General features: G+C 43.3%; 1 protein-coding gene across 2 annotated transcripts; it reads left to right on the top strand.

Moving 5' to 3' along the window:
- Nucleotides 1-18,476: 18,476 nt before the first annotated feature.
- LOC106611200 (serine/threonine-protein kinase D1) lies at nt 18,477-45,877 on the top strand. 2 transcript variants are annotated; one of them, XM_014211165.3, is made up of 18 exons: nt 18,477-18,615; nt 25,267-25,398; nt 29,970-30,133; nt 30,779-30,802; nt 31,053-31,257; nt 32,046-32,123; nt 32,558-32,750; nt 33,189-33,312; nt 33,706-33,783; nt 34,228-34,516; nt 34,908-34,960; nt 37,128-37,200; nt 37,508-37,614; nt 37,880-38,041; nt 38,717-38,815; nt 39,907-40,174; nt 41,920-42,005; nt 44,630-45,877. In XM_014211165.3, the coding sequence occupies exons 1-18, from the start codon at nt 18,501-18,503 to the stop codon at nt 44,873-44,875; spliced, it is 2,496 nt and encodes an 831-aa protein (XP_014066640.2). In that variant the 5' UTR covers nt 18,477-18,500; the 3' UTR covers nt 44,876-45,877. The 2 variants fall into 2 exon arrangements, with proteins under 2 accessions (XP_014066640.2, XP_082811861.1); XM_082955735.1 differs by lacking the exon at nt 30,779-30,802.
- Nucleotides 45,878-72,089: the final 26,212 nt, after the last annotated feature.

Below are 72,089 nucleotides of genomic sequence, written 5' to 3'. Positions count from 1 at the left end.
CGTAAATATGGTTTCAGAAACAGAAGTAATGTATGTTATGTATTTGGAGATAAAGATGGTGATTTTTATATCATGATGATAGCCAGTTCTATTTCTCTTTTTCGCTACGACTGTATGATATACATCTGGTAGTTTTGAACTTTCATCCCTGGTATTATACAAATGAGAAACATTAAACAAACATTATCAAGTTATAGTTTACTGTACGTGTCCCCAAGATGAAATTAATTAGCAAAATTATTACATTCTGTGGTCAGCTCCCCAAGGTTTGTCTCCTAGTTAGAGAATGGTCCCCCAGTTGCTTGGCAACTGATTTTGATTGCCTGTGAAGTATCCATATGAGTGCCATTATCCTGATGAGAGCCATGTGCAGTAGGGTCACGTACTAGCAGACACATGCACACGCACACACACACGCATGCACGCACGCACGCACGCACGCACGCACACACACACACACACACACACACCTTGGGAAGAACAGAACCGAAGATGAAGGTTGTGCGATGTGCATAGGCCATTGTGGAGCAGATGTTTTGGAAAGCATTCTAAGCACCATGCATCTTCATTAGCATAAAAGAGATGCTGTAGAGGGTCACCATTCCCTTTGAGGATCATGGCCCTTTTCTGCCCCAGCACTCTCACGAGTGCTCTCCCCTTAGTGTCGGCACCATAAAAGCCTTCTTTGGTCTCATCTGCTAATTAACTAGGATGTACAGTAAAAATCTGTAGTGTCGACTTTGTGTTATCTAGTGTGTTCTTACAGACTAATATTCATCCGCTCTGGTTGCACCCTTTAAAGCTGCAGTCCGTAACTTAAACAACAACAAAACACTTGTAAACAACTGAGGGATGGGGCTGGAGGAATGGAACTATACTAAAATTACATAGATGCTGCTATGGATGCAAGGACTGACCATCCATGAGATGCAATAACGTGTGTGTTTACACTTGCAAACAATGGAGTAAAATAATATTATATTTTGGGTTCTGATGGGGTGTCATGACATATGAATAAGATTAATAGCTATATAACATACATTTAAAAGTAAAAATAAATAATTTATACCACTTCTAGATTGCCCCTTTAAAAGATATATGCTAGTGATGCTAGAGACCCCCTCATTAACGAGCATTGTACTGATCCTCACCACTGAGAACAGGTAGAGAAAGGCAACAAAATGATATACCTCTGCCTGACTGTTCATTACTTTAGTAATTAAGTAAACACTGCACTCTCAATAATTTAAATTACAAAAAATAAGCTGTGGTTTCTGTCAGTGTTGGGAAAAATAAAAATCGATACTACGACCTCATAGCACTCACATCTGTAGCCATGAAGTGCTTTGAAAGTCTGGTCATGGCTCACATTAACACCATCATCCCGGAAACACTAGACCCACTCTAATTCGCATACCACCCCAACAGATCCACAGATGACGCAATCTCAATTGCACTCCACACTACCCTTTACCACCTGGACAAAAGGAACGCCTATGTGAGAATGCTGTTCATTGACTACAGCTCAGCGTTTAACACCATAGTGCCCACAAAGCTCATCACTAAGCTAAGGACTCTGGGACTAAACACCTCCCTCTGCAACTGGATCCTGGACTTCCTGATGGTCCACCCCCAGGTGGTAAGGGTAGGCAACAACACATCTGCCATGCTGATCCTAAACACTGGGGTCCCTCAGGGGTGTGTGCTTAGTCCCCTCCTCTACTCCCTGTTCACCCACGACTGCATCGCCAATCACGACTCCAACACCATCATTAAGTTTGCTGACGACACAATGGTGATCACCGACCATGATGAGACAGCCTATAGGGAGGAGATCAGAGACCTGGCAGTGTGGTGCCAGGAAAACAACCTCTTCCTCAATGTGAGCAAGACAAAGGAGCTGATCGTGGACTACCGGAGAAGGAGGGCTGACATGTCCCCATTCACATCGATGGGGATGTAGGAGAGCGGTTCGAGAGCTTCAAGTTCCTTGGTGTCCACATCACCAACAAACTATCATGGTCCAAACACACCAATACAGTTGTGAAGAGGGCACGACAATGCCTATTATCCCCGAAGAGACTGAAAAGATTTGCATGGGTCTCCAGATCCTCCAAAATTTCTACAGCTGCACCATCGAGAGCATCCTGACCGGTTGCATCACCGCCTGGTATGGCAACTGTTCGGCCTCCGACCGTAAGGCGCTACAGAGGGTAGTGCGTAAGGCCCAGTACATCACTGGGGCCAAGCTTCCTGACATCCAGGACCTCTATACCAGGCAGTGTCAGAGGAAGGCCCAAACATTTTTCAAAGACTCCAGCCACCCAAGTTATAGACTATTCTTTCTGCTACCACATGGCAAGCGGTACCGTAGCACCAAGTCTAGGTCCAAAAGGCTCCTTAACAGCTTCTACCCCGAAGCCATAAGATGGCTGAACCCCCCTCTGAGCCTGCCATTATTAATGAGTACACTATAGACTAGACTCTAGCAGAGCCAGTACAGTGAAGACCTACTAAGAGAATACACTGGGGTGGTTTGGCATGCCAGCAGCGCAGCACAGCTGTAAAATAGTCTCTAATAAAGTGTGAACATACAGCTTTTAAGGTCAGAGATACTTACAGATGTAGGATCTTAATTTGATCACCGTGGTGCAGGAGAACATTCCTGAAATGCAGAAATGTACAACTTTTTTGAGGTTTTAAAAGGCTTCTGAAGTTTGTAATTTCCACTTAGAAAATTCAGATGTGATTTTCCCTTTCGAAAAATGTATTAACCTCTACAAAAATGTCCATGAATTATAATCCACATAATAATTCAGATTTACTGTTGCTGCAGGCTTATTTTCATGCTGTAGCAAACTGGATTAACTAATATTTTTAAAGCTGTACTTCTTGTTGACGTAATTCATGCTAATGTTGGGTTTTTGAGCTAATGCTCAATTGACTCCCATTCACTCCTTGCGGAGTGCACTCCTTGTCCCAGAATCAACCAGCATGCAACGCGCGGCCCGTTGATGACGTGTGGCCAACATACACAATGGCTGTTAATACGATTCCAATGGAGTTTCCCATCTCCTAAAAAGTATCTCTGTTATGGTGACAATGAGAAACCGTCTTAAAAGAGAACTATGATTAAATATGGTGTCAAATGATTAACCAAGAACGTATTCTCTTTGTCGACTATAGTTGTGTCTGGGAGAAAGAGAGTAAGAGATTAGTACAGGGTACAGTACATTAGAATAGTCCATGTCAGATTCAGGTGTTACATATCTCAAGTGTTTGTTAATTAGTACAGTGCATACAGCATAAGATCAGTTTCATATGCATACAGCATACATACAATATACATACAGTGTACATACAGTATACATACTGTGTATATACAGTATGCGTACTTATTTAACTAAGTGAGTGAGCACTCCAGACACTTGGTTATTCACTGTAAAATGAAAAGTACAGTATAATAACAAGTAGGAATTTCATTTACAGTGAGACACGTTAATTGATTTTGTTCCGGTAATTAGTCTTTATAATAAACAATGATTTTCTTTTCTCTACTGGTTATGGACACCCACCCATCATACCCCATGGTACCAGTTATTTCTCAGCTCTTTAGTAGCTATCTCTCTAGCTTTCATATCAGACATTCTCTCTTAATGCATGCGTTCAATACTAGGGTTATAAAATATTAACTTTCCCCAAATTAATACCGGTTAAAGGGTTCCAGATTTCCTGTTTATTCCCTTCTGATTCCGGGAATTTTCCAACCGATATTTCTAAAAAACCTAGGAATTTGGAGAGAGTTACAGGAATTTTGCAACTCTATTCAAATACACTAGTATCCCTGAAGAGTTACATAAATCACATAAAAAAAATAAAGAAACTGTGGCAGGGTTAGTCTAGACTAGAGAGTTTGCCTTCGAATTGCAATTGTATGTGTTGTGAGCATTTATGTGTACTGTACCGCGTATCACTCTGAGGACTAAAATAATAGCAATAGCTGCAGCAACAGCTCTTCTATGGCCGCCAGTCATGGTGTGTGTGTGTGTGTGTGTGTGTGTGTGTGTGTACACAGAGTGAGGCAGAGAAACAAAAGCCCAGAAGTGTAACAGTATTGACCAGTGGTTGTCACACCACAGCCAGCAGAACTCACAGTGAGAAACATGATAAACCTCTGCTCATACCACACAGGGATAATAACCTGGCTGGAGATGTTTACATTTTAGTAGACACTCTTATCCAGAGGGACTTACAGTAGTGAGTGCATACATTGTCATACTTTCCACCCCCATACTGGTTTCCCATGAGAATCAAACCCACAACCCCAGCATTGCAAGTGCCATGCTCTACCAACTGAGCCACACAGGACCAGGACAGAAATGAACAATGGTGGTTTTAACAAGAACACATTTATTGCATATGTTTTGGTTGAGTCTTTTCTCCTTTCTATTCAATGAGTATCAGTGAATGAATGTGAGAGAATATGAACATGTGAGGAATCTGGATGAAGTACAGTTTGAGAATCACTGATATTGCGTGAGTTACAGTACTTAACCTCAAATGCCTCTCATGTGTTTGTATATTGGAGCAAGCCTATGACTGTGAGGGTCAGATATGGGCCTAGAACAGAGGAGGCGTGGACATGGGCTGCATGGAGGTTGTCAGCTAATTAATTTTGTAACATTTGTTTTGAGTGTTCATGCCAAGTGGTGGCTAGGGGTTTGCTGTGACAACATGTGATGATGGCTGCACTGTAGAAGGGATGTAAGGATCAGCATGGTTTAGCTTTCAGTTTGTTCAAATATACATTTCAGCACACAAAATTTGGTGTTAAAAGCATGAATAATCCAGATTAATAAAGCAGAACTTGTGTATCTTCTTCTTCTCCTCCTCCTCCTTGTTCTTCTCAGCAGCTCCATAACAAAGTTTATTATGTATTTACTCATAGAGCATCATTTTTTAAAATCAAGATGAAGCTTGGATTTCCTCTACAAACTATTATTTTAATATCAATGTGACCTTATGCCAGGCACATTACACATCACCTCACTATATTTTTGTACAGTGCTGTACTGGCCGCACATTTACAGAATCTGAACATCACTTCAAGGTTGACCTTTGAAAACATAACTAACGATTCAGTCGAAAAGTTTTTTGTGTGGAAACGATGTTTCAGATTCTATGTGAAGAAGCACAAAAACATTTTCCTGCGAATGCGTGGTTAGTCTTGGAAAGATGCGTCTAATACACTTAGAAAGAAATGTGTTAAGTAGAACCATATACTGTAGGGTTCCTTGGTTTGTCCCCATAGGGTAACCCTTTTTGGTATACAACCCTCTATGTAGGGTTCTTCATAGAACCCCCTGTAAATGGTTCAACTTAGAGCCCTCTATGAATGGTTCTGCCTTGGAACCTCTATAAAGGGTTCTACCAATAACATCTAAAGGTTCTTCCTAGAACCATCGATGAACAGTTCTACTAAGAACCCTTTTATCTTTGAAGGGTTCTTCTAAGAACCCTATATGAACGGTTTCACCAACCTTATTTGCCTATAAAATAAAAAATGACAATACATGACATATTGTATACTGTATCATAAAAACTTTCTTTGAGGACCTAGTTATAACACCTAGTTATAAATTCCTGGTTTACAGGCCACATCAGCCCTGCAAGTCACTTTATGCTCACTTGCAAAGTGATGTGTAATTCCTATTGGAATCCAGCCAGAGTGAGGGTATCCAACAATTGGAACTTTTAATCAACATCAACCTGCATTCAGAATGACTGCCAGGGTAGAGCAGATTGATTAACCAAGTCATCTAAACTGGAACAACCATCTCAGTAACGGGTCCCAATATTCTCCTACTTTCTGCTCAATAAAATCATCAAAGTGCTACATTGAAAGACAGAAATCATGGCAAAGATATCAACTACTGTACATCAGTACTGTATATGTAAAATGATGAAGGGAATAATATATACATGTACAAATATTCCCATGTAGGTACAGTTGAAAACATTCTCACACCTATTTTTAAATGTATCATATTACTCAAACTCCTGATGTTAAAGTTTAAACACTGAGGTAAACACTAATGCTCTGGCACTATTTAAAAATGTATCATATTACTCAAACTCCTGATGTTAAAGTTTAAACACTGAGGTAAACACTAATGCTCTGGCACTATTTAAAAATGTATCATATTACTCAAACTCCTGATGTTAAAGTTTAAACACTGAGGTAAACACTAATGCTCTGGCACTATTTAAAAATGTATCATATTACTCAAACTCCTGATGTTAAAGTTTAAACACTGAGGTAAACACTAATGCTCTGGCACTATTTAAAAATGTATCATATTACTCAAACTCCTGATGTTAAAGTTTAAACACTGAGGTAAACACTAATGCTCTGGCACTATTTAAAAATGTATCATATTACTCAAACTCCTGATGTTAAAGTTTAAACACTGAGGTAAACACTAATGCTCTGGCACTATTTAAAAATGTATCATATTACTCAAACTCCTGATGTTAAAGTTTAAACACTGAGGTAAACACTAATGCTCTGGCACTATTTAAAAATGTATCATATTACTCAAACTCCTGATGTTAAAGTTTAAACACTGAGGTAAACACTAATGCTCTGGCACTATTTAAAAGAAAGAAAAAAACATTCCAGTAAAAAAGCTTATTCAAATTCAGAAGGGTTAAAAATAATAATCAACGAACCCTTTCTTCCAAAACGGTTCTTAGGTTGTTTAAGGTAGAACCCTTTGACTTACAAATAGCCCTCGTCTTCTAAAAAGGGTTCTTCAGATGAAAACGGCATAACCCTATCCCTCTGCACAGAACCCTTTTGGAATCCTTTTGAAATGTAATGCTTTGTACAGTCGAGTTTGACAATATCTCACCTTCGGTGGTGACAAGAGCTTGGACAAGTCAGACAATCTTGAGGCGTCTCTAGCTGTATGTGCTATACTGTGTGTGCTATTTAGTATCACCCAAGCCACATCCACACCTCTGTCTCTTGATAGGGAGTTCCTTTCCATTTACACAACTCAGTCAGGACTCTGGACCAAAGACCACACTATTTCTGGGGTAAAGGTGTCAGTTAGTAAACACAAGGAAAGGTGTATAACTTTTTACGTAATGCACTGTATTTTGAGAGTACATGCCATTTCTCATGACAGGAAGGTGATCCTATAAGATTGTCAGGATTTGTAAGTTGCTATTTGATTGAAATGGTGTCCATTCTATGTGATGCAAGGCTTATATTTACAGTAACTCCATTATTAAAACGAGATAGCGATATACGCCCACAGTACAGTCGTGGGGTACAGGCACTGGAAACTGATCCATAACATGAAACAAAAATACATTAACAAAAAGAAGAGGCAATTGATGTCAAAGCAATGAGGATGTTATGTGGGTCGTTCCACCAATTTGGTGCCTTTTGAGAAGTGTACTGTAACTTTGAGGGGGAAAAAACATTTGCTTTTACCTCATTTTAACATTCTGTCGTAAAGAGCACATGATCAACTTCATAAAAAACAAGTTTTTCCATATCAAGAGGTTAAATAAAAAAAATACTATATAGTATTATAGTATACCTATAAAGTGCCCAAAAAAGTTACAGGGTTGACCGTAACAGGGTTTACCATTTTTATCTTAAATCAGCCATCCCCTTGTGACAGGGGAATGGAAGCTTCTTGTGTGCAACCAGGAGGGGCAAAAAATGTATTGTTAAAACATTTCTAGCCTGTCTATCTATGGGTAGCAGGGTTGACGTGTTATGCTCGACCAACTCAGTCTTCCACCACAAAACACCATGAAATGCCCAAAAAGAGTAGAACCAGCTTACCTGCTTTTACGCTATGATTTGACCATCAGATGATCAATGTTTCTTTTGAAAAAAAAGGAATAGTTTCACAATATTAAAACGAGAGTTCAGATCACGTGAAAGGGTTAACCTTAAAATGAGGGACAGTAAAAATGTTTTCCTTCAAATGAATCACTAATTACATTAAATAAATAATAATCTTCAGAAATAACTTTTTCAAAGCAACATAATAACTAGGGCTTTACAATGATGGTGAAAGCTTGGAGACATTTTGGGGTTAAGTAGGTTAAACTCTTCTTGGAAGTCCACAGATGGTGCACAGAGGGACATGTGAAAATGTAGATTTTTTTGCACTTTATTCATATAAAAATTCTTATTGAATTGTGAATGTGATTGATTCTCCATGTGGTCTATATTTCATTATTATTATTTATGGTCACATATACTGGATAGATGCAAAAGGGCACTTTTTTATTAAAGAGCACTTCGTTGAAAATGTAATGTTGGTGCACAACTTCTACTTAAAATATCAAAGGCACTCATTTCGTTATTCTTAGTCTTTTTTTCACACTCAATTCTGCTTGTTCACTCATTTCCACAAAACTGTGAAAATTGGATTTGTTTTGATTTGAAATAGGTTGTGTAGTCATTGTGTACTTCCTTTGTCAGAGCAGTATAGCATTTGGTTTTGCTATTCTTGGGCGTTAGTTTAGAAACGTTATGACCACGGTGCATTTAGACACTTCTATGCACTGAGATGTATACAGTACTGCTGCAACAGACTGCTCTCCCACCACTTAGACACGTTTTGTTCAATTGCAGCTGATGTGCATATTCAATTTTTAAATCAGATCATTTCGCCATGATTATACTTGGACTTGGAACTCGACCTAAGCCTTGTTTATACCTGCCGTTAACATGCGTCCTTTGTCCTGATCGTATCCGGATTTTGATTGTGCACACATTTTCAGAAATATGTCTACACAATGTATTAAAATGTGTCTCATATCTGTCCACCGTGCCCACATTGTGACCAGATTTCCTGGGCCTATTCTTTCAAAAAAGAATATGTATTTATTTATTTTAAGACATAATGATTAAATGGTTTCACTGTCCATATCTGTCTACACTTGTAAGATATCCAGACACAATGCACGCCTGGCTACCTCCAGAGCTGGTCATGAATATCTGATCACAATCAGATCAGAATGCATCTTTTAATCATCTACACCTGTCTGAAAATGTGGGCACAATCAGAATGAGGACAAGATCAAGACAAAGGATGCATGTTAGAACCAGGTATAAACAGGGCTTGAGACACTTATAGCACAGGTTCACTCAGTCATGAATCAATGACATTGTTGAGCTTCACAGTTTGTGTACTATATTGCATTTTTTCACAGCTTTTTTGAATTCATCATGCATTCACCACTATATTTAGTTGATGTATTCATGAAAACAAAAAAACACATCCCCACTAACAACAGAGGACCAGACTATTCTTCTCTCAATCCACCTTTTGAAAGAATGATGTTTTTTGACCGTAGGCACAAATATCTTGTTTGAAAACCTCAACAAGATTTAAACCTTTGCACAGTGGAGTTTGCTACCAAGGTGTAAGGTGAAAGAAAAGCATAGGTTGATGTTCTCGGAAGGAAGGGCAACTCAATAAGACTAGTCTATGGCGTAGGTGTGAGAGCAGAGCGGCAGTTAGAGCTGCATTGGTGATTCACACAGGCTGAATAGCTTTCAGAGGCTATTTTCCCCTCAGCCGACGGACTGAGCCACAGCTGCTTCTAACAGTGTTAAAAACAGAACTTCAGCTAGCTACGGCACTGACTGCGTCTATTGTTTGAGGGAGAAGACGGCCTCCAAATTGATGTTCTTTGTACATCACACTTATCCATAAAAAACATAAAGCAGGAAAATAACAGTGTTGAAAGGCCATCTTGGAAGTGCCACATCAGTCTCCCCAGAGAGGCAATATAGCTAGTACCTTTGCCTGTGAATTTCCTGTGCTTTTAAAAGAAGCATTTCTCCCTCATAGGGGGGTAAATGACAAGGTTCAGTCTCTCTCTGCTTGTCTTTTGATGGTTCAGACATTCAGCAGATATATGTGAATCCGTTGTGTCAAATAAATGAATATAATTTCAATCAGGAATCGAGCCTTGGGTTACGCTGCCATGACAACCCTACTGTTACAGTGGGGTTTCTCTCATGGTGACCTCAGTACCACGCTTACCTCTCTCTATATTTTTGTACAGACCTCATTAGAGGCTGACAGGAGAGATATCTACTGCCATTAACTAGGTAGAGAAAATTGAGATATAGCTTTGCATTTTCCACACTCATAGAAATAAGGTTATGGTTAGGGTACAGTACAAGTCTAAATATATATTTTTTAAAACAATCACATAATGTATCTTCAAAGGTACAGATATAATCTTACATGGTAGGCCTACTGTTCGGTACCTTTTAGGGTACATGTGTGGACAATCTACTATAATGGTACATTTTTGTACCCAATATTTTGAATATAAAGGGACAATCATCACACACTCTCAAAAACCACGCCCATCATTATCATATTTCCCAGCATACTCTATTGCAGGTCGATTTTTGTTTGTTTGTTTCAATATGTGTTTTTGCATGCACATTGATTGATTGATCTTATGCTACACAAAGATAAATATCATACATTTTTCTAAACTAATCCAATCTGTTAGTATTTGGAATGATTGCACCCATTACTGAGATGGTTGTTCCCATTTAGATGGTTTACGTAGTCTCATTTATAATTTTTCCCTACCTTGGCAGTCATTATAAATGCAGAATGCAGGTGATTAAAAGTTAACATTCATGGATATTCTAACTTTACCTGGATTCAAATAGGAAATACATATCACTTTGCAAGCCAGCATAATGTGACTTGCCTAATGTGGCCTGCAAACCAGGAGTTTCAGACCACTGTGTTGCGGTAAAACTAGGCTGTCAAATTATCGCCTTATGATATATGTAATGTATTGTCATAAAGAGTTTAATTTCAATGATAAAATGTTAATTTAGGCACTCTACAGGACTGAAAGCCATTGAATGCTACAACTATATCTCTATCACTAGCACACAGTCGTATGGGTGGTACTGGTAACTCAAAAATGTGTGTGAAAGGCACCCTGGGAAATATGCAAATAAGGCTTTACACCCTACAGTGTTAAAGCAACACCCCAAAACCTTTTTCGAGGTAATTTTTTTGCCACTTAAAAGGAACACACAGCTTCATCACAGTGGTGGCACCCTAAAAAGTCAAATTTGTACCTTTTCTGAAGGTAAGCTTTTCTACCTGTACTATCTTGTCCCCTAATGTACACTATTGTCTCTATTAAGGTGCAAACTGCCAGGGTACAATTATGTACCTATAACTAAAGGTGCAAGGGACGTAACTTGCAGGGTACCACTACAGTGACAAGTGTTTGTGCCCCTTTAGGAACTAATCTAAACCTTTATTTCTGAGTGCAGGAGCTGTTTGAATTTCAACCAGACAAACAGGTTAGGGCTTTTTCACATATAGTCCTCCTTAAATGAAGCGATCTCAGTCCTCTTTAAAGTGAACTCTGGGGTAAAAAAAGAGTAATTCACACTGCCCTTGCCTTTGACTGAGGACTCAACTCTTTTGCTAGTTCACCTCACCTATTTTGTGGTCTGAGTTATCTTTGCATTCACATTGCTGTGAAAGGAATCAAGATCTTTTACCAACATTCACTCAATGCACTCTGGGTTTTTACGAAGTGCAGGAAAAGACATTCCATCAGAATGTGTTATCAGACAGCTAGATATACCTACAGTTGAAGTCGGAAGTTTACATACACTTAGGTTGGAGTCATTTAAACTCGTTTTTCAACCACTCTACACATTTCTTTTTAACAAACTATAGTTTTGGCAAGTCGGTTAGGACATCTACTTTGTGCATGACACAAGTAAATTCTCCAACAATTGTTTACAGACAGATTATTTCACTTATAATTCACTGTATCACAAATCCAGTGGGTCAGAAGTTTACATACACTAAGTTGACTGTGCCTTTAAACAGCTTCGAAAATTCCAGAAAATTATGCCATGGCTTTAGAAGCTTCTGATAGGCTAATTGACATCATTTGAGTCAATTGGAGGTGTACCTGTGGATGTATTTCAAGGCCTACCTTCAAACTCAGTGCCTCTTTGCTTGACATCATGGGAAAATCAAAAGAAATCAGCCAAGATCTCAGAAAGAAATGGTACACCTCCACAAGTCTGGTTCATCCTTTGGAGCAATTTCCAAATGCCTGAAGGTACCATGTTCATCTGTACAAACAATAGTACGCAATTATAAACACCATGGGACCAGGCGGCGTCATACTGCTCAGGAAGGAGACGCGTTCTGTCTCCTAGAGATGAACGTACTTTGGTGCGAAAAGTGCAAATCAATCCCAGAACAACAGCAAAGGACCTTGTGAAGATGCTGGAGGAAACAGGAACAAAAGTATCAGTATCCACAGTAAAACGAGTCCTATATCGACATAACCTGAAAGGCCGCTCAGCAAGGAAGAAGCCACTGCTCCAAAACCGCCATAAAAAAGCCAGACTACGGTTTGCAGCTGCACATGGGGACAAATATCGCACTTTTTGGAGAAATGTCCTCTGGTCTGATGAAATAGAAATAGAACTGTTTGGCCATAATGACCATAGGTATGTTTGGAGGAAAAAGGGGGAGGCTTGCAAGCCGAAGAACACCATCCCAACCGTGAACCACAGGAGTGGCAGCAACATGTTGTGGGGGTGCTTTGCTGCAGGAGGGACTGGTGCGCTTCACAAAATAGATGGCATCATGAGGAAGGGAAGCTATGTGGATATATTGAAGCAACATCTCAAGACATCAGTCAGGAAGTTAAAGCTTGGTCACAAATGAGTCTTCCAAATGTACAATGACTCCAAGCATACTTCCAAAGTTGTGGCAAAATGGCTTAAGGACAACAAAGTCAAGGTATTGGAGTGACCATCACAAAGTCCTGACCTTAATCCTACAGAAAATTTGTGGGCAGAACTGAAAAAGAGTATGCGAGCAAGGAGGCCTACAAACCTGACTCAGTTACACCAGCTCTGTCAGGAGGAATGGGCCAAAATTCACCCAACTTATTGTGGGGAGCTTGTGGAAGGCTACCCGAAATATTTGACCGAAGTTAAACAATTTAAAGGCAATGCTACCAAATACTAATTGAGTTTATGTAAACTTTTGACCCACTGGGAATGTGATGAAAGAAAAGAAGCTGAAATAAATCATTCTCTCTACTATTATTCTGACATTTCACATTCTTGAAATAAAGTGGTGATTCTAACTGACCTAAGACAGGGAATTTTTACCAGGATTAAATGTCAGGAATTGTGAAAACGAAGGTGTATGTAAACTTCCGACTTCAACTGTATTTACAATTTGGATGCTAATAGTGTCACGTCCTGACCAGTAAAAGGGGTTATTTGTTATTGTAGTTTGGTCAGGGCGTGGCAGGGGGTGTTTGTTTTGTGTGTTTCGGTGTTTTTGGTTTATGTTCTATATTTTCTATTTCTATGTGTATATCTAGTTTTCTATTTCTATGTTGGGTTTTTGGCAATGAGCCTCAATTAGAGGCAGCTGGATGTCGTTGTCTCTAATTGGAGGCCATATTTAGTTGGGTTTGTTTTCACTTGTGTTTTGTGGGTGGTTGTTTCCAGTATAGTCTGTGCACCTTACTGGACTGTTTTCGTCGTCAGTTTATTTTGTTTAAGTGTTTTCTTTAATAAAGAAAGAAGATGAGCACTTTACCCGCTGCGCCTTGGTCCAATCCTTATGACGTCTATGACAGAACCACCCACCAAAAGAGGACCAAGCAGCGGAAGAAGGAGCAGCAAGAATGCACATGGGAGCAAATATTGGACGGCAAGGGATCCTGGACATGGGAGGAGATCCAAAAGGGATTGAATCGCCGTCCATGGGAAGAAGTGGAGGCAGCAAGGGCAGAACGACGTTTCTGGGAGAGGAAACTTAGGGAGCTACATGAGGCCGAGAGGCATCCCCCCCCAAAAAATTGGGGGGGGCACACGGGGAGTTGGGCAGAGTCAGGATAGAGACCTGAGCCAACTCCCCATGCTTATTATGGGGAGCAACGGATCAAGCAAGCACCTTGTTATGCGGAGATACGCACTGTGTCGCCCAAACGCATGCACAGTCCGGTGCGGTCAATAAGGGCTCCGCAGCGTGGCCGGGCGAGAGTTGGCCGGCAGCCAGGGAGAAGTGCGCCGGCGCAGCGCATCTGGCCACCAGTGCATCTCCTCGGTCCAGTTTACCCTGTTCCTGCTCCTCGCACTAGCCCTGATGGGCGTGTTACTAGGCTGGTGCCTCCAAAGCCAGCCCCACGCATCAGGCCTCTAGTGCGCCTGCCCAGTCCAGTACGTCCTGTTCCTGCTCCCCGCACTAGCCCTGAGGTGCTCGTCACTAGTCTGGCGCCTTCAAAGCCAGCCCCACGCATCAGGCCTCTAGTGCGCCTGCCCAGTCCAGTACGTCCTGTTCCTGCTCCCCGCACTAGCCCTGAGGTGCGTGTTACTAGTCTGGCGCCTCCAAAGCCAGTCCCACACATCAGGCCTCTAGTGCGCCTGCCCAGTCCAGTCCGTCCTGTTCCTGCTCCCCGCACTAGCCCTGAGGTGCGTGTTACTAGTCTGGTGCCTCCAAAGCCAGCCCCACACACCAGGCTTCCAGTGCACCTGCCCAGTCCAGTGCGTCCTGTTCTTGCTCCCCGCACTTACCCTCCAGTGCGCCTCCATAACCCGGTACAGCCAGTGCCTGCTGTGAGCACTCGGTCTCCAGCGACGCTCCTCAGCCCTGAGCCTCCAGCGACGCTCCTCAGCCCTGAGCCTCCAGCGATGCTCCTCAGCCCTGAGCCTCCAGCGACGCTCCTCAGCCCTGAGCCTCCAGCGACGCTCCTCAGCCCGGAGCCTCCAGCGACGCTCCTCAGCCCGGAGCCTCCAGCGACGCTCCTCAGCTCGGAGCCTCCAGCGACGCTCCTCAGCCCGGAGTCTCCAGCGACGCTCCTCAGCCCGGAGTCGCCAGCGACGCTCCTCAGCCCGGAGTCTCCAGCGACGCTCCTCAGCCCGGAGTCTCCAGCGACGCTCCTCAGCCCGGAGTCTCCAGTGACGCTCCTCAGCCAGGAGGCTCCAGCGACGCTCCCCAGCCTAGAGTCTACAGAACGGGAGCTACGCCCAGAGCCAGAGCCACCTCCGTAGTGGGAGGATTGGGGGGGGGGGGGGGGGGTGTAGCACAGGGACCGTTGTTGACGGTGGCCAACCTCCCTTCCCTCCCTTTAAGTTTGGGGTTGTTTTGTGGGGGGTTTTGTTTTTGAGGTGCATTCGGGGTCTGCACCTTTGGGGGGGGGGGGTACTGTCACGTCCTGACCAGTAAAAGGGGTTATTTGTCATTGTAGTTTGGTCAGGGCGTGGCAGGGGGTGTTTGTTTTGTGTGTTTCGGTGTTTTTTGGTTTATGTTATATATTTTCTATTTCTATGTGTATATCTAGTTTTCTATTTCTATGTTGGGTTTTTGGCAATGACCTCCAATTAGAGGCAGCTGGTTGTCGTTGTCTCCAATTGGAGGCCATATTTAGTTGGCTTTGTTTTCACTTGTGTTTTGTGGGTGGTTGTTTCCAGTATAGTCTGTGCACCTTACTGGACTGTTTTCGTCGTCAGTTTATTTTGTTTAAGTGTTTTCTTTAATAAAGAAAGAAGATGAGCACTTTACCCGCTGCGTTTTGGTCCAATCCTTACGACGCTTATGACAAATAGATTGCATTTAGTTCAAAGACAATACATACGAATTATAATCAGAAGATAATATTAACATGCACATATGCTTGGTAACAGAAAAATAAGTAATAATTGCAGATTAAACAATGCTGTAATTGAACATTTTACACCCAATGTAGGCTACTGCCCCTTTAAGAGCTAGCGTTAATTTGTACCCTATTTTGTGTTGATCACCAAATATTGTTGTCTTCTCACACTATTCAAACCCCACAATCAAATAAACAGCATATGAAGTACTCTTAGCCTATAGATCACATATTGCAAACAAATAATCAGAAACATCTTGTCAGTACAAAACGCTACACATACGTTTTTTCCGCGAATCTGACTGATCATCTTCTCACTTTTGCAGAACCAATGTGAGGTGTTATGGCAGGGGAAACGGTGTTGCATAATGTCAAGCCAACCTGGAGAACTTTGTGTACATATTCCCTTAAAAAAGTGAGCCGGACCTTGGAATTAAAGCGAACCGAACTCAGACCACCTCTTGAGATGGTCTCAGTTCGGTTCGCTTCGGGGGCTCTTTTAAGTGGTCTGAGTTCCTTTTGGAGTGTTCACACTGCACAACAAATTTGGGTTTACAAAAATTGGCTGAATGTGACCAAGTGTGAAAACACCCTAAAATTTGTGATATTGCTACTAAGATACATCATTCACAATAGGATTAGCTAACATATTAGACTCATAGTACAATTGTGAGATGCTTAACTTTTTTTTCATGATAGAGATATGTTCATTTCCATGCCACTTGAAGTCTTCTTTCTTTTTGTCTTAGACAATATTTGCAATATATTATCATTGTTCGTTCACATTGATTTAAAAATAAATCTACTTGGTCTCCTTCCCTCTAGCTGTTTCTGTTGCATCGTTATTCTCAGTTGCTCCCTTTGCAAAACGTCTAATTATCTCTCAGAGTTATTACAATAATAATATTGCAACAGTCCATTGTCGGTGTTACTAACAAGTTGTAATTGGATTAGTCTAAGGGTAACAGTTGATTAAATGACTGTGTGTGTGTGTGTGTGTGTGTGTGTGTGTGTGTGTGTGTGTGTGTGTGTGTGTGTGTGTGTGTGTGTGTGTGTGTGTGTGTGTGTGTGTGTGTGTGTGTGTGTGTGTGTGTGTGTGTGTGTGTGGGATGTGAGCTTGGCTAGATGGTGAAATAGTGGAATTGGCTACATGCTGTAACCTAGCTCATCAGAGTAGATCAATAGCGGGTTATGCACAGCAGTGGTTCCCTCACCAAACTACACAGGTCAGTCAATATGTTGCTCTTTTCTTTGACATTGGATTGATTGGCAGGCTGTTATTCCTAAAACTGTTTTGTAACTAACCACAGAAATAGTGTTTAAACGCAGTGCAAGTAGTTTGACTTTGGATAGATTAGTGAAAACTGACCTTGAGAAATCCAGTGTTCTACTACAGAACATGGTGAAACAGACCAGTCTCCTTTTACTATGTTTCTAAATACCAAGGGTCGGTTCAGCTGGGTGCAACGTTACAGCATGTGCAGCTCTATCAAATGCATTTCTCTCTGCAATATTCTGAACGTTTCACCTAATTGAATACACCCCAGGTTTGTTTAGTGTCCTTGCTGTGGGCTGTTTTCTAGTATCCTGGGTATTTATTTGTATTAAGCACAGGTAATTTTCTAACTCCATTAAAATATAGGAAGGCCTCGGTTAATTAATGTGGGCTCCTTGGCAACAGACTGTTTGGTTGAACACCTACCCTACATTTACCAAAGGAGGACAATTGCCATGTCTGTTTGTTGGCTATAGGCTTCTGCCACTTGGTAAAGACTGTATATAACATATTATAAGCTGCATAATAAGACATCATAAGGGCTCGTAACATGCTTATAACAGTCTGCATCATTATGGGGCTCCATAATCAGCAGAGTAAAACCAATTTGAAGAGGCATATTACTTAGCTGTGACTTGCATTACTACTGAATGGAGGCTGTGATGAACAGCTTTGTAAATATCCCTGAAGGACCATTGGAGCTACTCAGTAATGTGCTTGTATATTTATTACATCAATTGTCAGTTTGGTATCAGACAGTACAGTATCATCAATTGTGAAAATTTGAACTATGGGCTTTCTAAATTGAATTTAGAGACAACATCACTGGTCCTCTAAATGTTATAAGGTTAATCTAATCAAAATCAAATCAAAGTTTATTGGTCACGTACACAGATTTGCAGGTGTTGTAGCAGGTGCAGTGAAATGCTTATGTTACTAGTTCTAACAGTTCAGTCGAATGTCTAGCAAATACAATACTAATACACAAATAAAATAAAACAATGAATCAAGAAATGTCAGAACAAGTCCAATTAACACTCCATGTAGATATATTAGAGTGAGCAGTGTCAGAATCCAGAATATAAATACAAATACATGTTGTGTATAGACAGTATATAACTTGAAAAGAAAATGGTATGTACAGTAGCATGTATATTAGGGTGAGCTATGTGGAGAAAACCGTACACTCTGTCCTAGTCTGCTGTGTGAGATGCCTCCAGAAGGACCTCTATTGAGCCTGGTGTCTTCTTGGGTTGCATACAAACAAAGCAGAAAAGGGCCTCTTTAATTTGACAATTTAACATAATGTTTTATAATAGTTTGAAAGGAAATGATTGTACATTTCTCTCCACTAAGTCAACAAGCAATATAACAACAAATCGGGTTTGAACAGAACTCTAGTCAACCAAACAAGAAACCTATCAAATGTTAACCAATGCCAGCTACTCTTTTTGTCTCTCCCACACAGTTACCTGAGTGTGGCTTCTATGGGATGTATGACAAGATCCTGCTGTTCCGCCACGACCCGGTCTCAGAGAACATCCTCCAGCTGGTGAAATGTGCTACAGACATCACAGAGGGAGACCTGGTTGAGGTGGTCCTGTCAGGTAAGACCAGTGCTCACTACACAATACACACTACCTGGTTGAGGTGGTCCTGTCAGATAAGACTACAGTACACACTAGAATAGGGCTGTGTCCGTTAGCCCAAAACGGAAGAAAATAAACTGAAAGAGGGAGGAACTACCCAAACTTGACCAATAGGAAACATTTGTTTTGGTTTTCTGATGCACGGTTTCCCTAATGAAAATGATCCCTCCTTAGAAGGTCACGCATGGCACAACCTTATCTTCATCATTTAAAGTGGAACTTCTCAACATGCAGACAGTGTTCCTCTGGATTTGAGTATGCAGCATGCTCCTGTTTGAGGGTGAGTTCTGTTCACCTGTGTTGTTTTTGCATATAGGTTACATTCATTTAACCTTTGTCCACAGTATATTAACGCATATCATTAATGCAGATCATATCACCGCCACCTTACCGGCCACTCTAGACCAACTTCAGTTTTCATACCACCCCAACAGGTCCACAGATGACACTATCGCCATCACACTGCACACTGCCCTATCCCATCTGGACAAAAAGAATACATATGTAAGAATGCTGTTCATTGACTACAGCTCAGCACCATAGTACCCTCCAAGCTCATCATCAAGCTGGAGGGCCTGGGTCTCAACCCCTCCCTGTGCAACTGGGTCCTAGACTTTCTGACGGGCCGCACCCAGGTGGTGAAGGTAGGAAACAACATCTCCACTTTGCTGACCCTCAACACTGGGGCCCCACAAGGGTGTCTGCTCAGCCCTCTCCTGTACTTCCTGTTCACCCACGACTGCACGGCCATGCATGCCTTCAACTCAATCATCAAGTTTGCAGACAACACAACAGTAGTGGTCTTGATCTCCAACAACGACGAGACAGCCTACAGGGAGGAGGTGAGGGCACTCGGAGTGTGATGTCAGGAAAACAACCTCTCACTCAACGTCAACAAAACAAAGGAGATGATTGTGTACTTCAGGAAACTGCAGAGGGAGCACCCCCCTATCCACATCGATGGGACAGCAGTGGAGAAGGTGGAAAGTTTTAAGTTCCTGGGCGTACACATCACAGACAAACTGAAATGGTCCACCCACACAGACAGTGTGGTGAAGAAGGCGCAACAGCGCCTCTTCAACCTCAGGAGGCTGAATAAATTTAGCTTGTCACCCAAAACCCTGACAAACTTTTACAGATGCACAATCGAGAGCATCCCGTCGGGCTGTATCACAGCCTGGTACGGCAACTGCACCGCCCTCAACCGTAAGGCTCTCCAGAGGGTAGTGAGGTCTGCACAACGCATCACCGGGGGCAAACTACCTGCCCTCCATGACACCTACAGCACCCGATGTCACAGGAAGGCCAAAAAGATCATCAAGGACAACAACAACCCGAGGCAGTGCCTATTCACACCGCTATCATCCAGAAGGCGAGGTCAGTACAGATGCATCAAAGCTGGGACCGAGAGATTGAGAAACAGCTTCTATCTCAAGGCCATCAGACTGCTAAACAGCAATCACTAACTCAGAGAGGCTGCTGCCTGCATTGAGACCCAATCACTGGACACTTTAATACATTGATCACTAGTCACTTTAAACAATGCCACTATAATAATGTTTACATATCTTACATTACTCATATCACATGTATATACTCTATTTTATGCCATCTACCTCAACTTGCCTATGCCACTTGGCCATCGCTCATCCATATATTTATATGTACATATTCTCATTCACCCCTTTAGATTTGTGTGTAGTAGGTAGTTGTTGGGGAATTGTTAGATTACTTGTTAGATATTACTGCACTGTTGGAACTAGAAGCACAAGCATTTCACTACACTCACATTAACATCTAACCATGTGTATGTGACCAATAAAATTGGATTTTATCTGATTTGATTTGCAATTGAACATAGGCCTATTGCATTCACTGGTTCTATTCAGCTCTCTTTTCTGTCAGTTATGTAGCCTCTGGAATAGACCATTTGACATAGGGAAGAGAGGTGAACTCTCCTTTGAACCCTTGAGGTTGAATAACAGCAGAAATTGGTAGGTTCCTTTTGTTGTGTTCAAAATGCAGAACATGTTCAAGCTTCATACAGATTGTGAACAGAGTACAAAGCATCTCCATAATAGCAGCTTGAAAAGAAGGAGAGCGATACAATGTTACCCAGCGTAATGGACTAATCAGTAGACAGAATGATAATAGTGAGGACATAATGTTACAATGAAATGAATTTACATGACATAAGCTTGTGTGTATTCAGTGCGCTTGGCTAATAGCCAGGGTAGGGTTTGGCCAGGGTAGGTCGTCATTGTAAGTAAGAATTTGTTCTTAACTGACTTGCCTAGTTAAATAAATAATAATCAAAACCCTAGAAGGTTAGCTGCCAATCAGAACAAGTCAAGGTCTAGACATTTGGAGCTATCCCAATATGCAAATTTACCAAAGACAATAAGCTCTATCTCAGATGCCCCTCTCTTTTGAAATAATAAAGCGTTTATGGAAATAACAAACAGTAAGTTGTCACACAAATTGTTAATCATCTATGTGTGTCCAGTGACGTCCCTCTCCACTGGGCACAGACGTATATTCCACGTTGGTTCAATTTAATTGAAATGACGTGGAAACAACATTGATTCAACCAGTGTGTGATCAGTGGGTTTGCTTTGTTTTTGGCAGTGTTCTGCCCCTCTCCACCTGCTCCCCTTGTTGTGGAAAGTTTAAATGCCTCACCCGGTGAGAAATCAGGTGTGGGCTTATCTTAGCTCAGGAGTAGGAAGTGATCCAAGTATCAATCTTGACACTGGTAAAGTGTTTTTCTAAACACTTGGCAGGCTTTCTCTTCCCCCTCTGTGTGTTACAGTATGGCAGGTCATTTAGTTGTGTCTGTGGTACAGCGACAGGAGAGACATGGGGTAGAATGACACCTCTGTTACCGTGGCTACACCCCTCACTGGGAAGGAGACGGCTCAGGTGATTTACACGCCCAGATGCACAGATTCTCATAGACATGCTCCCCGACATCTGTTATGACACTTTTTAATGACACACTCAACAGCTGAGAGATCAGTGAGCACACGCGGTAAAAGAAACACAGGGAAAACCTTACAACTGTCAGAAAGAAGAAGTGAAGACGAGACAGTCTGTGGTTATTAATTGTGATCATTTCCACCAAGGTGGCTGATCTGAACAAAATGTGTCCTCTGTTGACTGGTGTGTTGACATGTGTTTCTGTGTCTGTTTCAGCATCAGCCAGGCAGCGCAAAGTGAATCACAACAGAGAACTGCATTGATTCTAATGTCTAGCTATTGTGTTATGTTAGGGTCACGTGTTGTAAAGGTTCCCATTGGTATGTCTTACTGCACAGGTATTTATTTTTGTACTACTGTCTTTATTCAGTTAATGCTCGCACTCACATTTGAGATAAAAGATCAAAACAAGTTATAACCTTCTTATGTTCCTTAATCTTGATAAGTCTTAGAAGGTATATGAGGGAAGACAGTGTGAGTATGATCATGCTAAAATAGAGCAGCTGCTATAAACGCTTCCCAACTTGACAGAGCCAGTACACTTGAGCTCCATTGAACTCATCAATTATATAATTAATTCCCTTCACAGATGATCACTTTGGTTAAATCTACTACGTACAAGGACAAATAAAAATGCTTATGGTTGGTAAATTAACATTACGGTATGTTACAGTGCATCCCAGAAAGTTGTTTTCACCAGTCAGTCTTTCTGTCTGTAAGGGTGTTTAACTGGCGGCAGAGAAGTCAGACGCAGGAGAGAAATAACTGTGTTTCCAACAGCGCAGTTTATTACAAAAAAACCCCACCGGAAACCATAATAATAAAAATCAATGGGTGACATAACCCGACGCACACATACACTTACAATAAACAATCTCCGACAAGGACATGAGGGGAAACAGATGGTTAAATACACAACATGTAATTGATGGGATTGGAACCAGGTGTGAAGGAAGACAAGACAAAACCAATGGAAAATGAAAAATGGATCAGTGATGGCTAGAAGGTCGGTGACATCGACAGCCGAACACCGCCCGAACAAGGAGAGGGACCGACTTCGGCGGAAGGCATGGTGATCTCCCTAATCAACCCTGACCCTAATGGTCGACTATCTAAGGCGTGAACGGGGAAGGGCACATCCACGGGCACAATGGGGGTCCCTAAACTATGAGCTAACGCTCTATCAATGAAATTCCCAGCCGCGCCTGAATCTACGAGCGCCTTATGCTGGGAATGTGGGGAAAACTCAGGAAAAGTGACAGACACAAACATATGTGCAACAGAGGGCTTTGGGTGAGAATGGTGCCGGCTCACCTGGGGTGACGCCAGAGCGCCCTGCCTGCTGCCTCGATCCCCAGAGGAACCAACCCGGCACCGACCGGCAGTGTGACCTCTGCGGCCACAGATGGTGCACGAGCGGAAACCCCCTCCGGTCTCCCTGTGCACCGCCCCTCCCAGCTCCATGGGTATCGGAGAGGGGGTGCGGGAGGATGGAACCAACAGACCCCGATCTGGACGTCCGCAAGTAGCCAGCAGGTTGTCCAGCTGGATGGACAGGTCCACCAGCTGGTTGAACATGAGGGTGGTGTCTCTGCAGGCCAGCTCCCGACCGACATCCTCGCGCAGACTGCAGCAGTAATGGTCGATCAGGGCCCTGTTGTTCCTTCCCGCGCCGGCAGCCAGGGTCCTAAACTCCAGGGCGAACTCCTGGATGCTCCTCGTCTCCTGCCTCAGATGGTAGAGGAGTTCACCCACCACTCTGCCCTCGGGTGGGTGGTCGAAGACTGCCCGGAAACGGCGGGTGAACTCCTCAAACTGGTCCAATGCCGCATCTCCCTCTCTCCACACTGTGTTGGCCCACTCCAGGGCTTTCCCGTTGAGGCACGAGACGAGGGCGGACACCCTGTCACGACCCGATGGAGCTGGGTGGGCGGTGGCCAGGTAGAGGTCTAATTGTAACAGGAACCCCTGGCAGTTCGCAGCCCTCCCGCCGTACTCCTGGGGCAAGGAGAGATGAATCCCACTGGGTTCAGGCGGGAAAGGGGCGCTCAGGGGAGATCCCGGCAGTGCTGGTGGAGGCGCTGGAAGAACTCCCTGTCTCTCCCAGCGGTCCATTGTCTGGACAACGTGGTCCATGGTGGTGCCAAGATGGTGTAGTATTGCTGCATGCTCCTGGACGCGCTCCTCCACTCCTATGACCGGGGCACCATTTCCTGCTGACTCCATAGTACGGTCGGAGATTCTGTAAGGGGTGTTTAACTGGCGGCAGAGAAGTCAGACGCAGGAGAGCAATAACTGTGTTTCCAACAGCGCAGTTTATTACAAAAAAAACCCACCGGAAACCATAATAATAAAAATCAATGGGTGACATAACCCGACGCACACATACACTTACAATAAACAATCTCCGACAAGGACATGAGGGGAAACAGATGGTTAAATACACAACATGTAATTGATGGGATTGGAACCAGGTGTGAAGGAAGACAAGACAAAACCAATGGAAAATGAAAAATGGATCAGTGATGGCTAGAAGGTCGGTGACGTCGACCGCCGAACACCGCCCGAACAAGGAGAGGGAACGACTTCGGCGGAAGTCGTGACACTGTCAAAAATCTCACAATTTGTGTTTCCTCATTTGATCTTTTCAACTTCTAGAGCAACTTAATTAGTGTGAAGGTGGATAGGATGCTAAAAACACTTTTTCTGTCATCAGCATGAGGGTGTGAACAGAGTACATTTGTTACGTTGGCGCAGGATGCTACTGGATGCAAGCAGGGGTGTGTACACCATACTGTAAACATAAATATGGAAGAGAGGAAGAACTCAACTTGAACTCTGTCCTATGAAAATGCTTTCTGCCCTGTTTGTACACTGAATTGCGACACACTGTAACACTTTTTGCCATTGTGGAAGAGTCAAATGATCAATACTGTACCATACTGGAATGTAGATACACTGTGTATCATGTGAGCTGTCTTTACCACCGCAGTAAAGTTTGTTTTCTTGTAGTATGCTGTACTAAGCAAGCCACTAGAACTACTCATTTGACATAGGAACACATTTGAAAATGCAAATAAACATATTTAGATTAAGTCTACCTAGACTCCACATTCACATACACACAATTATTTTCTGAAGCATGTAATGACAGTTTACATGTTGTTAAACTTCCAAACATATATTGGCCTTTAAACAAAAGGCAAAACAATAATTTGAATAAATTGAAGCAGTTTATCCAGCAGAATGGCTAATCAGAATGTATTCTACTTGAGCGTGCTGAGACAAGCATGTTGGTGGGGAGATATGTGTGTTTGATGAGGCAATCTACTCTCCTGCTGTGCTCTCCACTCTATCCCATTGGCCCAATGCAGCCTAACTGCACCAGCCAATCAGAAAATCACAACTTCATATGCAGCAAAAATCCTTGGTTACCTCAACATGTACCAGGGAATGGCCATTCATTTTTAATTGTACATCCATTGAAAACACGGTCCCACTACACGACTACTATATCACTATTCACAGAATACAACTCAGTTCTTGAGTACTGTTTAAATCTAGGAGTGTTAGGAAAATGTTGGAATTGAACCATTGACTATTGTTGTTGTTGTCGTTGTCCTGTTCTAGCCTCTGCCACAGTGGAGGACTTCCAGATCCGTCCCCATGGCTTGTTTGTCCACTCCTACCGGTCCCCTGCCTTCTGTGACCACTGTGGAGAGATGCTGTGGGGCCTGGTGAGACAGGGTCTCAAGTGTGAAGGTAGGTACTGTATAGAAGGAGCTCTGGACTGCGTCTCAAGTGGCACCCTATTCCCCATATAGTGCACTACTTTTGACCAGAGCTCTGGTCAGAAGTAGTGCACTTTGTAGGGAATAGGGTACAATTTTGGACACAACCGTGGGCCTATTTCAACAAATGTAATTAGGTTCCAGCCACTCTGACACCATTACGTAACTTTCTAAGAGAGGATATTATCAGGGTACATTGGATACAGGCCACTCAGGTGTTCTCTAGTCTGAAGAGGTCTCTTCAGGGTCCACGATGAGCAGCAAAGTCCCTGCTTGAAGAGTGTTGGGAAGAAGAAAACAATTTGTCATCTGTCAGGCTGAAGAGACAGTTGGAAAAGGGTTGGAAAGGTAGTGCATAGAGGGGATGAAGGTATACAGAATAGCCTAACATGTATAAAAGTATTACATCATGTGGTGTCTGACTGAAATGGTGGCAAGCTCATGAAGGAAAGTTTCCCAAAGACAAAGTTTCAACAATCCATGAATGACTTGTTCCATTAGATGATTCCTACTTATACTGAACAAAAATATATTACAGTTCATATAAGGAAATCAATCAATTGATCTTCTGTCACGTTCGTCGTAATGATTGGACCAAGGCGCAGCGTGAGTAGCGTTCCACATCTTTATTATAACGTGAAACTTCAGCAAAATACAAAAACAATAAATGATCAAACGAAACGTGAAGACAGGGAAGTGCAAACAGGCACCTACACAAAAACAAGATCCCACAAAACACAGTGGGGAAATGGCTGCTTAAATATGATCCCCAATCAGAGACAACGCTAAACAACTGCCTCTGATTGGGAACCATACCAAGCACACCAACATAGAAATAAACATAGAACACCCCCAGTCACACCCTGACCTACTATACCATAGAGAACCAAGGGCTTTCTATGGTCAGGGCGTGACAGTACCCCCCCCAAAGGTGCGGACTCCGGCCGCAAAACCTGAAACCAAATAGGGAGGGTGGGGGGGTGATTAGTGTCGTGGCGGCTCTGGTGCGGAACGAAGTACCCGCTCATCCCGCGGATCCGCCAGCATCGGGGGCGGCTCTGGTGCGGGCCGAAGAAACCGCTCATCCCGCGGATCCAGCCATGGACCCAGGCTGAACACTGTGCCTGGACTGGATCTCGATGCCGAGGAAGGCTCCTGCCATGGAGCGGGACTGGACACCAGCCCTGGCCTGGACATCGGTGCAGTGGAAGACTCCTGCCATGGAGCGGGACTGGATGCCGTGTCTGGACATTGGCGCCGAGGAGGGCTCCTGCCATGGAGCTGGACTGGACGCCGTGTTTGAACTGAACATCGGTGCAGAGGAAGGCTCCTGCCATGGAGCGGGACTGGACGCCATGTCTGGACTGGGCATCAGCTCAGAGGAGAGCTCCTGCCATGGAGCTGGACACCGTGTTTGGAAGCTCCGGACCGTTGACCCTCGCTGAGGGTTCCGGACCGTTGACCGTCGCTGCAGGTTCCGGGTTGTGGACCGTCTCAGGAGGTTCCGGGCTGTGGACCGTCTCAGGAGGTTCCGGGTTGTGGACCGTCTCAGGAGGTTCCGGACTGTGGACCGTCTCAGGAGGTACCGGACTGTGGACCGTCTCAGGAGGTTCCAGACTGGGAACCGTTGCCGGAAGCTCTGGACTGGAAACCGTTGCTGGAAGCTCTGGACTGGGGACCATTGCCGGAAGCTCTGGACTGGGGACTGTCACCGGAAGCTCTGGACTGGGGACCGTCGCCGGAAGCTCTGGACTGGGAAGGCGCATTGGAGGCCTGATGCGTGGGGCCGGCACAGGATGTACCGGACTGGGGAGGCGCACTGGAGGCCTGGTGCGTGGAGCTGGCACAGGACGTACTGGGCTGTGGAGACGTACTGGAGACCTGGTGTGTAGAACCGGCATCAATGGTACCGGTTCGATGACACACGAGCTGGCACAGGACGTACTGGGCTGTGGAGGCGCACTGGAGACCTGGTGTGTAGAACCGGCATCAATGGTACCGGTTCAATGACACACCTCGCATGGCAAGTGCGAGGGGCTGGCACAGGACGTACTGGGCTGTGGAGGCGCACTGGAGACCTGGTGCATAGAACCGGCACACATGGCACTGGACAAATGACAAGCTCCTCAAGGCAAGTGTGGAGAGCTAGCACAGGACGTACAGGGAAGGCGTACTGGAGACCTGGTGCATGGAGCCGGCACAACTTTCACCAGACTGATAGCACGCTCCTCAGGACGAGTACGGAAAGCTGACTCAGGTGGCATTAAACCGATAACACGCTCCTTAGGGCAAATGTCGTACATCCTCCATCAATTCAATAACTCTCATTTCTCTCTCCTCCAAATTCTCCCTCAACTCACTGACGGTCTCTGATTCTCTCCGTTCACTCTCCTACAGTTTCTCCCTCTTCTCCCAGACTGGCTCTGGTTCACTCCTCGGCTCCGCCAACCACCCCTTGGTGCCCCCCCCTCAAAAAAATATTTTCGGCCTGTTTTTTGTGCTTTCTATGTGGCCGCGAACCCCGACGTCGTCGCTGTCCTCCCTTCTCACCTTGCGTCTGCTTCCACGGCAGGCTTTCGTTTCTTGCCAAGATTTCCTCCCAAGTCCAGGATATTCTCTCCTCGATCTCCTCGTAAGTCCAGGATGCCATCTCCTCCTGGGCACACTGCTTGGTCCTGTTGTGGTGGGATCTTCTGTCACGTTCGTCGGAATGATTGGACCAAGGCGCAGCGTGAGTAGCGTTCCACATCTTTATTATAACGTGAAACTTCAGCAAAATACAAAAACAATAAATGATCAAACGAAAGGTAAAGACAGTGAAGTGCAAACAGGCACCTACATAAAAACAAGATCCCACAAAACACAGTGGGGAAATGGCTGCCTAAATATGATCCCCAATCAGAGACAACGCTAAACAGCTGCCTCTGATTGGGAACCATACCAAGCACACCAACATAGAAATAAACAACAAATAAACAACATAGAACACCCCCAGTCACGCCTTGACCTACTATACTATAGAGAACCAAGGGCTCTCTATGGTCAGGGCGTGACAGAAATAAATTCATTAAGCCCAAATCTATGGATTTCACTGTTGGTCACAGATACAGTACCTTAAAAAAAAGTAGTGGCATGGATCAGAAAACCAGTCAGTTTCTGGTGTGACCACCATTTGCCACATGCAGCGCGACACCTCTCTTCCACATAAAGTTGATCAGGCTGTTGATTGTGGCCTGAGGAATGTTGTTCCACTCATCTTCAATGGCTGTGCGAAGTTTCTGGATATTGGTGGGAACAAGCTGTCATACACGTCAATCCAGAGCATACCCAAACATGTTCAATGCGTGACATGTCTGGTGAGTATGCAGGCCGTGGAAGAACTGGGGCATTTTCAGCTTACAGGAATTGTGTACAGATCCTTGCGACATGGGGCCATGCATTATCATGCTGAAACATGAGGTGTTGGTGGCAGATGAATGGCACGACAATGGGCCTCAGGATCTCGTCAGGGTATCTCTATGCATTCAAATTGCCATCAATAAAATGCATTGTGTTTGTTGTCTATAGTTTATGTTCGTTGTCCGTAGCAAAACCCCACCGCCACCATGGGGCACTCTGTTCACAACGTTGACATCAGCAAACCGCTCGCCCACATGATGCCATACGTGCTGTCTGCCATCTGCTCGGTACGGTTGAAACCGGGATTCATCCATGAAGAGCACACTTCTCCAGCGTACCAGTGGCCATTGAAGGTGAGCATTTGCCCACTGAAGTCGGTTATGACGTCAAACTGCAGTCAGGTCAAGACCCTAAGGACGACGAGAATGCAGATGAGATTCCCTGAGACTGTTTCTGACAGTTTATGCAGAAATTCTTTGGTTGTGCAAACCCACAGATTCACCAGCTGTCTGGGTGGTTGGTCTCAGATGATCCCGCAGGTGAAGAAGCCGGATGTGTGGGTCCTGGGCTGGTGTGGTTACACGTGGTCTGCAGTTTTGAGGCCGGTTGAATGTACTGCCAAATTCTCTAAAACATTGTTGGAGCTGGCTAATAGAAGATAAATGAACATTCAATTATCTGGCAACAGCTCTGGTGGGCATTCCAGCAGTCAGCATGCCAATTGCACTCTCCCTCAAAACCTGAGACATCTATGGCAATGTGTTTTGTGAGTGGCCTTTTATTGTCCCCAACACAAGGTGCACTTGTGTAATGATCATGCTGTTTAATCAGCTTCTTGATATGCCACACCTGTCAGATGGATGGATTACCTTGGCAAAGGAGAAATGCTCACTAACAGGAATGTAAAGAAATTTGTGCACCACATTTTAGAGAAATAAGCTTTCTGTGTGTATGGAACATTTATGGGATCTTTTATTTCAGTTCATGAAACATGGGACCAACAGTTTACATGTTCCATTTATATTTTTGTTCAGTGTAGTTCCATAAAGACAGTCTCTCACCAGTTTGATGCAAGTATAGAAATGACCACGTTACACGTGAACTCACCTTTGCTCTGAAACCGTCTCCTTCTCTCCTCTGAAGGTTGTGGTCTGAACTATCACAAGCGCTGTGCCTTTAAAATCCCAAATAACTGCAGTGGTATCCGCAAGCGGAGGTTGTCCAATGTCTCTCTGACCGGCTTGACCACACTGACCACCACACGGTCCAATGAGCCTTCGCCTTTCACCTCCGACGAGGCCTTACTGGTGAGTTTAACCTGGTTACTGGTGAGTTTAACCTGGTTACTGGTGAGTTTACCCTGATTACTGGTGAGTTTATCCTGGTTACTGGTGAGTTTACCCAGGTTACTGGTGAGTTTACCCCTGGTTACTGGTGAGTTTACCCCTGGTTACTGATGAGTTTACCCTGATTACTGGTGAGTTTACCTCTGGTTACTGGTGAGTCTACCCAGGTTACTGGTGAGTTTACCCCTGGTTACTGGTGAGTTTACCCCTGGTTACAGGTGAGTTTACCCCTGGTTACTGGTGAGTTTACCCTGGTTACTGTGGGTCATCATGAAGAGCTACACACACATGTGCATGCTCACACAGGCATGGACGCACGCACGGACCCAGGCACACACACACGCACACACACCATAGATTACTACAGTACATGCCCTACACATTCCCAACCTCTCTAATGGCAAATTGTTGAATTATGATGAGAAGCATGTTCCTAATATAAACCAGCCTTTGTGGCTGGTTGTGTTCATGATGAATTCTGTTGGAGCAGGTCTTTACTCCAGCAGCAGTCAGTCATGTGTGTGAATATTGTTATGGTTTAACTCTGATCTCTCTCTTCACCTCCTCCCTGTGTGTGTCCCTGTTCTCTCCTCGCTGCATGCTCAGTCTCCTGTCAGTCCCGGCATGGAGGTAGGTACCCCAATACCCTGCCCTCACGTATTGCAGTATCAATACGCCTATTATCACCAGAAGCACATGGGTCTTTCCCTGTTTCTTTGTGTCATATGCCAAAATAAGACAAATAAGGAAAAGAAAGGAGATGGAATAATATAATTTTAGCTTAGGTTGTTGTTGCTTGTCATCTGTTACCTACCATGTGCCTTGCTCTGAATGGGGCATCAGGGCAACACTAACTAGTCTACCCTGCTATCCTCCACAGCAGAAGTCACAGACAGACTTCTTTTCTGGCAGAGAGAGAAGGTCCTCTTCCTACATCGGCCGGCCTATAGAGTTAGACAAAATCCTCCTGTCCAAAGTTAAGGTGCCTCACACCCTCGTCATCCACTCCTACACACGCCCCACCGTCTGCCAGCACTGCAAGAAGCTACTCAAGGGCCTGTTCCGTCAAGGCCTGCAATGCAAAGGTACCATAGGGGTTCAGAGGAACTTGAGATAATGAGGGAGGTTGCCAGTGGTTAGCGGAGGAGGTGGGGATGATAGTGAGTCACACAGTACATACTGCAATAATGTGTGACTCACCTGTGGGCTTTCGCCAGCTCAGTATTTTCAGGTGGTATTATTTTTGGAAATCTCAAGACTCTGTTGTCACAGAGTTGGCAAAGCTAACAGATGGCAGTTGTTTCTACCTCAAGCTTTATTTGTGACATCTTAAATAACTATTGTGGCCTGATTAATAGATAGCCCTGTAACTTTATAATTACATGGTTAATTGCAAATGCAGAAACAGTGTTGTGACTACCATAGACATCATATAATTCACAGATGTACTGTAACTCTATGGTTACTACAGTGTACACAAGAATATGTCAATCATTATTTGAATATGTTGGTAACCCATTGTATACAAGTGATAACGCCCTCAACGCTGGTGTTTGGAGGATATATTGGAACGGTTAACAACACCCGTTCCAATAGTATATCCTCCAAACACCGGCTTCTCGGGCATTATCACTTTAATAGAGTTGTACTTTATATATTCAGCAGAACAGAGTGTGATAGTATCGCGTGTGAGACAGTTCATTTGGTACTCTAGCAGACAGATAAGGGTCTGTTTGTAGTCACAGTGCTATTAGACAGGTTTCATATGGATAGGCCATCTTTCTCTCTCTCTCTCTATCTCCTTTCTCTATCTTTCTCCCTCCCATCTTACACACTCTCTCTCACTCTCTCTGTTTCTCTCTCACGGTTACAGATTGCAAATTCAACTGTCATAAACGATGTGCGCCCAAAGTGCCAAACAACTGCCTTGGAGAAGTGTCTAAAAATGAAGGCAAGTTTCACTTCAGATAGTCATTTGCTTTAAGTGTGGCAGATTTTTCCTAGTAAGTGGTGGTCCATCTCATATAGTTTCCAAGAAATGTCACAGGATTGAGATATTTTTCTTTCAGTTCTGCAACATTTACTTCAGTTATGAGAGACTGTAGAACGAGAATCATATATAGGACACCAGCTGAATTCTTGGAAGTACCAGAATATTCCTTGAAATATCAACAGAATTATGAATGTGAAATGATGTCGCTGTTTTATTTTAAAATCTCTCCCACACTACCGCTCTGATATTCTTTGTATTTTCCGCTTTTCATTCCTTCTTTCTTCTTAAAAAAAAACAGGGGTTTTCTGGCATACTTAATTTTCTACTATTCTCTTTGCCTACACCTTGTGTGTTTCCACCTGTTGCTCCTCCTCCTCCTCCTCCTCCTCCAGATCTGCTGAGCTCAGGGGCGGAGTCTGATGTGGGGATGGGGGAGGGTTGTGACGACCACGACAGTGACATGAACAGTGGTCTGAGAGATGACATGGAGGAGGCCATAGTGCCTGACTCGGGCCTGCTGGAGGCTGGCCATGGGGAAATGGGAGACCTCCATGACCCAGAGGACGACTGCAACAGGGCTATAAGGTGATTGACTGGGCCTGGGACTAGGACAGGGGGACCCCCAATGGCTATGGCTGTAGATATGTACAGTAGTCATAGGTCCTGTTAAAATATCCATTCTAGCATACTGCTTAGAATGAAGCAATGTACCCTGGCTCAACCCTTTCCCTACCCATAACCCTAGCCCTAGCTTCATGTCCACATTCCAGTTCAACCCTTAGCCTTAACCACAACCCTAGCCCTAGCTTCATGTCCACATTCCAGTTCAACCCTAACCTTAGCCTCAACCCCAACCCTAACCATAGTTTCATATCCACGTCCCCGTTCTAACCTAACCCTAACTTCATGTCCACACCTCAGCTCAACCCTGACCCAATCCATAACCCTAACTGAGTCCTGAAGTTGAGAAGAAAAGCATTCACACTGCCAGAGTTTTTATGTTTGACTCCCTTTATTCCAAAGCCCATCTACTAGCAACAACATCCCGCTGATGCGAGTGGTCCAGTCAGTCAAAAACACCAAGAGGAAAAGTAGCAATATCATGAAGGAAGGTTGGCTAGTGCACTTCAGCAGCAAAGACACTCTGGTAAGTCTGATTATATTCATGTATTTTTATCACACCAACTAATCAATCTGCTGTAGAATGGCAAAATTACATGATTTCTGGAAAACCTGCACATTTTGGAAAACGTACTGAAAATTTGCAACACTGATGTTCTGCCATTTTATAGACTTCATCATCTTTTCTGTGTTTTTTTGTAATGTTTTGTGTGTTTTGTGTAAGTTATTTTGTAAATGCTTGTCTTTTAATGTTAAATGTTGTTTTTATTTAGTCAAATCTGCTATGGGCACTGACCTATGGCATAATAGATGCTTTATGAGTAGATGGAAACCCCCATTGCCAAGAGGTGGAACGCACCAGGAAAATATGTTATGTTGCCCCAGTGTGTGCAAGGCTCTCTATCTGTTTCCACTTCAGAGGAAAAGACACTACTGGAGGCTGGACAGTAAATGCATCACGCTTTTCCAGAATGACACAGGCAGCAAATACTACAAGGTAAGAAATCAATTGAGATGTTATATAGATTATTATGGGTGAGTGGTGAATGAAATCTAGGAACTGAAGTTAATGCAAAATAATTTACTGTAATTTAGAGTTTGAATAAGACGAGGTAAACATGCAGTTTTACACTGTACCCCGTATAGATAAGCAGGCTGCAATCACTTTTTCATATAAAGACTTAGTAAGATATCATGTAATTTGTAGCAAGAAATAAGCAGCCTGGACCAAGACATTGATCAGACATTGATCAGATTGAAATATCATGTTTATATTAAAATGCAAGTGCTCTAACCACTGTAAAACGACTGCTACTACAACAATCAATCAAATGTATTTCATAAAGCACTTTGTACAACAGCTGTTGTCACAAAGCACTTGACAGTAACCTGGCCTAGTCCCCAAACAGCAAAGAGTAATACTACTTCTGCTATGTGGCAGGAAATTCCGTTGTCAGAGGTGTTGTCTCTGGACCCAGCCAAGACCTTCAACCTGCTGTCTGAGGGCTCCAACGCCCACTGCTTTGAGATCGCCACGGGCAGCTTGGTCTACTATGTAGGGGAGAACCTTGCGAGGCCGGAGGGCCCGGGGAGCATGTCAGCCCACAGCAGTATGCTGGTCAGCGGGGTCGGGCCGGATGTGGCCAGGATGTGGGAGATGGCCATCCAGCATGCCCTTATGCCCGCCATCTCTAAAGGACTGTCACACGGGTCACGTCACAGTGGCCACAGTAAGTATAGGCAAAGTTAATTGGATAGATGGTGGCATAGATTGACTCTTATAGAAATGAATGTAATTGAATTGAAGCAACCTTGTTTTACTCAGCACTAGGGTTGCAAAATTCTGGTAACGTTCCCAAAAATCCCAGGATTTCCAGAAATCCTGCTTGGAAGATTCCTGGAATCAGGAGGGGAATAGGCAGGAAATCCTAAAGCCTCCAACCAGGATTTCTGGGAATTTGGGGAAAGTTACTAGAATTTTGTAACCCTACTCAGCACTAGGAAGGAACACTCTCAAGGTTATAGTATGGAAGACTATTAACTCTTATGGAATACTCTTAACTCTTATGGAATACTCTTAACTCTTATGGAATACTCTTAACATTTCCCTTACACCAACAGAGGATGTTTCCATCAGTATTTCAGTGTCCAACTGCCAGATTCAAGAGAACGTGGTAAGTAGGATTTGGACTCACGTTATTTGAACGACTTTGGGTATATTTTTATTTTCAGATTTAGTGACTATAATATTGGTCATAATATATCTATACTGCTCAAAAAAATAAAGGGAACACTTAAACAACACATCCTAGATCTGAATGAAAGAAATAATCTTATTAAATACTTTTTTCTTTACATAGTTGAATGTGCTGACAACAAAATCACACAAAAATAATCAATGGAAATCCATTTTATCAACTCATGGAGGTCTGGATTTGGAGTCACACTCAAAATTAAAGTGGAAAACCACACTACAGGCTGATCCAACTTTGATGTAATGTCCTAAAAACAAGTCAAAATGAGGCTCAGTAGTGTGTGTGGCCTCCACGTGCCTGTATGACCTCCCTACAACGCCTGGGCATGCTCCTGATGAGGTGGCGGATGGTCTCCTGAGGGATCTCCTCCCAGACCTGGACTAAAGCATCCGCCAACTCCTGGACAGTCTGTGGTGCAACGTGGCGTTGGTGGATGGAGCGAGACATGATGTCCCAGATGTGCTCAATTGGATTCAGGTCTGGGGAACGGGCGGGCCAGTCCATAGCATCAATGCCTTCCTCTTGCAGGAACTGCTGACACACTCCAGCCACATGAGGTCTAGCATTGTCTTGCATTAGGAGGAACCCAGGGCCAACCGCACCAGCATATGGTCTCACAAGGGGTCTGAGGATCTCATCTCGGTATCTAATGGCAGTCAGGTTACCTCTGGCGAGCACATGGAGGGCTGTGCGGCCCCCCAAAGAAATGCCACCCCACACCATGACTGACCCACCGCCAAACCGGTCATGCTGGAGGATGTTGCAGGCAGCAGAACGTTCTCCACGGCGTCTCCAGACTCTGTCACGTCTGTCACGTGCTCAGTGTGAACCTGCTTTCATCTGTGAAGAGCACAGGGCGCCAGTGGCGAATTTGCCAATCTTGGTGTTCTCTGGCAAATGCCAAACATCCTGCACGGTGTTGGGCTGTAAGCACAAACCCCACCTGTGGACGTCGGGCCCTCATACCACCCTCATGGAGTCTGTTTCTGACCGTTTGAGCAGACACATGCAAATTTGTGGCCTGCTGGAGGTCATTTTACAGGGCTCTGGCAGTGCTCCTCCTGCTCCTCCTTGCACAAAGGCGGAGGTAGCGGTCCTGCTGCTGGGTTGTTGCCCTCCTACGGCCTCCTCCACGTCTCCTGATGTACTGGCCTGTCTCCTGGTAGCGCCTCCATGCTCTGGACACTACGCTGACAGACACAGCAAACCTTCTTGCCACAGCTCGCATTGATGTGCCATCCTGGATGAGCTGCACTACCTGAGCCACTTGTGTGGGTTGTAGACTCCGTCTCATGCTACCACTAGAGTGAAAGCACCGCCAGCATTCAAAAGTGACCAAAACATCAGCCAGGAAGTATATGAACTGAGAAGTGGTCTGTGGTCCCCACCTGCAGAACCACTCCTTTATTGGGGGTGTCTTGCTAATTGCCTATAATTTCCACCTGTTGTCTATTCCATTTGCACAACAACATGTGGAATTTATTGTCAATCAGTGTTGCTTCCTAAGTCGACAGTTTGATTTCATAGAAGTGTGATTGACTTGGAGTTACATTGTGTTGTTTAAGTGTTCCCTTTATTTTTTGAGCAGTGTATATTATATATAATAATGCAGTAACAATATATTGCGGGTCATGTCTGCTCCTCTTGCATGGTTAGATTATTTTTTAGATTTTGTAGGATTTCAAAAAAATAATAGACAAAAGACAGTAGACAACTTAACATTCCACAGACATGGATCCACTAAACTAGACATGACAGTGGCTGGGACTGTCCAAACTTCAACATAAAGAAAAAAGCTGAATGCGTGGTTCGATTTCTGAGGTGACATCATCTTCTAAGTAGCTCAAATGGAGATTATTTTGATTACCCACTCAGCCGAGCAGTTGCCATAGCTACTCTCGATAATTAGTCACAGTACCACTGGTTATAATTATATTTCTGGGCAACTCTTCCAGTCGTGTATGAGATTAGTGGGTATTAAGTTGTCATGTGAGAAGAGATAAAAATGGTTGTAGACAAACCAAAAACTAAATATTTGTGACAGTATACACATTTAAACCCATTGACTGGATTTTCACACCTACAGGATATCAGCTCAGTGTATCAGATATTCCCGGATGAAGTCCTTGGATCGGGCCAATTTGGGATTGTTTATGGAGGTGATGCATTTGTACCTCCTTGTCACACTGATAACCTGGGAAAAAAAAGTGTTAACTTGATTGCACGAGGGACACAGCCTTTTATAACAATTCTCTCCTGATCTCATGCCAGAAAAATATTTGCATGACCAAGGAGGTGTTTATTATATTGTGAAATAATGCAGTACATTGTTAAAAGGGGGTCATCAGATCAATTTTAATCTTTTGGAAAAGTATTTGAGATAATCATTCATTCTGAGAAGTAAAACCTGTATAAACCTGTAACCTGCCTTTGATTTCTCCATAATATAATGTCTCCATACTACAGGAAAGCACCGAAAAACTGGCCGGGATGTAGCAATTAAGATCATCGACAAGTTACGCTTCCCCACCAAGCAGGAGAGCCAGCTACGCAATGAGGTCGCCATCCTTCAGGTAAACACACCAGCATGCGTGGTCCTGTGTGCTCCTATGAAACACACACACTATTAGAAGCTTTTTCTCAGATGTTGCCAGGCGCACGTTATGATGAACACATGAGAGGAAAAACAACAGATGTAAAGACAAAAATAGAGATATTGTCTCGGTAGGTAAATAATGAAGTTATTATCATGACAACACAGTGGGTGTTTGGAGAGCCTGTCGAGCTCTCTGCCTGCTTCCTTTAAAAGGCTTCTGTGTTTCTGTTTTTACTTCCTAGAACCTGCACCACCCTGGGGTAGTGAACCTGGAGTGCATGTTTGAGACGCCGGAGCGCGTCTTCGTTGTCATGGAGAAGCTCCACGGAGACATGCTGGAGATGATCCTGTCCAGTGAGAAGGGGAGGCTGCCTGAACGCATCACCAAGTTCTTCGTCTCACAGGTAACCCTGGCTGACAAGCGTTGTCGCTCAAAGACAATGGATGGATGTGCTGTAGCAGTGCCACACACCTGCTTTTACTGTGACACTCACATACTGTATACTGTATAGAAACACAGTCAGTGAAGTAAGTGGCTTACAGGTATGTATTTTTTTAATGTATTTTTCTGATATCATAATATTTGTTTAATCATGTGTTGTTGCACTTTTCACTATGATATGCAATGTATTTATTTATTTCAAGTAGCTCTTTGCTGTAGTCAAATGACCTAGTGGCCTCATGGCGGGAATGTTATTCATGTCTTTCATCATTTCATAATTAATAAACATGATTACATTTTTGTTATATTTCAGACTATATATATATAAAGTGTAATATAAAGTGTAATACTGGGATGCAAACTCTCAATGTAATAGATTTCAACTCTATATCTGACATGGTACAGGTGTCTTATTTTTTTAAGCCCATAACCATGTGTGTGAGGTGTATGCTTTTGTTTCAAAGTAGATTTGTTTAAAACTACCAAGAAACAGTCAGTGTGAACCTGATTTAGCTCATTGCAGTAATGTTTGACAGTATATAAATGCAAATGACCAGATTATATTAAATGTTTTAATCATCCCTAATTAAAGTAATCATTCACCGTGGACAAATCATTAATTTCACATATTTTTCAGATTCTTCAGGCTCTTCGTCATCTCCACTTCAAGAATATCGTCCACTGTGACCTCAAACCAGAGAACGTCTTACTGGCGTCTGCAGATGCTTTTCCACAAGTAAGCAAACATCCAGCTCAGCCTCCAAACAAGCCAAAACAGAAACATCAATTTCACAGACATAAACAGACATTCATCTATCAGTCTACTCTAAGATAATGTGGATGATTAGGGAAACTGCATGCTCAGTGTCTCTACAATGTTCTATGTCTCTTAATTTTAATGATGCACTCCCAATTATGCTGCCCTTCTCTCCATAGCCATAGCCCTGTACTGCTCTGTACTGTACTATGAGTCACTGTTTTAGGCATGGCCAGGCATCAGATGGGTGTTAAACAAATTGCATTTGTGTTATTTACAACAAATATTTTCTGAAAGGGAAGAAGGAGAGTCCGTTCTTATATATCTGTATTTCATTTCCCCAAATATGCTCTGGCAACATCACTGGCATCATTATAGTGCTGAGAACTGACATCCTCTGGCAACATCACTGGCGTCATTATAGTGCTGAGAACTGACATCCTCTGGCAACATCACTGGCATCATTATAGTGCTGAGAACTGACCACTCTGCAGTCTTGCCAAAGTCTATTTTGGTAGAATTCTGTAGCTACAATAAATCGTCTGTAGACCATATCATGTCCATGTCGAACAGACAGTGTGATAACGTTAACTGGCCTTTTGGGTAATCCTTGCCAGCTGATTATTATTATGTCTGTGGAACCAACTGTTTGGATGGCGAACATACAGTATGTTATGTATTAGAGCGTTGGACTAGTAACCAAAAGGTTGCAAGTTCGAATGCCAGAGCTGACAAGGTACAAATCTGTCGTTCTGCCCCTGAACAAGGCAGTTAACCCACTGTTCCTAGGCCGTCATTGAAAATAAGAATTTGTTCTTAACTGATTTGCCTAGTTAAATAAAGGTAAAATAAAAAATACAAATTAGCCTTCTCTAACAAGTCTTAGTCCAGTTACTCTAGTATGAAACCCTTGATTACCACCACACTTTCTCATGTTCAAGTGAACACGAGACTTGGAACTGTGGCAGTGCAATATTCACTACCACACATGACCGTGTCTCAAACATCACTGATATTCCCAACATACTGGGGAATCTAGTGTAATTTGAGACACCCTATCTGTGTCTCAGGTGAAGCTGTGCGACTTTGGCTTTGCCCGCATCATTGGAGAGAAGTCTTTCCGTCGGTCAGTGGTGGGCACTCCGGCCTACCTGGCCCCTGAGGTCCTGAGGAATAAAGGCTACAACCGCTCCCTGGACATGTGGTCTGTGGGGGTCATCATCTACGTCAGCCTCAGCGGCACCTTCCCCTTCAACGAGGACGAGGACATTCATGACCAGATCCAGAATGCTGCCTTCATGTACCCACCCAACCCCTGGAAGAAGGTGTCCCAGGAAGGTGGGTGTCTGTCGAGCAGCAATGACTCATGCATTACTGTGATAACTGCATTACTGTAAAATAACATTTGATATAGTTGTGTTGGAATGATACATCATTACTCTGAAAATCAGACTAGAATAGCCTCTTCCTGAGTCTCTGTTCGATTTTGTAATCATATAGTGAATGTTTGCTACACGGTCAGAATGCCTTTTATGATCATCTGATTTAGTAGCGGTGTGTGGGTAAAATCACTGAAGAACCCAAGCCAGAAAGAAAAGCCATATTACAACCTATGTGTTGTGATAATTGCGCTGTTTGCTCTAGTTAACATTAGCCTTCAACATCTAGCTACATATTGAACTTTCGTCCTCTCAGTCCAGGGGCACAATGTATGAATTTATGTTTGGATTAGAATCGGCATTATAATCATTGGCCAGTACGGAGAATTAAGTAAAACCACAAGCCCAAATCCCTATCTCCATCCATGGCTAATTTAGGAAAGGGACAATTTTAGCTAGCTAGCTAGCCACCGGAGGACACCAACACAACTAGATGCAACAATTTAAGTTGTTTCTGTCAATGACATATTTCTTTTTATGCGATGTGATAGGAGTGAAGCAAAATCCAAACTGGCTTCCCTTGACACTTTATTTTGGTGTGCCAGGACCATTCACTATTGTGCTTGCTCAGTTTAGCTCAAAGCTGATTGGCTATTATTTTATACTTTTTTGTCAATGGAGGCCAAATGCTCGCTTGCTTCCCTTGCATTGAATGGTATGGGCGCAACAATGTCATACTCTTTATGACCAGACAGAATCAGATAGATGTCATACACATACAGAAACAGAGGGGCGCTGTTTCGCTCACTCAGATGCTTTCTCCGGTGAGATACATTCATTATGAAACACAGAGACGAATGATAAATAAATAAAAAATGAATACACGCCATACATTTACGAAGTCAGTGAGTCAGTTTTATGTTTATCTGAGGGAGTCTGCAGATTTTATATAATTGATTCGTGTTAGGGCCTGTCTAGCATAGGAACCTCTCTTATCACAATTGTTCTCACCTCTAGTGCTCCATGGCTCACAAAACGACTATGAAAGCCTACAACACAAATCCTGGCCCCAACAACTATGCTGCTATTGAATTGAGCGGATGGCATGCGTCATTGTCCAAGAGATGGAAAAGGAAGGAAAGAAAGTCTGTGTGTGTTTGTGTGTGTGTGAGAGAGAGAGAGAGAGAGAGAGAGAGAAAGGGAAGAGAAAGCAACAGAAGGAGTGTGTGAGTGTGTGTGTGTGTGTGTGTGTGTGTGTGTGTGTGTGTGTGTGTGTGTGTGTGTGTGTGTGTGTGTGTGTGTGTGTGTGTGTGTGTGTGTGTGTGTGTGTGTGTGTGTGTGTGTGTGTGTGTGCGAGAGAGAGACAGAGGGAAGAGAAAGCAACAGAGGGAGAGTGTGTGTGTGCTTGAGAGAGAGGGAGGAATAGACAGAGGGGGGGGAGAGAGAGAGTGTGTGAGAGAGAGAACCAATTCTTGTTGCAGCCTATTCATGTGCATAATGCCAAGCGATCCCTGGTACTATAGAGGAGTGGCCTAAAGGTCAAGAATCCCAACTGGGACTCAGAGAACCATGACCCCTGAAATAATCTTAACATGATGTTGGCTTTGCTCATTAGCCCTTGCATGGCTCTGAAAGGGGCCTGCACCAAATCCTCTAGGTTTCCCACCATGAGTTATCCTCTGACGGCCTGCTTTGTTGTTCCAGCAATTGACCTCATTAATAACTTGCTGCAAGTCAAGATGAGGAAGCGCTACAGCGTGGACAAGTCGCTAAGCCATGCCTGGCTACAGGTAAGCCTTACTCTGGACTAAACTAGATATTTGACATAAATCATTACAGATATAGAAACAAGTCTCTCAGCCATCCTGGCTACAGGTAAGCTCTCCCTACTGCATACTCTCCATACTGCATATATCACAAATTAGTTTAAAAAATAATTACATTTTCGGGCCGTCTTGCAGCCATCCCTGGCTACAGATAAGCTACCCTTCCATAGCTGCGGAAAGTATGGGTGCTGCAGCACCCCCTGAAAAATTACAATTTAAAAAATATATGAATAAAAATATATATTTATATAAAAAATTTAAAAAGTCGTGCACTGGGCCTTTAGTAGTATTATCGGACTGATATAGACCACAGGAGGTTGGTGGACCTTAATTGGGGAGGACAGGCTCGTGGCAATGGCTGAAGTGGAATGAGTGGAATGGTATCAAATACATCAAACATATAGTTTCCATGTGTTTAATGCCATTCCATTTCCAGTTTCAGCAATTATTATGAGCCGTCCTCCCCTCAGCAGCCTCCCCTGATATAGACGTCTGTAGTGCATGCAAAACAAAAAAAATCTGCATCTCCACTTAGTTGTATAATTAAGAACAGTATCTTGCAGGATTCAATAGGTGATATTGTAAGAGTAGTTGCCATGCCCCTTTCTCTGCTATTGTCACTCTAATGGAATCCAGAAAGAACTAAACCCTTTCCTCAAAGATTTACATCAAAAGGTGCAAAGTTATGGGCAATGACACAAAACATCCACATCAAATTAAATTGTTTTCTTGATCAAATAACATCACTTTTTGTGCAATATTAAATTACCATCCTTACAAACCACTTAATGTAAATGTGCGTTACTGTATTGTACATAGGCTGGTTATCTAGGTTTGTACCTGCAGACTTTCTATCACCACGATGAAAAACAATGCACAATGCAGTAATTGAGTACATTGAGACATAAGTGATTTGTGATGATGTGATGTGAGAATGTGGCTCAGTTGGTATGGTGTGCCACTTACAATGCTAGGGTTGTGGGTTTGATACCCATGGGGGACCAGTATGAAAATGTATCCACTCACTACTTATAAGGAATGATTGGTTACTACATGATTCCATATGTGTTATTTCATAATTTTGATGTATTCACTATTATTCTACAATGTAGAAAATAATACAAATAAAGAAAAACCCTTGAATGAGTAGGTGTGTCCAAACCTTTGACTGGTATTGAATATCAAGCAAGTATTTTTATATTCCACAAGTATTATCAGATTATCTGTTTTGTTCAGATAATCATCAGACTCAAGTTAGAAATGATGGTAAACAGTAATACATATAGTTTTTAAAAAATCACAAAAGCAGTGCACTGGGCCTTTAATAGTACAGTATGTCTACAACGTGGGGGGGAAAACTTCTTTAAATTAGAGATTTAACAGACAATGTAACAGATAAAAAGAGGTACTGTACATATCACAAAGGAGTAAGAAGACTTATTGTATTTGGATAAGTCTGTCAGCCATCCATGGCTACAGTAAGTATTTTATATTATTTTTTCATTTTTATTTTTTTATCCCGTTTTTCTCCTAAATTTCATGGGATCCAATTGGTAGTTACAGTCTTGTCTCCTCACAGCAATAAGCCGCACTGCTTCTTGACACAATGCCCACTTAACCCAGAAGCACCAATGTGTCGGAGGAAACACCGTGCTCATGGCGATCGTGTCAGCGTGCACTGCGCCCGGCCCGCTACAGGAGTCGCTAGTGTACGATGGGACGAGGACATCCCTGCCGGCCAAACCCTCCCCTAACCCAGATGACGCTGGGCCAATTGTGCGCCGTCCCATGGGTCTCCCGGTCGCGGCCGGCTACGACAAAGCCTGGACTCAAACCCAGAATCTCTAGTGGCACAGCTAGCACTGCGATGTCAGCCATCTATGGCTACACTAAGTCTGTCAGACCCCCCTGGCTACACTAAGTCTGTCAGTCTGTCAGCCATCTATGGCTACACTAAGTCTGTCAGACCCCCCTGGCTACACTAAGTCTGTCAGACCCCCCTGGCTACACTAAGTCTGTCAGACCCCCCTGGCTACACTAAGTCTGTCAGACCCCCCTGGCTACACTAAGTCTGTCAGACACTCCTGGCTACACTAAGTCTCTCAGACACTCCTGGCTACACTAAGTCTGTCAGACACTCCTGGCTACACTAAGTCTATCAGACACTCCTGGCTACACTAAGTCTGTCAGCCATCCATGGCTACACTAAGTCTGTCAGACCCCCCTGGCTACACTAAGTCTGTCAGACCCCCCTGGCTACACTAAGTCTATCAGACCCCCCTGGCTACACTAAGTCTATCAGACACTCCTGGCTACACTAAGTCTGTCAGACCCCCCTGGCTACACTAAGTCTGTCAGACCCCCCTGGCTACACTAAGTCTGTCAGACACTCCTGGCTACACTAAGTCTCTCAGACACTCCTGGATACAGGTAAGCCCTACAGCAAGAGAGATGAGAGACATGAGTTTGTCATCCAACAGCCGCATAAAATCCTGCAAAATGATTTTTTGTGACACAATCAAAAGAAAACAATTGAAACTGTAGGCTAATGCTAACTACTGTATCCCTGCTAATGATGTCCTTCTCAGGACTACCAAATGTGGCTGGACTTACGTGGCCTAGAATGGAAGATGCATGAGCGCTACGTCACGCATGAGAGCGATGACACCCGCTGGGAACGCCACGCTGAGCAGCACGGCCTGACGTACCCCGCCCACCTGGTCAACCCACACGCCGATGTCAGCGAGGGGGTGGAGCCTGACCCCGAGTCGGAGGAGGTGGACACCATGGCGGCCACGATGGCGGCCCTCAGCGACAGAGTCAGCGTGATGTGAATACTGTAAATGCAGGGCTACTGCCCCCTTTAGAGTCAACGTGCTGTAGTACTGAACACTGCTGCCTCTGCCCCCTTTAGAGTCAACGTGCTGTAGTACTGAACACTGCTGCCTCTGCCCCCTTTAGAGTCAACGTGCTGTAGTACTGAACACTGCTGCCTCTGCCCCCTTAAGAGCCGTCTCACTCCCTCCACAACACAACACACCACAGCACAACTGACTCACTGACTGACTGAGCCCTCCACTCCCAGCCAGCAGCTAGGGGCTCGATATCCAAACCCTGCCTTTAAACTAACTGCCTAACTAACAATTAATCCCATTTCTAATTGTCTGTATATGAGTCAATCAGGTGTATTGCCTACCTGCCTAATGAAAGACAATCTAATTTCTTATACTGTAAAACTCTGGGTGTGAAGGATCATCCAAGTGTACTGTATGTTAAGTCAACAGCAGCAAACAATCCCCCCCAAAAAGCCAGCTAAACGATTTAGTCAAAACCAAAATGAGATGTGTTTCACTGTGATTGGGTGCAACCCAACGAGACAGCTCAGGACTAACCTTAGTGGTATTAAGAGTGAGAAAGGATACTATTATTACTAACGTTTTATTTCACTCTTGAATGTACCTTTATATGATGACATGGTAAGAATTCACAGAAAACCAGTATAGCCAGAAATGGTGGAAAGACAAAGACAGAGAGGGAGAAAGAGAGCGGCCTCTGTAGGCTTCAAGAGTATGGAGACAAATCCTGAGGCCTGGATACAGAGAAACAGTGAATGTAGAATACCTGTAAGCATTTGTTCTCATCAAGAGCTAGCTGCTTTTCTAGTGTATAGTGTTGAAATGTGTTCATGATGTGATGCTGAACGTTGCGTATGTGGCTACTGTACAGTATGTTTGTGCTCTTTGCACAATTGCAACCAGCCTTTAATGCATTTTTGCCTACAGGGAATACATTCTTTTCTCTGGCTACACATTTAAATAAATATATTTCAAAGCTGATATGTAAGTGTTTAATACCATGGATTTATTACATGATTTGTGAGTTTGCTTTACATATACACCCCAATGCCTCATGCCTCATATTTTGACCTACATTTGAGTACACTGGCAACAGGAGTTATTGAGAACATATGTTTACAAATTGCAAGTTATTTTAAATATGGCACCCATACTCATGCTGCATCCTCATCCATCGCTTAGGGGGACTGCGTAAAGAATGACCATGGAGAATCAGGGAGAAAGATGAGGGCAAAATAGCCATTCCCCATACTGGGAGAAGAAAGTCAAGCCAGAGGTGAGACAAAACCATATGCACATTAGCTGAATGATGAGAGAGAGAGAGAGAGAGACTATTATTCACTTGGAGATTCATGTTGATATTACATGTATATGATTGAGAGCTGGTTGAATCGGATGGTTTATTATAGGTATGAAGGCCTAAGTACAGTAGCTTGGGTAATTCATTCGGGGGACTGATTCATAATCCATTTCCAGAGCAATACGGGTTTAAAAATATATATATATTTTAGAGATAAGTTATCCGTTTTCATACTTTGGAGATATGAAGGCAAATAACTTATGCTGGTTTATACTGGCACATTGGAAAGTTACACGCACTGTTGAATGTACAACAATTACTATTCTACCATGAGATGGCGCTCAATACAAAATGTTTTCCGTGTTAGTCAATGGATCAGGGTCCACGCATACGTACTTTGTGTTTAGTTGGGCACCAGGGGCCATAAGAAAAACATACAAAATTAAGAAAGACGGTAAATGAAAACATGCATTCCATACAAGACAAAAACATGAATATATGAATTACCAGCTTTGTGACTCTTATCGGAAACCCAAACAAATAAGAGCAGAAGTGATTGCTTCAAGTAAAATTATTTACAAACACTAAGACGTATGTTTCCATCGAACATTTAACTATTAGGAATAATAACAAGTTAAAAGTGCATCCTTCCATAAACACTACCCTGCTAAAACTACCATAAACTTAAGTTACCAAATTAATGTTTTAAAATTATTTTATTGAGTGGATTAGAACCAGCGCAAATATGTTGATTTATCTCATAGTTTCTGTTGAATATAAAGAAATGCAGTATGCAATGGTGTGCACTTCTCGGCATGATTGTCAAAATAGTGGACGAGGTTGTACACTTTGCCTTCTTTGAAAGCTTGGTCAAATCAAGATTACCTACCAGTATGTGGTATATCGAAAGAGAAAAATGCAGCAGAGAAGCCAGCTCCTCTATAAGGATTGCTTTTTGAAAGCATGAATAATTAATAATTAGTATTATTGACTTATTGCAAACATTATTACAAACATATCACAAATTGCAAACTGTAGCCATATTCGATAAGAGTCAGCAATACATTTTTGGGAAGGCAGGATATTCACTTGTTAAGGCTGGTTATAGGCTATACTCTTGTTCGGGTATAACAATAATGCAACGAAAATGACAGTTTCGTCTCCCGAGGATTTGATTAATTAAGCGACGAAATTCGAGACACTGGTTATTACCGATATTCCGATGCTTGAAATAAGCAACTAATTTAGCACAATTGTAATTATTATTGTTTTTATTAAATATTGTATTACCATTAGCATATTGTTATTATTACTTAGACATTTAACTGATTGTATTATTGATTATAATTTATAGTTAATTATTATTAGGCCTACATTATTATTAACAATGTTATTTTTGTTGCTGTTATTATAAGATCATTATTATTGTTATTTTAATAGGCTATCATAATCTTCATACCATTATTTTCAAAGAAGATTTACTAATACATAAAAAATACATGAAACATTATAACATGATAATATTATTTATTTTGCGGGAGATATTCCACAAATAAACGAGAATTAAAATCTTGTGTCTAGCCTTCCGACACAGTGTGTACGAAGAATCAAAGAGAACCAAACAGATATCTCAATGATAATCAAATAAAACAGGAAAGTGTATGAAACACGATACAAAGGATGGAACCAATGTTTAGGCCCTACTGGTGAATCAAAATCTCACCTCGAATAGCCCTCATCGGCAGTGGCCCCCCATGTCTGCAAAATAAATGGGTCTAAATAAACCACATTCACATAATTTCATGAATTAATTTGCATATTCTACTTCTGTTTGTAGCATTTTATTAACAATAGAAGAGAGCTGTCGACAACGTTTAGGCTATTTAATAGCGGGTTTTGCAGTAGAAGATATGTTGACTAGTTTATATGCTAATGACAAATCACAAGTTCTACTGATGATAAACCGTATGTTCTGTTATCCAGATAAAATACTGAATGGGATTGTGGCATTAGTAGCCTAACTCGTTTATTCATTATATTCCAATTGTTGGCACAAGTAATAATTCCACCAAAAGGAAAACAAAAAAGCTAAATGATATGGTACTTCTGTTAGACAACAAGAACGAAAAAAGTCCCTTTGCAAGTTGAGGAGGGTATGTCCATTTTGAGAACATAGCCTATACCAAACGAGACTCCTTCATGTAGGCTACACTACACTAGTATGTGGTCTTTCTCTTCCTGCACCGTTTAGTGGTGGCTTGTATTCCTCCTCTGATATTGATTTTATGTCAGGACTGTTTTCCTTTCCAGGTTTCCCCCAAAGGATCATTTGAAAAGAGTTTCTCAACTTTGAATATAAAATGCTTGGTGCCAATTAATGCGTCAGTTGGTGTTTATTTGACACAACATCACAAGTACATTTATAGATCTGTGTTGGTTGCCCATGAGCCCGCTACTATAGCGGCGGAAGCGCACTGAGTCCATGTGAACAGAGACGACTCCATTAGCGCGCGGAAATAGCGTGGTGCTGAGTGAATGCCAGTTCGCTGTCTGAAGAATGTACACCTGCAGTTGTACTCCGCCATCCGTCACTCTGCAACTCCAAACACATTCTTTACAACAACCGTGGTCGCATCGGTCAGTGAGCGACGACAGCAGGAGACAACTTTTCAAGCATAACTTAAAAACAGGCCTTCAACATACACACTGCCTACACATAACACTGAGTTTTAAATTACACCCTCTTGAAATATCCCACAGAAAAAAATAGGCCTACATTTATTTTCGCATAATGAAAGTATTTTCATATTCTTTCTTTTCGTTTGTAATTCTGTCCACAACTTGCACTCTCTTTGGGTAATTATGAGACCTCATCCTTATATAACTTAATTTCCTGCACATGCCGATTTTGATAGGGTCTTCATAAATAATACACTCATTGCCAATATATTAGGAAGACAGAAGTGATTTTGCACATTTTAGTCTGTTTGAATTTGATCACAATATGACAACACCCATTCGTGCATGGAATATTCCTTTTTTTGTCTGCAGAAGAGGAAATAAATGTTAATATTACTTTCAAAAATGAAACTTACTTGTCCAATGAATAGGCTATATAGTGTTAGAGGTTGCTACGTCGTGCACGAGGACAAGTGGAACGAATAAAAGACAGATCACATCTAAAGTATAAAAACATCGGGTTCCGACTGAAACCAGGAATAGCTCATCTAAAGAGCATGACATGCAGACAAATTGAATGAATAACTTTACAAATCACACACTCCACCAGTGGTGTTCTCAATCAAAATATATTACATCAATTAAACATTCCGTTCATTCCAATTATTCAACAGTATCACCTAGATTAAATGACTCCACCAATGGACCTGAATACAACTACTCCCTCACTGCTTGTGTAACTTATGCCCTACCTCTGAAAAATTAAGTGTCAAATAGTTTTTAATCTAATAAAGACTAACATTTTTAAAGTACAATTAGTTGGTAGAATTATAATTATTCAAATTTAGTAGAATACACAGATGGAATACCTAATTCCATTAGTTGGAGGTTTGTTAAAAGGGGTTGGGTAAGGGGAGGGGCGGCACACAATCCACAAAAGCGATTTTTTTTTAGGCTGAACTTTGCACTATGCTTCACTCCCTCTGAGAAGCCCTTCCGATGTTGGTGTTGGAGTGCTGAAGCCTTCATTCCCCATCCAAGACAGCCTTCCATCCCCACAGCCAGGCCTCCAAATTAGTGTTGGAGTGCTCCACTCTCTTTAATATTTCAGCAATATTGCCATCCCCTTAGTCAAAAGTTCAACTTTAAAACATATATTTTTCCTCTGGATGCCCCCACAGGGAACAGTTCAAGTTCTACAAATTGGGCTAGCTAAATATTATGATAACCTTTTCCCTTCTAATTTGTAGTGGAGTCTGAACACATGTTAGGCTCAACATCAATTACTGTGCAACATTTCAAGTGCATGGCTCATGGAAATGTCAGGGAGCTAGTGGTGGGGAATCAACCTCGCTGCACTGCACCGCACTGTGCCAGAGAGCATCATGGGAACTTATTTAGCCCAAACACAAATGTGCTGTTGTCTCTATCCAATGAGCCCTGTTGCCTCTAGTCGTAGAGAGAGAATCTGGAAAGTCATGAAGCAATTTGTCTGTCAATTAATCGAGAGACAGATTCAGGTTCACAGGCTCTCTCTCCCCTCTCCCTCAAAGTCTGTTTGCCTGGGATTATTTCACACCAGGTCTGTTTATGCTCATATACTTTTGTTTGTTATGGTAGTGCTAGCTGTTTGGGCAACAGAGTAGTTAAGAGGCTCAGAGAGAATTTCCGTGCTGATCGCTCAACGTTCACTCTGTTGCAAAATGTGTCCGACTAGAAAAGAGCGAGAGAGCAAAATAGCCCTGATTATTCCACCATACTCTCCTAGTAGTGGTTAGATGAAGTTATTCTGGGTCACCACTTCTCTCTCTCCGGCAGCCAGAGCAGAGCCACCCGGCGAGCGAGAAGCCCCTCTGTGTCTGAAATTCAATAGTTGGCATCAATGAGCACACCCTGCCTCGCACGCAAGGGGCCAGGAGCGGAAGTGGTCGAGCAGGGTAACATTTCCCTTATTTGGCCCCACCACCACCGTCCACCACCAATACAACAAACTCTGTGCAGTTACACCACCAACACTGCAACCTCCCTGTGTGTTTGTGTTTAGCTGCCAGGGATGCCATACTGACCAAGCGAGTGGTTGCACTCTGCTGGGATTGAGGGAGGCAGGGATTGGATGACTAGCTGTATGGGGATTCTTTGAGTCTCTGTGTGTTCTTGGGCAATGCGGTGGAGATTAGTGGGATTACGGGTTTGGCAGAGGGAGGAGGGTTTAGGGATTAAACAAACCTTCCTTTCTGGCTCTGAACAGACACAGCATGCCAATGTTAGTGGTCCACTAGTGCTGTCTGTTGATCCTGCTTCTTCCCCAAAGCATGTTCTTCTTCTCACCGGCAATTAAGAGGAACATAAATGTTGGTCCTCCCAACTCTAACTGGGCTGGGCCTGCTCATGTTAGGCTGCATACATACACTCTGAGCAGCTTTCTTCGTGTCATTGACGTGCCGTTAATGTCTGTCAGTCACCCACTCTATCTCCTGCTCAGTCAGTCAGTGACTATGTCATGGAGCTGTTTTATTCAGATGAATTCTCAAGTCCGTGTGCCAGTTGGTGGGAATGTAGGTCAGATACAGACAGTAGAATGTTGATGAAAGCTGGACCTGGGTGATTCTGTCTGGAGGGAAAAAGCTGTAGAAATATACGCTCATCAAATACAGTAGAACCTATATATATACACATTTCATACATCTCATCAAATCCAGTAGTACAGTCTATATACACATTTCATACATCTCATCAAATACAGTAGAACCTATATACACATTTCATACATTTCATCAAATACAGTAGTACAGTCTATATACACATGTCATACATCTCATCAAAACAGTAGTACAGTCTATATACACATTTCATACATCTCATCAAATACAGTAGTACAGTCTATATACACATTTCATACATCTCATCAAATACAGTACTACAGTCTATATACACATTTCATACATCTCATCAAATAAAGTAGTAGAACTTATATACACATTTCACAGAACATTAATATAACCTTAGAACAGGTCTGTCTTGTAAAATAGATTTGATCTCAATGAGAATAATCTGTATAAATCAAAGGTTAAATGAAAATAGCATTTGCAATATTCCATATACGAATGCTGTGAAGTATAAAATAGCTGTTTTTCGTCTTAAGTGGTAGGGTAGTTTCCCCCTACCGCGGCATATTAGTTTGACAGGCTGGCTTACGATGGAGGAACTCTGTTGAATCTCACACTTAAGATGGAGTGCAAATAGGTTCTTGACCCCCAAGGAACCCTAAAAAAGACCTCCGCCAGAAAAGTAGTCAATATGAATACTAGATAGTTGATTTGATTCAATAAATTGATTGTCATTAACTGTTGTTTATTTTACACTATACATTGTTGACACAATAAAAGCAAGTATTGAAAAGATCATTTCATCTCTATTTTCTATCACTGTACATGAATCTTACAGTGAGCCTGTCAAGTACAGCATAGACTCAAAAATTAAGACTCACAATAGCAATTCCTAAAATGATGTAACATATTAAACCAGCTTCTTCCAAAGTCTTTCAACGGTATCATTTAGATGACAAGTAAAACACTGCCATCAAAGTCGTTGTTTCTATATAAAAATCAATGTGGAAAAATGACTATAATGTAATGGACTCAATTCCATCTCACTTTTAATGTCCTTTAAGAGTGAGAGAGAGAGAGAGAGAGAGCGAGAGCACAATGAGTGGCAGGGTCATAATGAAGGGTATGTTCAGCAGTTGATTTGACATATTAGGAATTGCGCAAGCATCTCTCCAGTTCCCTGGATCTTTTAATGAGTAAATATTAACAGTAATGGCATGCAGTTTCCCCCGGTCAAATTCACCTTGCTATCTTTCTTGTTCACCTCGGTGACACCATCCGTGTTTGCTGAAGCTGTGCCTAACGTCACCTTGGTAACCATAAAAAAAGCCCCTACTGTAAGCGAGAAAGAGAACACTAGTCCGGAGCTTTAATAAGGGCCCCTATTACAAGCCAATGTTCTAAAGGCATGAAATGAGAGTTACTTTCATATGAGCATCATCATCTCAAAGTCCCTTGATTGGTTTCTCTCGTGTGTCCTTTGTATAAAGTTTCAGGGTAAAATACCCGTTGGGCATGCAAGTTCTAAATTGAGTTCTAAATTGTTACCTAATTGTGCTCTATATGCTGTTTTTTAATGTTATTCTTTCTTTCTCACAGTAGGTCTGACTGAGAGAGTGCTACTTTGACTTCAATCAGAAGGAGAACATTCTCATTATGTTTTATACACCCTTAAAAAAGGTGCTGTCTACAATCTTAAACTGTGTAGAGGGTACTTTCTTGAGGTAAGACTAACTTACCTTCAACTTGAAGTTAACTTCAATTTCAAGTTACCTTCAACTTAACTTCAATTTCAACTTAACTTCAACTTACCTTCAACATCAACTTACCTTCAACATCAACTTAACTTCAACTTAACTTAAATTTCAACTTGCCTTCAACTTCAACTTACCTTCAACATCAACTTAACTTCAACTTAACTTAAATTTCAACTTAATTTCAACTTCAACTTAACTTCAATTTCAACTTACCTTCAACTTCAACTTACCTTCAACTTCAACTTACCTTCAATTTCAACTTAACTTCAACTTACTTTTAACTTCAACTTACCTTCAGCTAAGGTCCTTACAGCATGGAGACTGTGTTGAGTGAAGAAGACTGTTAGAAATGCAATCCAATATCTTTCCATATGTTGCCTGTGGGTATACGGAAACCATGGTAACATGAACTTTTTTTTGTAGAAAAATATGAAAAGTGGACTTGTTTGCAAATTACTGACTACTATTGCGTTAAGCTTCATGCATTTGGCCGTACTGTGTTTTCTGAAAAGAGATTGGCACCTCAAAGAATAGGGTTGTTTTATCATCATGGTGTCCTGCTGAAAATCCAGATTGGGCACCTCACAAAATCACCCTCAGTTTATTGGCTGACATTACATTACATTACTCTGGTGGGAGCTAAAGCTAGAGTTACAGTATGTACTTGTCATTCTATTCATGTTGTGTACAGGATTACATTCTGTGTTTTATTTTCAGACAGGAGAATAGTTTAAAAAAAGAAAACGACTTGAAGGCAATGTAATTGGCCACAAAGTAATGGTCCTCTGATTATTTACATGAAACACATTCTTTTTCAACCAAGCGTCACAAATAGTTTCACTTTCTGACATTACTCCTGCCTAGAGGAATCGAATTAGACAGTCACATGAAGAAAGCCTCTGTGTTCTTCATTTTAAGTAGTGTCACATGGCTTAGAAAAAGCTGTTGGGTTCTGTGACTGAAGGGTTTTACCTGATGTTTCAACATATCAAACACCTCTTCAAACTACTGCTTTGACAACCTCCCTCTTGTAGTCTGGACAGTTTGATACGAAGTAACCTGGGTTTTGTTCAGATGGGTTTGGGGTGGACGTTTATTAGTCTGTAAATATTTGTGTGATAGTTTCGTTCCGACATTCTCATTATGCCATGTTATGTTTTTCTTGTGGCAAGAGATGGTCTGTATGATGACTTTTATAACTTCAGACTTTCTGTGGGAACAACAGCACCATTAGTGTGATTTGTATTCTGTACTGATAATAGGAATGGTTCACCTGATTGCCGGTTTAGCCTCAGCATATTTGAATCCAAGTACTCTGTATTTGACCTCTTTGTGAACATTACCTAACATAACATCTTTGCAGCTATTACAGGTTTTGCATCTGCATCATTGAATGATGAGTATATTTGACCTGAACATAACATAAAACAAATATTCTAGCTATTTTGTTTACCTTAGAGATATCGGCAGCCATATTCTCCCCAGCTGACTGAGCTAGAGGTGAACTGACACTGCTGCTGACAATGTCATCTATACGCCTGACTGTTTACAAATATTCCGATCCCAGGCATGTTGACTTGGTCATGGTTGTTTATAGCAGCAGTCCAACAGCATTAATCAACAGCCAGCAGAGGTATCTGAAGAGACTGGTTCCCTGGCTAGAGAAGATAAATAACACTCTGGTGGCTCACGATGAGTTCAGCCTGAGGAGAGAGGCTGGAGAGAGAGAGGTGAGAGAGAGAGGAGTGAAAGAGAGAGAAGAGAGAGAAAGGAGAGAAAGGGGGGATGGGTAGAGAGAGCGAGAGAGAAAGAAAGAAGGGGCGGGTAGAGAGAGAGGAGAAAAAGAGGGGTAGAGAGAGAAAGGTGGGAGAGAGAGGGGTGGGGTAGAGAGAGAGAGAGAGATGGGAGAGAGAAGAGAAAGAGTGGGGGTAGCGAGAGAGAGGAGAGAAAGGGGTCGTAGAGAGAGAAAGAGAGCAATGAGAGCAAGATGGGAGAGAGGGGAAAGAGAGAGGGAGAGAAAGAGGGGGGTAGAGAGAGAGGAGGTGGAGAGAGAAAGAGAGAGAGATAAAGAAAGAGACAGAGAGTTATTTAGGAGCTGACTGATTCTCTGCCTTATAACCTCCTGATTATAATCTTGACCTTGGGGTTTGGCAAGTAATTCTGGGATACCACAACTCCTTGCCATGCAGTGGGAAACTAGCCTAGGCCTACCCTACTCTATTTCGGCTTAGTAGCTGCTGTATTCAGATAATTATTATTGTGCCTAGGGCAGGCCAGCCTATTCCAGTTCAGCTATGCAAAAACACTGAGAGCAGAGCAGGTTGGAAGGATGTAGTGCAGAGTTTTGCAAGGTAGGTTTATTATTGTTTCTATTGTTGTGATCTTAACATGTGGTCCAAAGTTGCACTGTGAGAGGAGGGTGGTAACACAATCTCTCAGTCTTGTAAGGGGCTATTAAATGATTGGAGTATGTAGTCTGAACATCATAATATAACACTGGCCCTTTGTCTGTGCTTTCTGTGCAAATCAATGCTAATCAAAGAGTCCATTTCCTACTTGAGGGAGATTGGTAAATTATTACATATTCACCAAATGAGTGTCACCACGAGCGACAAAACCACCATGCAATCACATTGCACAGTATCTGAAGTATGTAAAAACTACAATGGGGCTTTTAATGAATTTTCGAATAAAAGGTGGAATGGAATGATGCTGTGAGAATATTATATCTATGCATAAGATATCATACCTATACAGATTTAAAAAAGGGATACAGAAAGTTGTTACTGTGGATACTCATGGATTGCGCACACACATAAGTGCCTTTACTAAATCTGAGACATTTTCAAACTTCTAACAACTGAATATCTATCACTTAGATTTTTGTAGTGATATGGATCGCTCTCAACAATGCACAATACAAATAGATGTCTCAATGCTTTTCTCTGGATATTTGTAATTACCTGAAGATTTTGAAGGTTAATACAAGGTCATTGTAACCACAGATTAAAAATGATGTCGTACACAGCGCTGTTTATTTCCACTGCTTCCATAATGATATACAGAGGAGTGTAGAAATTCATTCACTTCTGTGTAAAGTTAATCATGTAATCTATCAAAGTACAAAGTGGACATAGTTGAGCACAATGGATTGTGAGAGAGCCCAATTCATGTCAAACATAATGACAATTAACAGCCAAACCGCTGTAGGAATAACTCTAATAGCAGAGTACAAAGGCCATAACTGGCACAACCGTTGTTCTTGATAAGACATGTCTCTGTTTACAAAATCCAAACCCTAAACATATTGTTCTAAGGGGCATATTGAGAGAGTTTATTTTGAATCCTACACATTCCTTTGTCTCTCAGGTCCTTTGCATTTTTTTCTTACTGGCACCTTGTAGAGAAACTCAGAGGGAGAAGCTAGTGAGAAAAGAGTGATGAACACTACAGTGACACTGGCGTTGTTGCTAATACTTCAAGACACAAGGACGATGTCTTAACGGGTCGTTGACTTACTGCACTTGACTCTATCTCACCATCCATTTAAATAAACTTGATAGTGAATGCATGCAAGGTGAGGCCATTGTTCTGTCTCATGTGCCAATCTAGCAGGTAGTATTTGTGTTTGTGTTCCAAGGAATCTGTCGAATCCATTTTTCGGAGGCCAACAGGTATTTATGGTTTACCATCAAACTACATGGGCCCACTGAGTGGTGTTTTTTCTACTCTGGGAAAGGACCTTCTACCCCCAGGGCTGAACAAGGCCAATCTGGCTGTGTTCTTCCTAACCCTGGGAATCTACGCTGACATTGTGTACATGGTGAGAAAGCTAATCCGCATGGATGGTCTCTGTGAATCATGGACACATAGCCCTCTCATTATCCTCGACCACAGTCTCCCTGGAGGTGTGGGGAGTGGAGGGAGGTTGGGGGGTGGGGGAAGACGACGACGATCTGCGAGGCCTTAGCAAACCCCAGATACAACCAGGGCGCTCATTACCAATCTGTTAGAAGGGTCCCTGTGCGGCCCAAATGCCTCAGCTGGTCAGGTAAAGGGGGTCTGATCCTTTCTCCCCCTGAACACAATGTACTGCAGCAGGCTCCTCAGTGCACTGAAACAACATGGCTTTCAGACGAGCTGCAGGTGTCACAGCCCTCCAAGCCCCCCAACACCTCCCATCCCTCCTTCCATTTGCTGTCAAGCAACATGGAATCACATAGTGGAAATGCGGAGGGAAAATGAAATAATGGTGAGGCAAAAGTTTGCTTGATCTCCCCCGACATATTCCCTCATGAACTGCAATTAGAGATGACTGATATTGGTGGGAGAGTCGGTGTACCAAACCACACTCTCCCAATTAGGATCCCACCCTTTTGCAGATGACTAGCAGTATTCAATGCAACAAAACAATCAGATTGAAAATACTATAATAGAATCAGATAAAAAAAAAATTATTGTATCAGATAAAATGCACGTCTTGTATTACACTTGTATTTTTTGTGTGATGGTTGGAAATATTTCAAACTTACTGACCTGCTTCACCTGTTGGCTAATTTAGTTCCGTGCTCCTTGGAAGACGAGGGACCTGGTCAACAGTAGTGCACTAAATCGGGAATAGGGTGCCATTTGGGCCACAACCATTTGGGGAAAAATCTATTAAAAGCAGACAACAATGTGACATGATGGAACACATTATCACTCTCCTCATATGATGGAACACCTTATCACTCTCCTCGTAAGATGGAACACATTATCACTCTCCTCATATGATGGAACACATTATCACTCTCCTCGTAGGATGGAACACATTATCACTCTCCTCGTATGATGGAACACATCATCACTCTCCTCATATGATGGAACACATCATCAATCTCCTCATATGATGGAACACATTATCACTCTCCTCATATGATGGAACACATTATCACTCTCCTCGTATGATGGAACACATCATCACTCTCCTCGTATTATGGAACACATTATCACTCTCCTCGTATGATGGAACACATTATCACTCTCCTCGTATGATGGAACACATTATCACTCTCCTCATATAATGGAATACATTATTACTCTCTTCGTATGTTGACGGTTTCAGTGTGACATGATGGAACACATTATCACTGTCCTCGTATGATGGAACACATTATCACTCTCCTCATATGATGTAATACATTATCACTCTCCTCGTATGTTGACGGTTTCAGTGTGACATGATGGAACACATCATCACTCTCCTCATATATTGATGGTTTCAGTCATGAACATGCAGTATTACCTGTTTCCTTTTAGTTTTTTATTTGCTTGTTTTGATTGTGTGTGTGCGTGCACGTGTGTGTGTGTGCATGTATGTGTATGTATATGTGTGTGTACGTGTGTGTGTGTGCACCGTCGAGCCGTGTTCTCTATGCTCTGATTACTGACTACATGGAAGGAAAACACATCTGCATGTTATTATCACACATCACAGTAATTCCCTCTCTGATTTCCAGACACAGCAAATGTTAATTCAGGCGATGGGTGCCGTCAATAATTACACAGGTGCCTGTTTTGATCACCTATTCGTATTGAGATGAGATCAGAAATAGTTCTTAATTGAGGAGCAATTGATAAAAACACACACACGTCAGCAAAGGAAGATGAATCATTTAATTATTTAAACTCTCAATCCAATGTGAGATGGAAGGTCTGGAAAATACTAAACAGTCACTATTCTATCATTCCTAGTCATGTATTACAGTATATCACCCTGGTCTCATAGACAAGACATAACATAGTAAACGTACAGTTGAAGTCGGAAGTTGACATACACTTAGGTTGGAGTCATTAAAACTCGTTTTTCAACCACTCCACCAATTTCTTGCTAACAAACTATAGTTTTGGCAAGTCGGTTAGGACATCTAATTTGTGCATGACTGTAACGCGCTGGCCATAGAGAGGGGTTTTTGTTCTTTATTTTGGTTAGGCCAGGGTGTTACATTGGCTGGGTGTTCTATGTTCCTTTTTCTATGTTTTTGTATTTCTTTGTTTTGGGCCGTGTGTGGCTCCCAATCAGGCACAGCTGAAGCTCGTTGTTGCTGATTGGGAGTCACACATAAGGAGCATGTTTTTCCTTTGGGTTTTGTGGGTAATTGTTTCTGTTAGTGTTTGCACCTGACAGGACTGTTTGGCTGTCAGTTTTCTTGTTTTGTTTGTATAGTGTTCTTTCTTTATTAAATATTCAATGATGAACACTAACTCCGCTGCACCTTGGTCTCTCTCTCACGACAGCCCTTACAATGACACAAGTACATTTTCCAACAATTGTTTACTGACAGATTATTTCACTTCTAATTCAATGTTTCACAATTCCAGTGGGTCAGAAGTTTACATACACTAAGTTGACTGTGCCTTTAAACAGCTTTGAAAATTCCAGAAAATGATGTCATGGCTTTAGAAGCTTCTAATTGACATAATTTGAGTCAATTGGATGTATTTCAAGGCCTACTTTCAAACTCTGCTTGACATCATGGGAAAATCAAAAGAAATCAGCCAAGACCTCAGGAAAAGAATTGTAGACCTCCACAAGTCTGGTTCATCCTTGGGAGCAATTTCCAAACGCCTGAAGGTACCACATTCATCTGTACAAACAATAGTACGCAACTATGAACAACATGGGGTCACACAGCCGTTATGCCGCTCAGGAAGGAGACGTGTTCTGTCTCCTAGGGATGAGCGTACTTTGGTGCGAAAAGTGCAAATCAATCACAGAACAACAGCAAAGGACCTTGTGAAGATGCTGGAGGAAACAGGTACAAAAGTATCTATATCCACAGTAAAACGAGACCTATATCGACATAACCTGAAAGGCCGCTCAGCAAGGAAGAAGCCACTGCTCCAAAACCGCCATAATGTAATAAAGTCTGTGTGAGCTGGTGTGGAGGAGTCTGGCGCAGGACAGCAGATATGAGTAAAAAGCGTATTTACTCAAAATACAAACAAATACAACGCAATAATGCGAGCCCACAATAACGGACCTTATTACATACAAACAATTACTCACAAACAAACATGGGGGAACAGAGGTTTAAATAATGAACAAGTAATTGGGGATTTGAAACCAGGTGTGAAAGACAAAGACCAAAAAAATGGAAATTGAAAAGTGGATCGGCGATGGCTAGACGTCAAACGCCGTCCGAACAACGAGAGGGACCAACTTCGGCGTAAGTCGTGACAGTACCCCCCTTTGACACGCGGCTCCAGCAGCACGCCGACACCGACCTCGGGGACGACCCGGAGAACGAGGCGCAGGGCGATCCGGATGGATACAGTGGAACTCCCGCAGCAACAAAGGGTCCAAGACGTCCTCCACCAGCACCCAGCATCTCTCCTCCGGACCATACCACTCCCACTCCATGAGGTACTGAAGGCCCTTCGCCTGACGCCTCGAGTCCAGGATGGCTCGAACAGCATACGCCGGGGCCCCCTCGGTGTCCAGAGGGGGCGGAGGAACCTCCCGCACCTCAGACTCCTGGAGTGGACCAGCCACCACCGGCCTGAGGAGAGACACATGGAACGAGGGATTAATACGGTAATCTGGGGGAAGCTGTAACCTGTAGCATACCTCATTCAGTCTCCTCAGGACTTTGAATGGCCCCACAAACCGAGGACCCAGCTTCCGGCAGGGCAGGCGGAGAGCCAGACCCGGTCCCCTGGTGCGAACACCGGGGCCTCACTGCGGTGGTGGTCGGCGCTTGCCTTCTGCCGCTTCATGGCCCGTTGCAGGTGTACATGGCCTGCGTCCCAGGTCTCCTCCGAGCGCTTAAACCATTTGTCCACCGCAGGAGCTTCGATCTGGCTCTGATGCCAAGGTGTCAGAACCGGCTGATACCCCAGGACGCACTGGAAGGAAGAGAGGTTAGTGGAGGAGTGGCGGAGTGAGTTTTGGGCTTTCTCTGCCCAGGGGATGGACGCCGCCCACTCTCACATATCGGCCAGTCCAGCCAATATGACTGCAGAAACCTACCCACATCCTGGTTTACTCTCTCCACCTGCCCGTTACTCTCGGGGTGAAAACATGAGGTGAGGCTGACTGAGACCCCCAGACATTCCATGAACGCTCTCCAGACCCTGGACGTGAACTGGAGACCCCGATCAGAGACTATGTCCTCAGGCACCCCGTAGTGCCGGAAGACGTGAGTGAACAGGGCCTCCGCAGTCTGTAGGGCCGTAGGGAGACCGGGCAAAGGAAGGAGACGGCAGGACTTAGAAAACCGATCCACAACGACCAGGATCGTGGTGCTGCCCTGTGAGGGAGGAAGATCCATCAGGAAGTCCACTGACAGGAGCGACCACGGCCGTTGTGGAACGAGTAGGGGTTGTAACTTCCCTCTGGGCAGGTGCCTGGGAGCCTGGCACTGGGCGCACACCGAGCAGGAGGAAACATAAACTCTCACGCCACGGTGGACCACCAGTACTTCCCACTAAGACAACGCACTGTCCGACCGATGCCAGAATGACCAGAGGAGGGTGACGTGTGTGCCCAATAAATCAAACGGTCGCAGACAGCAGACGAAACGTACAGACGCCCAGCTGGACACTGGAGAGAAGTGGGCTCTGTACGTAATGCCGGTGCCACTAGGCAAGAGGCCGGGAGTATGGGAGTGTGATCCATGGACCGCTCCTCTGTGTCATACATCCGGGACAGTGCGTCTGCCTTAGCTTTCTGGGAACCTGGTCGGTAGGACAGGGTGAACACAAAACGGGTAAAAAACATGGCCCACCTTGCTGGCGAGGGTTCAGTCTCTTCGCCGCCAGATTGCGGTGGTCAGTCCCGATGAGAAAAGTGTGTCTGGCCCCCTCAAGCCAATGTCTCCACGCCTTCAGAGCCTTGACGACAGCCAACAGCTCCCGATCCCCCACATCATAGTTTTGCTCCGCCGGGCTGAGCTTCTTCAAAAAGAAGGCACAGGGGCGGAGCTTCGGTGGCGTACCCGAGCGCTGAGATAGCACGGCTCCTATCCCAGCCTCAGACGCGTCCACCTCCACTATGAACGCCAAAGAGGGATCCGGATGAGCCAGCACGGGAGCCGAGGTAAACAGAGCCTTCAGATGACCAAAAGCCCTGTCCGCCTCAGCCGACCACTGCAGTCACACCGGTCCCCCCTTCAGCAGTGAGGTAATGGGAGCCGCTACCTGACCAAAACCCCGGATAAACCTCCCGTAGTAGTTGGCAAACCCTAGAAACCGCTGCACTTCCTTTACCGTGGTGGGAGTCGGCCAATTACGCACGGCTGAAATGCGGTCACTCTCCATCCCCACCCTGAAGTGGAAATGCGGTACCCTAGGAAGGAGACGGACTGTTGGAAGAACAGACATTTCTCAGCCTTGACGTACAGGTCATGCTCCAACAGTCGATCGGGCAACCTGCGCACCAGGGACACATGCTCGGCGCGTGTAGCGGGTATATCAGAATGTCGTCGATATACACCACTACACCCTGCCCGTGCAGGTCCCGGAAAATCTCGTCAACAAAGGCCTGGAAGACTGATGGAGCATTCATCAACCCGTACGGCATGACCAGGTACTCATAGTGCCCTGAGGTGGTACTAAATGCCGTCTTCCACTCGTCCCCCTCCCGGATACGCACCAGGTTGTAAGCGCTGCTGAGATCCAATTTTGTGAAGAAGCGCGCCCCGTGCATTGACTCGATCGCACTGGCAATGAGAGGCAGCGGGTAGCTGTACCTCACTGTGATCTGATTGATACCCCAATAGTCAATACACGGTCGCAGGCCTCCATCCTTCTTCTTCACAAAAAAGAAACTCGAGTCGGCAGGTGAAGTGGAGGGCCGAATGTATCCCTGCCCCAGGGATTCGGAGACATATGTTTCCATAGCCGCCGTCTCCTCCTGTGACAGAGGATACACTCCTGGCAAGTGCTGTGTCTACCAGGAGATGTATTGCACAATCCCCCCGTCGATGGGGTGGTAATTGAGTCGCCTTCTTCTTACAGAAGGCAAGAGCCAAATCGGCATATTCTGAGGGGATGTGCATGGTGGAGACCTGGTCTGGACTTTCCACCGTAGTCGCTCTGATGGAAACTCCCGCACACCTCCCTGAGCACTCTCGTGACCACCCCTTGAGAGCCCTCTGTTGCCACGAAATAATGGGGTCAGGACAGCCCAACCAGGGTAGGCCCAGCACCACGGGAAACGCAGGAGAATCAATAAGGAAGAGACTGATTCTCTCCTTGTGACCCTACTGCGTAACCATGCTTAGTGGAGCGCTGGCCTCCCTAATCAGCCCTGACCCTAATGGTCGACTATCTAGGACATGCACAGGGAAGAGCATATCTACAGGAACAAGGGGGATCCCTAAACTATGAGCAAATTAACGGTCAATAAAATTCCCTGCTGCGCCTGAATCTATGAGCGCCTTATGCTGGGAATGCGGGGAAAACTCAGGAAATTTGATAAACACATACATGTGAGCAACAGGGGGCTCTGGGTGAGCCTGGTGCCGACTCACCTGGGGTGACACGATAGTGCCCTGCCTGCTGCCTCGACTCCCTGAGGAACCCCCCCAGCACCGACCAGCAGTGTGCCCTCTGCTGCCACAGGTGGTGCAGGGATTGGCCCCTCCTCCGGTCGCCCTAAATGCAGCACCTCCTAGCTCCATGGGCGTCGGATCGGAGGTGCTGGGGGATGGAACTGACAGGCCCCGATCCGGACGTCCGCGGGTGGCCAGCAGGTTGTCCAGCCGGATGGACAGGTCCACCAGCTGGTCCAACGTGAGGGTGGTGTCTCGGCAGGCCAACTCCCGACGGACGTCCTCGCACAGACTGCACCGGTAGTGATCGATCAGCGCCCTGTCGTTCCATCCCGCGCTGACGGCCAGGGTCCTGAAGTCCAAAGCGAAATCCTGCACGCTCCTCGTACCCTGCCTCAGGTGGAACAGACGTTCACCTGCCGCTCGACCCTCAGGCGGGTGGTCAAAAACTGCCCGAAAGCGGCGGGTGAACTCTGTGTAATGGTCCAATGCCGCGTCTCCCTCACTCCATACAGCGTTGGCCTATTCCAGGGCTTTACCTGAGAGGCAGGAGACGAGGGCGGACATGCTCTCACGTCCCGAAGGAGCCGGGTGGACGGTCCCATCATACTCCCTTGGGAGTGCGAGCCGAATCCCGCTGGGACCGGGTGAAGGAGGGGTGGACAATGGAGCCTGCTGTAGTGGGGCTGGTGGAGGCATTGGAGGACCTCCTTCTCTCTCCCATCTATTCATCGTCTGCAGCACACGATCCATAGCGGTGCCCAGATGTTGTAACATGGTCGCGTGCTGCTGGATGTACTCTTCGACCGCAAAAGGGGGGTCGTCTGCTCCTGCTGACTCCATTTCAGGTGAGTAATTCTGTAATAAAGTCTGTTTGAGCTGGTGTGGAGGAGTCAGGCGCAGGACAGCAGATATGAGTAAAAAACGTATTTACTCAAAATTCAAACAAATACAACGCAATAATGCGAGCCCACAATAACGGTATTACATACCAACAACTATTCACAAACAAACATGGGGGAACAGAGGTTTAAATAATGAACAAGTAATTGGGGAATTGAAACCAGGTGTGTAAGACAAAGACAAAACAAATGGAAAATGAAAAGTGGATCGGCGATGGCTAGAAGGCCTGTGACGTCGACCGCCGAACGCCGCCCGAACAAGGAGAAGGACCGACTTCGGCGGAAGTCATGACACATAAAAAAGCCAGACTACGGTTTGCACCTGCACATGGGGACAAAGATCGTACTTTTTGGAGAAATGTCCTCTGGTCTGATGAAACAAAAATAGAACTGTTTGGCTATAATGACCATCGTTATGTTTGGAGGAAAAAGTTTTCTTGGGTCTTCCAAATGGACAATGACCCCAAGCATACTTCCAAAGTTGTGGCAAAATGGCTTAAGGACAACAAAGTCAAGGTGTTGGAGTGGCCATCACAAAGCCCTGACCTCAATCCTTTAGAAAATTTGTGGGCAGAACTGAAAAAGCGTGTGCGAGCAAGGAGGCTACAAACCTGACTCAGTTACACCAGCTCTGTCAGGAGGAATGGGCCAAAATTCACCCAAATTGTTGTGAAAGGCTACCCGAAATGTTTGACCCAAGTTAAACAATTTAAAGGCAATGCTACCAAATACTAATTGAGTGTATGTAAACTTCTGACTCACTGGGAATGTGATGAAAGAAATAAAAGCTGAAATAAATAATTCTCTCTACTATTATTCTGACATTTCACATTCTTAAAATAACGTGGTGATCCTAAATGGCCTAAGACAGGGAATTGTACTTGAATGAAATGTCAGGAATAGTGAAAAACTGAGTTTAAATGTATTTGGCTAAGGTGTATGTAAACTTCCGACTTCAACTGTAAGTCCAGGACATACAAATGAGTATGATATGTTATTTTTGGTATGGTAATAGGTGGCTACTTAAGGAGGGGTGGGCGTGTAACTTTAGCATTTTAGCAAATTAGCCACTTTTCAACTACTTCCTACTTTGCATTACTTAGCATTTTAGCTAACCCTTACCTTAACCCTTACCCTTACAGAATAAGACAAAATGCTCTGAGACCAGGTTGATTATAATCCACATCACAAGCACTGAGAACAAGACAATCATGCCCAGATGCTTATGTTAGCCCATTCATTTCACTTCAAAGTAATGTCTCACCCAGCCAGAGGTAGTTCCCTAACACTTTTGAATGAGCGTTCATTTGAGAAGCTGGAGAGTCATGTTTGTTTCCAAACATGGTGCATTGTGAAGGTTATACCTGACACCAGTATGCCACCTGAGCAAATACAGGAGGAGAGGGAGGGAGGGAGGAACGCCCAGCTGCTAATCTGTCTTCTCCTGTCTACCTGACTTGTCTCACTCACACACACACACACACACACACACACACACACACACACACACACACACACACACACACACACACACACACACACACACACACACACACACACACACACACACACACACACACACACACACACACACACACACACACACACACCCCTCAGTGAGCCTCAACCCCTGTCTGTCACAGTCACACTGCCTGCCTGATGGGAGGGGACAAGTCAGATGCTTTCCCACGGTCCCTCTGACGCTCTGCCGTGCTGCCACTGGCCTGCACTCCACTCAACATGGGGATTTTATTCCCAGGACAGCTTGCCCTCAGACATCGGTTCAGACAGTATTGGACATCAGGCAAATGGAGGAGATTGAGGTTCAACTCAAGGTCCCGAATGACTCTGGGTAGTAGTCAATAAAGACTCCATGGAGATTGTCGGAAGAGTAGGGGTGCTAAAAGGGTGCTAACTCTGAAATTAGCCTGCCAGGTGCTGCTAACCTGAAGTGTCACACTATCATGGTAACCTAATCATCCCCCAGCTGGCTGATTCAGCCCCAATCTCTCCACTGGCACATACACACCAGGTTGTTGTTTTAAAAGAGAATGTGTTAAATTTTTCACATTTACATTTTAGTAATTTAGTAGACACTCTTATCCAGAGCCATTTACAGTTAGTGCATTCATCTTAAGATAACTAGGTGGGACAACAACTTATCTCAGTGATAGAAAGTAAAAAAAAAGTCAAATTGAATAAAATGTTATTCGTCACATGCTTCGTAAACAACAGGTGTAGACTAACAGTGAAATGCTTACTTACCAACAATGCAGAGAGAGATAAAGAGAAATAATAAATATAATAATAACAGATGGAATAAATACACAATGAGTAACGATGACTTTCTATACACGGGGTACCAGTACCAAGTAGATGTGCAGGGGTACGGGGTAATTGAGGTACACATGTACATAGGTAGGGATAAAGTAACTAGGTAACAGGATAGATAATAAACAGTAGCAGCATGCAATGAGTCAAAAGTGCAAAAACGATTTAGTAGTCATATGGCTTGGGGGGTAGAAGCTTTTCGGGGTCCTGTTGGTTCCACTTAGGCTACCTAGTGAGATAAAGGTCAAATAACTCACAGTTTGGGTATTTAGATGAGCACTGGGCCACATTGGCCATTTCCTTTCATTAAAACACCAAGAGAGGCATTCCATTGGACACCCATTCTAAATAAAATCCTTTGGATTAAAAATTGGTTATTCTTTATATATTGATGAAGATGTATTATTTTTTTTCTATTTTTTTTATTTGACACCTCTAACTAGAAGAATATATTAAAGTTATTTGAGAAGAGGATATTTGACAAATGTTACTACAGTTTTTTACAATCACTTTGGCACTAATTTAAGAACCTTGATGGCATTTTTTCAAAACTCTAGACACAAAACTCACAACCAATGATCAAAATGCAAATTTTTCTAAATTAACACTTTTTCCAATTACTTGGATACAATACACATAAAGCCAAGATCATTTGTTCATTGAACTAAAATCACCTGTTCAAAATGACACAACTTAACATCAAAGTATTACCATTTCAAAATGCAATTCACACATTACATCTGAGATGACTGCCTATTCATTTCATTACAATGATCTAACTATCAATTGATACAACTGATCAAAATGATAAGTAACTGTTGCATTACTCTTAATGCATAGTTTTATGGAAATTGACAAACAATATTCCATGTTTAGATCATGAAAGTTTCAGGATTACGAGATCCATTGACATGAATTACCGTGGAACATGAACCAATTGCACTACATTATCTATGGATGTAATATTTAATCATCATTCTTTATCAGACACTGTTTCTATGGTCCCATGTACCACTTTTCCAGACCATGTTTTCAGATTTGACATTACTGTACACTCACTGGCCACTTTATTAGGTACACCTCTCTAGTACTGGGTAGGTCCCCCTTTTACCTCCACAACAGCCTGAATTATTCATGGTGTTGTATGTTTAAGAGATGCCATTCTGCACACCACTGTTTTAAACAGCTGTTATTTGAGCATTTGTGGCCTTTCGGTTAGCTTGAATGAGTCGGGACATTCTCCTCTGACCTCTCTCATTAACAAGGTGTTTTTGCCCACAGAAATGCCACTCACTGAATGTGTTTCGTTTATCGCACCATTCTCTGAAAACTCTGGAGACTGTAGTGTGTAAAAATCCCAGGAGGGCAGCTGTTTCTGAGATGCTGGAATCAACATGTGTGGCATCAACAGTCATACCACGGTCAAAATTGCTTAGATTACTCATCTTGCCCGTTCTAATGTTTGGTCGAACAACATCTAAAGCTCTCTACTCTATATACTCTATATATTGAGTTGCAGGCAGCCACATGATTCACTGTTCGAATGTAACCTTCCTTGATGAGCTAAATCAGGTCTGTAGAGCTGATGGCGTGACCTATGTCATTGCGTGGGATAATGTCAGGTTCCACCATGCTCAAATGGTGCAAGCATGGTTTCAGGCCCAACCACAATTTACCACCCTGTACTTGCCCCCATACTCTCCTTTCCTTAACCCGATTGAGGAATTTTTCTCCACATGGAGGTGGAAGGTATATGATAGGCTCCCTCACGAACAAGCCGCCCTTCTCCAGGCCATGGATGACGCATGCAATGGCATCACGGCAGACCAGTGTCAGGCCTGGATTCACCATGCCCGAAGATTCTTCCCAAGATGTTTGGCTAATGAAAACATCCATTGTGATGTGGATGAGAACCTATGGCCAAATCCACAAGACAGGGTTGAGGGGAATATAGAAGTACAGTAATCAATCCTTTATTTTGCTTTTTACAGTAAGCCAGGTGAGGAACACTGCAGTTGACGTTTTACTGTAGTTTTTTTTTTGTAGCTAATTATTTTTGCTTTGATTCAAAGAAACCTATGTTGTGATTTTATTGTATTTCATCAATAAATGTAATATTTTGTTCAATGATTCCACTGTGGCTATAGTATTCTCTCTACTAGTCCTTTTACAGTGATGTATTTACGTGTAGTAGCATAATGGAACATGTATCACATATTTTGTACTACAATATTTAATGATTGTACGAACAACTACACAGTGAAACTATCGGTATCTTGTATGTGGGTGATCTAAATTCATGTTCCTATGGTATTTCATGATAAATCAGTTATTTGAACCAATGATTCTGCAAGTGCAAGGTTTCTTTAAAGATATGAATGCACAATGCAATGTTTTGAACATTGGACAGCCTGTGTTACAAGTGATGACCGTTTTGAGTTTTGTGTCTAGAGTTTGAAAAATGACCACAAGGTTCTGAAATTAGTGCCGAAGTGATTGTTAAAAACTGTAATAAATAATGAAATCAAGTTACAAGACAATTGCTGTTTTTCATGTTACATGAATCATGGTCGAGCTCATGTTGCATATTTCAGGCATGTAGAAGTGTATCTTACTGTGACAAAGCTGCATTAAGTGGACAACTAATTCCTTGATTGACAGATGGCTGTCACTTTAGATGAATGATATGTGACTCTCTATTCTGAGAGACAACGTCCTCTTGACAGTGCCCTGACCTTTGACCCTTGACCTGACTCTTGTTCCACCACTGGTTCACAAGGGCCATTCTCCACAGGTGCAGGACAAAGAGCAAGACAAGGGAGATACTAAGTGGCCACAGATTTATTGTTCTCTCTCTAAACTACACCCTAAAGGAGGTGAAGAGGCAGACATGAAGCTCTTGAGACTGGGATGGTTTGTGCTGATGCCCTGTGATCTTCCCTTGGACATCAGTAGGACTGGGGAACAGAAGACTGGACATGAAAGGGACTAGGACACATTTTGGGCGACAGGCTGGGGGACAGACTGGGGGACAGAAAGATAAATGGAAGGGTGAGATAACCAACTCTCTCTACTCCATCAATCTATTGAAGATGATTCTCAGGTGCGTAGTGGATCAGTGGACAGTGCTGGTAACTTATAATTATAGAAAATCTAACTTTTTCTTAGTAATGAAATAAGTCATTGATGTTATGGTGCATTATATTTGTCCTATTCAGATAATTGAATTATCACTTAGCTAAAAAGCAGTAATACAAAAAGGCTAAACGTAAAAACGTTGATTAAATTATTTCTAAGTGTTCTGAAACTAAGAGTGTGTACCAGCCCACTCTTAGTTTTATAAATGCTATTATACGGATGGTAATTACATGGCAAATAAATAGCCACAATATTATTTTTGGACCAACCTTGAATTAAGTCAAATGGTGTTTACTGCTCCACAACGTTGATCATTACTAAATAGCATTTGATCAGGGAGCACTGCACCAGTCGAAAGTGGACTGCAACCCCCACACAAAAACATGCAGAGGCGTGAGCATAATAAATAAATAATCACAATAATTTAATTCTTCCCAGACCAGCCTGATGATTGTTCACTTCTTTCCTCTATGTGTATAATGATTAATAGCAGCTTAGCCCTGGAAGGCGGGCCCTCTTTCTCTTTACATGAGAACTGCTGGAGAATGAATTAATACGCTTTTTCTCCAGTCAGCCAGAGCAGCACAGTGCATGGTAGAGGAACAGCATGATTACAGTATGTTATCAAGAAAATTAGTTGTTTCATTTGAGCATATCCCCAGCATGCTGGAAGCAACATAACAACTCTGCTTTTGTTTACAGAATGCTTCATTATGTTGAGACAAGCTGGAGATTCCAAACACCTGCTAGTTGTTTTAGATCATCCAAATGAACAAAAACAGTACTAACGTGATTACAGGGCTGATGTGGAGTCAACTTTCTTTCTGCTGGAGTGAGGGAGGGCTCGGGGAGAAGTGGAGGCAGCAGCATGGACAGGGCATATTGACTCGCAGATTCTTAGAGGTCATCCAGACAGGTCAAGGGTTGCGACCTGTGGTCATTATTCACCCGCAGAGTACTTTGATGAGTAACATGACACTTTGTAGATAGGGTTTGCAGATAATTGTTCCGAATGAAATACTGTGATTATGTTACTCCTTGTTGCCAGGGATTACATTTTGATAGAAACACTTTCGGTGGGGAAGTGAACAACTTGTATTAAGTAGTCCATATGCTTTTCAAATCAAATCAAGAAATATGAATAATATGTCATGGGTATAAAACCAGTGCCTGCACCCATCAGAAGGCTCATTGTGCTCACAGAATTGTGCAAACTCCTTGTAATGACATACCATGTTTTTAATTCATTTCATGGCGAGAGATTGTTGACACCGAATAGGTAGAGTGCATCATGGCTTGTTGACAAATGAAACAGTTTGGCATGGATAACAGTCACTTAGTCAGTAGGTTCCTGTCATTATAAACTTACACTTGCAAGAACCAAATACATTTTTTTGATGGAAAAAAATTATTTTTTAGCTGAGTGTATTTTTCTTCCAGGCATAGTGAATATACCTGGTTATTTGGTCATTGTGTTGGTGACAGGCATTTGACATATTTCTAATACAGGGGTAGGTGGCGCAGGTGTAGCAGCCAGTCAATGTAAAGAGAGTCTCAAAATCCCTTCTTGCGTGGAGATGGAGGTTTGCCAGCCAGCCCAGCAGCAGAAAGGTCTATGCTTCATGCTGTGACAAGCAGCCAAGCCAGGGAGGTGGAAGGGCCCAAGCAGACACACAGGCCTTTCCTCAATTGGATTTGCTCAACTCTTGCGTCCTCTCTCCTCCGTCCTCTCTCCTCCATCCCTCTCTCGCCTCCTTTTGAAAAAGCTCAAAGAGAGGGAATGTTGATGAAAATGTGATTGTATGAAATGAAACTCCACTCACACATCACACACTCACTCCACTCACACATCATCATGCAAATGACTTTTGCATGGGTGGATCCCAAGATAAATGTATGAAGTTATCAAAACAAATTAAGTTTGTTGTGCAAGACATCGAAAAAA

Source organism: Salmo salar, chromosome 09, assembly GCF_965601325.2.
Source record: "Salmo salar chromosome 09, fSalSal1, whole genome shotgun sequence".
NCBI classification, from domain to species: domain Eukaryota; kingdom Metazoa; phylum Chordata; class Actinopteri; order Salmoniformes; family Salmonidae; genus Salmo; species Salmo salar.
Note: the sequence above shows the minus strand (reverse complement) of the source record. Positions and strands in the feature narration are given on the sequence as shown.

What these genes read in the sequence shown, in the direction of transcription:
- LOC106611200 (XM_014211165.3), top strand. Translation starts at nt 18,501, where the DNA reads ATGTATGACAAGATCCTGCTGTTCCGCCACGACCCGGTCTCAGAGAAC. An exon ending in AGAAGTGTCTAAAAATGAAG is followed by an intron (nt 32,124 to 32,557) that starts GCAAGTTTCACT and finishes CTCCTCCTCCAG; the next exon opens with ATCTGCTGAGCTCAGGGGCG. An exon ending in CCAAGTTCTTCGTCTCACAG is followed by an intron (nt 38,042 to 38,716) that starts GTAACCCTGGCT and finishes CATATTTTTCAG; the next exon opens with ATTCTTCAGGCTCTTCGTCA.